A 71,757-nucleotide genomic window follows, 5' to 3' on the forward strand; every position below is an offset into this window, starting at 1 on the left:
TCCTCAGAGTACAAGCTTTATTTTTTTTGGAGCTGAAAATACAGCAGAAACTGACCACACTAGAAAAGTAAAAAGCTAAATGTTGAATTGCTGTTTTTAATTTTCATTTTTTTAAAGTCAGGTTTATTGAGGTTTAATGTGCATAAAGTAAAATTTACCCTTTTTTGGTGTATAGTTCTATTAATTTTGACAAACAAATTCAGTTGTACAATGGCCACCATAAACAAAATAGAGAATATGTGAATAGTGCTGCAATAAATATGAGAATACTTCCATCATTCCAAAAAATCCTCTTGTGCCTCTTTGTGGTAAACACACTCCCTTTACCCTCTGACAATCTCTGATCTGTTTTTAGCCCTCCAGTTTGACTTTTCCTTGAATGTCATATCAATGAGCTATAATATATAGCCTTCTGAGTCTAGCGTCTTTCAGTTATCATAATGCTTTTGAATTTCAAGATGTAATGTGGTCTGTTTCTTTTGTAGCATTTCATATATGGATGTACCATATTTTTTTCCATTCACTAGTTTACGAGCATTTGGGCTATTTTCAGATTTCATGATTACGAATAAAGCTGCTCTAAATTTTCCTCATAGGTCTTTATGTAGATATTTTTATTTCAGTTGGATAAATGTCTATGAGTGAGATTGCTAGATTGTATGTTAAGTCTATGTTTAACATGATGAGAAACTGCCAAACTATAATTTTGCATTCCCACTAGCAATATATGAGGGTTCCAGTTGCTCAGAATCCCTACTTGCACTTGGTATTGCCCATCAAAAAAATTTTTTTGAGTCATTCTAATAGTTGTATAGTGGTATGTTTAGAATTTGTATTTCCCTAATGTCTAATGATGTTGAGCATCTTCTTTGTGTGCTTATTTGCCATTTGTATCTCTTCTTTGATAAAGTATCAGTGCAAATCTTTTGTCCATTTTTTAATTGGTTTGTGGTTTTTTTCTTGTTATTGAGTTGTAGTTTTTTATATTTATATTCTATATGCCAGTCCTTTATAAGATTTGTATTTTGTGACTATTTTCTCCCAGTCTTTGGCTTTTTAAAATTATTTTGATGGTGACTTTCAATAGATGACACAAACAAATGGAAAAAACATCCTATGCTCATGGATTGGGTGAATAATGATATTGGGTCAATATTGTTAAAATGACCATACTGCCCAAAGCGAACTACAGGTTCAATGCTATTCCTATCAAATCACCAATGTAATTTTTCACAGAAGTAGAAGAAACTATTCTAACATTCATATGGGACCAATGAAGATCATGAATAGCCAAAGTAATCCCAAGTGAAAAGAACACAGCGAAATACAAATGGGCTATATAATGGTCAAAATACATGAGCAGATGTTTCACCAAAGAGGAGATACGGATGGCAAATAGCCACATGAAAAGCTGTTCAAGGCAGACACAGTGGCTCACGCCTGTAATCCCAACACTTTGGGAGGCTGAAGTGGGTGGATCACCCGAGGTCAGGAGTTTGAGACCAGCCTGGCTGACATGGTGAGACCCCATCTCTACTAAAAATACAAAAATTAGCTGGGCATGGTGGCGCATGCCTGTAATCCCAGCTACTCAGGAGGGTGAGGTAGGAAAATCACTTGAACTTGGGAGGCAGAGGTTGCGGTGAGCCGAGATCGCTCCACTGCACTCCAGCCTGGGCGACAGAGAAAGACTTTGTCTCAAAACAAGAAAAAAGAGAGAGAGAAAAAAAAGAAAATAAAAAGAAAAGCTATTCAGCATCATTTTCCATTAGGGAAATACAAATTAAAACTTCAGTGAGCTATAAGTACATACCTATTAGAAAAATACTGATAATGCCAAATACTGATGAGGATGCAGAAAAATTGGCTCTCTCATTTATTGCTGGTGGCAATACAAAATGGTACAGCTTCTCTGGACAACAGTTTGGTGGTTTCTTACAAAACTGAACATGCACCTACCATATGACCTAGCAATTATGTGCTCGGACATATATCCCAGAGAAATGAAAATGTATGTTCACACCAAAACGTGTACACAGATGTTCAGTCTCAAAAGGCTACATACTGTGTGATTACACTTATATAGCATTCTTTAAATGGTGAAACTACAGAGATGGAGATTAGTAGTTGCCGGGGGCCAGGAACTGGGAAGGGAGTGTTGAGGTACACATGTGAATACAAAAAGGTAGCATGAAGGAGTTCTTTTGTGGTTATGGAATAGTTCTGTATCTTGATTTGGGTGGTGGTACAAAAATTGTACCTATACATGGGGTACAATTGCATAGACACACAATTTTTTTTTTTTGGTTTGTAGTTTTTTTCTTGTTATTAAGTTATAGTTTTTTATATTTATATTCTATATGCCAGTCCTTTATAAGATTTGTATTTTGTGAATACACATGCAGGTTAGGAGAAACAAAAACTGAATAAGCTCTGTAGTTAAACAGTGATGTACCAATGCCAATTTTTAAATTTTAGATATTATACCCTAGCCTATATAAGATGTCTCTATGTGGGAAAGGTGAGTCAAGAGTACACTGGACTCTACTATTTTTGCAATTTCCAATGAGTCTATAATTATTTCAAAATTTTAAAAATGTGATTATACATTTTTTTCTGCTTTTTTTTTTTTTACTACTTATATGGATGTTTAAAACACTCATTTGGATTATTTCTAGTATGTTTGTTATGGGTTTAATAGTTTATCATTTACTGAATAAACGTTACTTTCTTAGTGTTTTAGATTCTTCCTTTATCATATACTAATGTCCATTTATATATAATCATTTCCTACACTCTTAGTTCCAGTGATGAATTAAATTGTGCTTGTTTCTTCATCTGTAAAATGGAGATAATAATAGTATATATGTCACAGAGTTCATTCCTTCAAAAACTATATTTTTGGTACCTAACCTGTGTTAGTCACTGTTCTAGTGCCTCAGGATACATGAATGGACAAAGTAGATGAAGATCAAGCGTTGTCTTTCTGGAGTGTACGGTTTAGCAGGGGAAAAGGATGACTAATAATAAATACATTGTATAGTAAGTTGGAAACAGTGCTGTGAAAAAAAGAAAAAGTGGAAAACCTAGGCAATGCCATTCAGGACATAGGCATAGGCAAAGACTTCATGACTGAAACACCAAAAGCAATGGCAAAAAAAGCCAAAATTGACAAATGGGATCTAATTAAACTAAAGAGCTTCTGCACAGCAAAAGAAACTATCATCAGAGTGAACAGGCAACGTATAGAAAGGGAGAAAATGTTTGCAATCTACCCATCTGACAAAGGGCTAACATCCAGAATCTACAAAGAACTTAAACAAATTTACAAGAAAAAAACAAACAACCCCATCAAAAAGTGGGCCAAGGAAATGAACAGACTTCTCAAAAGAAGACGTTTATGCAGCCAACAGACATATGAAAAAATGCTCAACATCACTGGTCATCAGAGAAATGCAAATCAAAACCACAATGAGATACCATCTCACACCAGTTAGAATGGCAATCATTAAAAAGTCAGAAAACAACAGGTGCTGGAGAGGATGTGGAGAAATAGGAACACTTTTACACTGTTGGTGGGACTGTAAACTAGTTCAACCATTGTGGAAGTCAGTGTGGCGATTCCTCAGGGATCTAGAACTAGAAATACCATTTGACCCAGCCATCCCATTACAGGGTATATACCCAAAGGACTATAAATCATGCTGCTATAAAGACACATGCACACGTATGTTTACTGTGGCACTATTCACAATAGCAAAGTCTTGGAAGCAACCCAAATGTCCAGCAATGATAGAATGGATTAAGAGACTGTGGCACATATACACCAGGCAATACTATGCAGCCATAAAAAAGGATGAGTTCATGTCCTTTTCAGGGATATGGATGAAGCTGGAAACCATCATTCTGAGCAAACTATCACGAGGACAGAAAACCAAACACCACACGTTCTCACTCATAGGTGGGAGTTGAACAATGAGAACACATGGACACAGGGTGGGGAACATCACACACCTGTTGTGGGGTGGAGGGCTGGGGGAAGGATAGAATTAGGGGAAATACCTAATGTAAATGACAAGTTAATGGGTGCAGCCAACCAACATGGCACACGTATAACTACGTAACAAACCTTCACATTCTGCACATGTACCCTAGAACTTAAAGTATAAAAATAATAAAAAAAAAGTGGAGCAGATAGGGGAGTTGGGAGATTGGCGGGTAAAATTTTAAGGGGAAAATCAGGGTAGGTCTCAAAGAGAAAGTGACAACTGTGCAAAGGCTTGAAGGAGGTAAGGAAGACCATCTTGCTAAAGTATGTTAACCAAGGTAACATCAAAAGAGAAATGGAGAGACATCAAAGAACTTTGATCAAATATAATTAGACTTACAATTTGATCTAATATAATTAGACTTACATTTCAAAAGGATAACTATGGTTCTGTGTTGAAAATAAACTGTAGGGTAGTAGCTAAGCTTAAATGAGTTCATATACATGTTACATGTACTGAGTCTACCTACCTATCTTTATCTATCATCTATCTATCTATCTATCTATCTATCTATCTATCTATCTATCTATCTATCTATCCATCCACCCACTTACCCACCTACCTACCTATCTATCCATCCATCATTTACCCAGAACAATACCTGGTGTGATTTAAAGGCTATTATTATCATTATTTTCATTGTCAAGCTTAGTTTAACCACAGCTACCTCATATAAGGTAGCTATCCTTATTGTATAGGTAAGTAAACAGACTCAGAAGGGTTGAAGTAACTTGTCCAAAGGTACATAATTTGTAAATGCCAGTGCCAGGATAGGAAGTCCAGGGATCACTGTGTTTCAGTTGCATGCTCATAAACCATGAATAAGCTCTTTCCCTAATTCCCATTCTCAAAATGCAATATAGATGAGAAATATTAGATGCATCCTATTTAACCTTAATCGAGTTACTTCCCTGATAAAGATGACCCTAACAAAGCTATTTCTTCACTCCCAAGCAAAATATCAAGCCATCATGGGCACCAAGATTAGGGTGCAAAGCTTTTAGGCCTTTAGCATCATGAGAGAACATCTTTGAAGAAACAGGCTTTTATTGTGTAATATTTTTCGACATGGGTGCCAAATTGGCTCTGCCAATCTAATTAGGCACTACCCTGCTTAAATAGCAGGATTCTGTAATGACTTTAGAATCTGTACGTAAGAATGCGTACAGATTTTTTTGATTAATAGGTACATGCAAATTTATTTGGTAAAAATAGTGCCCTGTGCTATTTAATAATTTTAAAAAATAATTCTGTAAATTTTTTTACTATAAATACCAATGTCTTTATTAAAGTCAAGTGGCTTGTTTAGACAGATTACTTTATTAAACCATAGTGTTGGGCACTGTGGTATGTGCCTATAATCCCAGCTACTCAGAGACTGAGGTGGGAGGATTGCTTGAGCCCAGTTCAAGACCCGCATGGGCAACACAGTGAGACTTTGTCTCATTAAAAAAAACAACAACAACAAAAAAAACCAAAAACAAACCATAGTTATCCAAGTCCAGTCAAGAAAGCAGCTGTTTATCTGAGATAAAGTATTTACTTTATCAGAGAGAATATAAATAATTGTTTAAGGAGGTATTGCAAGATTGAAATGGTAAGAAGACAGGGCCACAACGTATGCAGACTTTTCAGGAATGAAAGTTTGGGTCACCATCCAACCACATAGAGGACTCTGACTGCTAAGATTGTGGCTTGGGGGAGGAAGGCAGAATGGGTAGAAGAGACAAACTTAATGGCAAGCACTGCTATCTCATAGTAACATATGTGTATTTGCCTCATATCAGTGGTATTGAATATAAAAAATCTATTTCTTCAGAATAAGGTGAATGGTAACCTCAGATTATAAATACAATAGGTCCCAGGGATTTGGTTAACCTTATAATACATATTTTAAAAGATGGTGTTTCTGAACAGCAGGCAGTATAGCACTATTTACACAGTAGGAGTTCAGAGTCCTTACACAGCAACGTAAGGACTTCAGTGTCTCAGGGCTCTACGCAGTGAGGCGTGTTGGGACTTCAATAGTAGACCTGAGAAGACTGGCTCTCAAGAAGGTTGGCTGGTACAAATATCCAGAGGCACGTGAGCATTTAGACATTTAGGCATTTAGAGGCACATGAACGAAAATGGAGAGCCTCTGGGCTGTGCTAATATTTGGTGCTAAGCAGGTTATGAAGCCTTGACTATAGGGAAATCCATCCCATTGAAACAACGCTCCTGTCATCAATTTGGGGTACAGAGGGTAGCGTCTACACAGTGGAGTGCCAACAAATGGCATGGGGATCAGGGCTCAGATCTGGAGCTCAAATCAAGGATACTGAGGAAAGCTGCTACTTGGTGGACATGAGTAATCCAAGAACTCATCAGAGGACACAAGGTAGTCTAAGGGACACGCCAGCTCATTCCCTTCATAGGATCCCCAGTAGAGTACTAAGTAATGTTGGTTGGGTTCTTATTGGCTGAGGGATGTGATTGGGCTGACTATGAAAGTACAAGGTCTTTAGTCCTGATCACTGGGCACAGTTGGGGAAGGCAGAGACCTAGTCGTGTCCTTTTGGTTACACTGGCGTCACTACTTTCTGACAGTGTTTCTCATGTTCATCTGATGGACATAAAATAATTTTGTTGGGGGTGATATGATTTTACTTGGGTGGTGTCAGAAGATATGTCAAGCTATATAACAATTGGGAAGAAGTATAGTAACTGGAAGAAAGTAAGAAAAGGCAAATGTGAGAAGTCAGGTAATTAGAAAATATAAAATTTCCAATTATTATTATTTTGGGGGTTTTATTTGAGATATTCCAGAATTTCCAGGATTGAAATAATTTAAAGCCACAGAGCTGGGAGCCTTCCACATATTGTTTATCTTAAAGAGTAATATTGGGGATTTACAGACTTTTTTACTCAGTGAATTTACTGACGGTGGTCTGAACATACATGATTTAAAAACTTACTCAGAAAAGGCATGACAATAGTTCTGTCTTCCGAATTTCTGGATACATCAACCTTCAACTGCTATGGGTTACTAATCTTTAATTTTAAAGAGTATTATGTACTTAAGTAAAGATAAATTCTGACAAATTGGGATAGTTTGCATCAGTAAGAAAGTTTATTGAAATTCATTAGTAAATGAGAACAGAAAGTAGTTTTTCTTTCCATTAAAGAACACTTTCTGGTAAAGTGAAAAGAAGAAATACAGAAACCACAAACACCTTGTAGACACCTTATTTTCAAGGTCTATTTCCATAGACCATCAAGACACAAGAGTTTTCTTGGAGACTTTGCTTTCCATGCATCTGTAAATAATGGTCTGTGTGAAGGCAGATTCTTTCCTCTTGATGCTGTTTAATAGTAGTGTTTCTTGGTTTCTGATTCAACCATAGATGAAAGGACTCTACCGTCGGGTGCCACCTCTTCAATAATTGTCTTGATTACTCTGGTTTTGTTAGTATCTGTGTGAATGATGGAAAAAAAATTTTAAACAGTCTGTAGGGATCCTTAGTAATTAACAAGCAAATATTGTAAAAAGAAGGAAATATCAACTTTACATTGTTAAGCCCAAAAAAATGCTTAAGGTATGGCATTTTGATCATGCCATTTTTCACGGCTGGTGTTAAGAGGAGTTTGTGAACAAATGCAAACGGAACCGTCTCTAAGATTTTTAATTTTTTAAAACAATTCTAGAGCTTAAAGCGCAAAAAAAACCATCACAGGAAGTTAAAACTAATTCTGATTACCCCAGCTAGTTTCTGCTGACCTTGGTCCCTTAGATGAAGACTCGCCCACGGACCCGGAAGAGGAGGACTTGTGGCCTCCGCTGGAGCTGCCGCCGCCGTAGCCGCCGCCGGAGCTGCCGCCCCCGCCGCCGCCGGAACTTCCGCCCCCGTAGCCACCGCCGGAACTGCCGCCGTGGCCGCCGCTGGAGCTTCCGCCCCCGTAGCCGCCGCCGGAGCTTCCGCCGCCGGAGCTTCCGCCTCCGTAGCTGCCGCCGGAACTGCCTCCGTAGCCGCCGCCGGAACTACCGCCGTGGCCGCCGCCGTAGCCGCCGCCAGAGCTTCCGCCGCCGGAGCTTCCGCCGCCGTAGCCGCCGCTGAAACTTCCGCCGCCGCGTCCGCCGCCTCCGGAACTAAACGGGGTGAGGTCACATTCGGTTATCTCTAACGTTGGAAAACGGTGGGTAGCTTTCCAGTTGCCGTTAATTTAGAAAATAAGCAAAACATGTGTTGAGAAAATAAAACCCTGCCAGGAATATATTTTAAAACCCTGCCAGGTATATATTTTAAAACCCATCCTTTGAAAACAATGTTATGTTCACAGAACTCTTAAGAATCATTTTGGGCCAAATTCATGAGAAAGTGAGATTGCGGTTGCGTACTCCTTTTTCTGTACTCTACACCCTCTCCTCCCTTCCTCTCATTCTCTGGCATCTTCTTGGGGTTTAGATAAGCCTTGCTATCTGGAATATTGAATAAAAGAAACTGGGATAACTTTTCATTTTAAAATTTACCTTCCCTCTCCTTCTAGCAGGCTGCGGTAGGTTTGAATTTCATTCTCCAGTCGGATCTTAATATCCAGGAGTTGTTGGTATTCAGTATTCTGGCACTCGGTTTCAGCTCGAATCTGTTGCAACTGTTCTTCCAGAGCGGAGATCTGGGCCTGAATCTGTGAGAGCTGCACACAGTAGCGACCTTCTGTTTCTGCCAAGGAGGCTTCCAGGGATTGTTTCTGAAACGGATTTTTTTGTGGCTTAGTGACTTCCTTGTTCAGTTGAGTATAGTGACCCTTATTTGATTATTTAGTAAGGCATTATATAGAAGAATAAGAAAATGAACAGAATTTGTTTTATGTTTAATGGCACTATTTCAGTTTCAGCACTTTTAGATCAACGCCAGTAGTACTTTTCCTCCATTAACATAGAGCTTCACTTTGTTTTCTCTTTCTTACCTTCAACTCTGCATTTTTTTGTTGTATTGCATATTCTTAGGTGAGCATGAAACTTTGTATGATAAAGTTGAAGTCATTTCATGAGAGTTAACATACCAGGGCCAGTTGGGACTGTAGTTCTATCTCCAGAGCTTGTACATTACGTCTCAATTCGGTAATCTCAGATTTATAGCTGGATATCTGTTCAATGTTACTATCAATTTCTGTAGTCAGTTCCTTGCTCTAGAGTATTAAAAACAGGGAAAAGTGTGAGGAAATTCTGAAATGATAAAACCTCCATGAGTTTCACTATAAAGGAAGATTACTTTACCTTTTCATTGAACCAGGCTTCAGCGTCTTTGCGGTTTTGTTCAGCAAGTTGTTCATATTGGCTTCTCATGTTATTCAGAAGTTGAGTTAGATCAACACCTGGGGCAGCATTCATTTCCACATTCACATCACCAGTGGACACATTTCGAAGGTCTTTCATTTCCTGTTTGAGGAACAGAAAGATTTAATGGCTACACGAGGACCATAATGAACTCTCTTTTGGCAAGGAAAAGTATAACTTTTGTGTCACCTCCTCGTGGTTCTTCTTCAGATAGGCCAGCTCTTCAGTCAGGCTCTCAATCTGCATCTCCAGGTCAGCCTTGGTCAGGGTCAGCTCATCCAGCACCCTACGCAGGCCGTTGATGTCAGCCTCCACGCTCTGGCGCAGAGCTACCTCATTCTCATACCTGAAACAAGCATGATATCAATACTGGATATAACTTATATAGGGGAGATGTATCTGGGCAGAGACTATTTAAAAAGCAAATACATAGTTGATCTCATGTAATGGCACTATTTGTCATGTACAGTTCTCTTAGAAGTAATAGTGGTTTAATGGAAAAAAGCTTAGCAGTTACTTTAAAATGCATTTTCTTCCTTTAATATTGCCAAAAAGGTAACACTGACATGGAAAATTTCTCAGATAACTCCAATACTATTTAACTTTGGGTGAATTCAGGAAAATGTAAATGTTATTGTGGGCATCCCAAGTCATTGTTAAAAACGACTGATGTATTGGTTGTGATAGTATTATACAACGATCACTTAACTTACTTCAGCCTGAAGTCATCAGCTGCCAGCCTGGCATTGTCGATCTGAAGCAGGATATTGGCATTATCAGTTGTTAGGTTGAGAATCTGGAGGGAGAGGCACAGTTATTTAAGAAGAGGTCAGATGCAGATATGGCTTTTGTGGTGACATAGATGAACTCTGCACTTTTATGTTGTTCTCTTACAAAATCTTGGGAAAATTTTTTATTTTAAATATGAAATATTGCAGGCTTACCCATATACTTAACTTTGAATTATTTGTTCTCTTGGAATTTCTCCAGTCTTGTATTTCTGTACACGAATTATTCCTTTCTGAAAACTAACTGGAATTATATAGATGTATTCCTGTAAGTGTGCCCTCCTCTTTTAGGCTATGTGATTTCCATGTATTTCAGCCATGCTTTGGCTGACTCACACCTGCATTTGTTTAACTCATGATAAATACTAATAAATAAATACACTCTGAACTGGTACACAGTAGGTACAATTCAGAAATTCCTTAGAGGCAAGCAGTGTCCCATTTTCATACTGGAAAATTCATTTTTCTTGCCATGTTGGTGCTGAATATGGCTTGTTATCAGTCTGAATAACATTTTGTTCTGATTCACTTCATGATTTTTTTTTTCAGTTTCTACATTTGTAAATGGCCTAGCATATTTTAACTGTGGACTCATTGTATGCTCATTAAAACCTCAAAAGTGCTTAGTAATCTGCCATCTTCTTAAGACAAGTAGCACACTTGCTGGATGAAGATTGCCATGACCATACTTTCACAGATGTTTGTCTTTGATGAGACTGGGTTATTTTTGAAGCAAGAAAGTAACATAGGTAAACATAGTGAACAGCCACATTGTGCTTAATTTAAGATTCATCTGTCTGGATTACATGGACAAGATACTTAAAGCTGGATTTAAAAATACCTCTTACCTGATTTTTAAGGTCATCGATGGTTTTGTAGTATTTGCTGTAGTCACGAGGCTCCCCCTGATGTGAGTTGCCATGCTTTTCATACCACTCCTTGATTTTGCCTTCCAGCTCATAGTTTGATTCTTCCAGAGCCCGAACTTTGTCCAAGTAGGAAGCCAGGCGGTCATTCAGATTCTGCATGGTTACTTTTTCATTTCCAGAGAGAAGGCCACCATCTCCTCCAAATCCACCACCAAAGCCTCCTCCAAAGCCGCCTCCACCAAAGCTGCCCCCACCAAAGCTGCCACCTCCGAAACTGCCCCCTCCAAAGCTTCCTCCATAACCCCCACCAAAGCTGCTACTTCCATAGCTTCCACGAAAGCTACCTCCACCAAAACCTCCTGATCCTCCATAGCCACCTGATGAGCCCCCAAAGCAGCCACCACCAGAGCTCCCACGGCTAAAAGAGCCACCACTGAACCCCCCTGAGCTAAATCCTCCACCAAGGGAGCCTTTGCTGCTCGAAATTCTTAGGGATGACCCTCCTCCTCCTCCTCCTCCTCCTCCACTGCGGGAGGAAGAGTAGTGCTTGCTTGAGCTGTATCGAACAGACATGGTGATGCTGTTTAGCCCAGGGAGTGCCTGCTACCAAGGACAGTGACAAGCCTTTATATACTGAGAGGGTGTGTCCACATGTGTTAGAGTTTGCTTACTTGCGTGGTTTTCTTTTTGCCAACTTAGCATCTTTGGCTTATGATTGCATAAATTATCTTCAGTAATAACCAATCCCAATATGTACAATTTTGAATTTGCCCTAAGAATAAACAGGAGGTTTGCTATGTTGAAAATGAAAATGGGTGGAGTTCAGATGAGCATGTTTTATTATGCTTTTCACCTGTTGAAGAACATTGAGCAACCGTTAAGATCCATTTTTCTCAGCACTAATTCAGGTTGCATAGAATGTTTGCAAAGTTTAGAAAAAAAAGTTTCAGCTACAAAATTATAGTTAAAATAAGATTTTTTCAAATTCATGTTTTAAACAGTTTTAATTGGAACAACAAATAGCATAAAGTCTGGCAGGATCATGCTATAATAAGGTTCTTGTAGACAACTGTAGGGAATCAAAAAGAAAAAGTTTCTAAAAATTTAACTAGCATCAATAGTTGCCACACATAAAACATTAAAGCCATAAAACCACAATTTAGGAGATTGTGTTTGTAGGAGATCTTTTAATTTATTTGGCAAATGAGAGTATATTGATATTTTACCTAAGAAAGTGGAAGTAATGATTTTAGAATTTTCTAATTAATGATGGCATTATTTTTAACATTAAAAAATCTGAAATCATAAAGTTATCCTGGATTATTTTGCACTTTTAAATTCATCATAGTTAAGGTTTCTGTGAAGACCATAATAATGCAGAAAATCTGCATTATTTTCTTAGCATGAAATCCGAAGAACTAACTTGTAGTACTTTACACTAAGTTCTGATTGAGTAAAAAGGGAAAATTTGGATATGTTGTGATTGCAAGTAAAAATTTGCTTGCAAAAATGTAAATCCGTGTTAGAGAACGATACTTGCACCAAATATTATGAACTAGACTGTGCACATGTGTTCCCAAGCTAGGTTCAGTTTCTCAATTAAAAAAACACATTTTCTTGGATATATTGTGTACAGAATTTGGTATAACAGTTTGTCTAGTGAAGTAAATTGGGATTTTGGTATATTGTATAAGATTATATCTACCCATAGGCTATGACATTGCTGTTTGGATGTATATATTCATACATGTTTTACAATTATGTAGTGCTGTTTGTGATACTGTGATTTAAAAATTTCTAGAACAAGCTGTTGAGATAGGAATGGTGGTTATTATTATTTCTTTTCTTTCTTTTTTTTTTTTTAGACGGAGTCTTGCTCTGTCGCCCAGGCTGGAGTGCAGTGGCGCCATCTCGGCTCACTGCAAGCTCCACCTCCCGGGTTCATGCCATTCTCCTGCCTCAGCCTCCTGAGTAGCTGGGACTACAGGTGTGTGCCACCATGCCCGGCTAATTTTTTGTATTTTTAGTAGAGGCAAGGTTTCATCATGTTAGCCAGGGTGGTCTCGGTCTCCTGACCTCTTGATCTTCCCGCCTTGGCCTCCCAAAGTGCTGGGGTTACAGGCGTGGTTATTGTTATTTCTAATTTATAGAAGAGGAGGTTGAAGTTGAGAGGTTGTGATTTTTTTCCTGAAGATATGTAACAGGTGGTTGAACTGCAATTAGAAGCTTGGTCTTTTAACTCCTTGGTTCTTTTCTACTTTACCAATGTGTATATATATTATCTGCTCCAGTGGATTTGGTCTAATGGAAATGAATGACTCTAATTCTCACCATAAACTTCTCCAAATGGGGAAAAAGAGCAAAACAAAAAGAACTTAGAATCATGAAAATATTGAAAGGGTAATGATTTGGCACACACTCTACCTTTAGTAATTGTTTTTTCAAATTAAGTTTATGGCTGCACATTTTGGTTTATGAAAACTACAGAAATAGTTTCTGTAGGGAAGGGGAGTGTGGTTGGGAGCATTAATCAAATGTTGATTGTTAAAGTGGAGGTTACTACCCAGCAAATCGCAACTCTTCCAACTTGTTAGCACATGCAAATGGGGCAGTAGTTAAAAGAAAAACTGAAACCCAACCATGGGAATTGATTCTTGATGAAGATAACCTACAGTTAAAGAAGGCTATGATAAATAGGATAGGAAGAGAAAAAACTCCAATAACTTCAGAGAACATGTTGAAACCTTGATATTAATGAAACCTTTTTGGAAAGAAACATTTTAATTAAAAAGATATTTTGATTGATTTTACCTGTAATTAGCACAAGTTTTGGATCTTAGTATTACCAATTTTGTTTTAGTATTAGCCTATAATTTCTTCCCTCAGTGGAAAATATAAAAATCCCAATCTCCTTTCAGTTAATTAACAAGTGGTATGAAGAGATCTCTGTTACAATCATATTAAACCAAAGAATATATGAAAGGGAATCTTTGCATGAAAGTACATGAGAACAAATACAGGTATGGAGGGCCTTCTAATACTATAACATTTAATTTAAGCTACCTTTACTGTTATTACCAAAGATTACTTATTAACTTGTATACTGTAGAAATTGATTTGTCTTTATTCACACTGTCATTTGTTGAAATCAGCCTTTGGCATGAGTAAAATTAAGAGGTGCCACATAATAATTTTACAGCTAAATTGGATGAACATTTATGATTCTAGTCTTGGCACTATTTACACTTGATTGCTATAATCCACTGTAACTGTATTTTCATTGTGCTCAATTTTTATTGTGTCTCTATGTAAAGTGCATTGGTAGGTATTTAAAATATAGAAAAATGAATGAGATACAGCTCCTGTCCTTATGGATCTTGCCAGTAGTTACAGCCTAATTGAGGAGACATGACATATACCATCAGCTTAAGCACTGTATGCTATGTAAATGGAAAATGATGGTGGGTCTTGGATGTGTAGGGGGAAGGAGTTAACATTTCCTGAATATCTGCTATGATCTAGATGATTTACTTTTCTTTAATCCTGCCCTAGATTCTCTAAGATAGGTATTATTACCTTGTTTAACAGCTAAAAAACCTAAACCTTAAAAAGTTTTAGAAATTTGCCAGATTATGTATGTATTTGTTTATATATCAGCAGTGTCTGTGTGATGACACACAGCCTGGTTTTGAATCAAGAGATACAGTTACAAAGGTGCTAGTTTTCATGACACCAGACTGGCGTTCTTAAGACTAATGAGCAAGGGGTCATGTTGGAATGGGGCCAACTGACAAAGTTTCATGGTGCAGTTGAAATTTAAGCTGAGTCTTGTAAGAATGAGTAGGACTTTTCATGGGTGCAACAGCAGAGAGAAGACTTCTGGGAAGTCAGGACTGTGAAAATGCCAAGCAAGTGGAGACACTAAGTGACCAGTTTGGCTGGAGTAGATCATCTGTATATATTAATTTATTCATTCCTTCAGCAGGTTTTATTGAGCATCTGCAATATGGCTTGGGGAATGCATAGGTGACCAAGATACAGCTCCTACCCTTCAAGGAGTTTACAATCTACTTGGAGAGGCAAACAAACATACCCATGAATCAGAGATTATAATATACGGTAATCTGGGCTACATTTGAGCAATGTTCAGGGTTCCGAGGAATTACAGAGAGGTTGTCTAACAGTCTAGTGCATGTGTGTGTGTGTATGTGTGGTGTGAGTGCACAATGAAAGAACAGTGAAGTAAAGTTTGGGATTGAGGATGAGTTTTGGTTTAAGACGTGAATTTGAGGTAATACCAGGATATTCATGTAAACATGTCTTTAAGCAATTATGGGACTGCAGTTAAGGAGAGAGATTCAGAATAGCAGACTTTGGGGGTAGTTAGGATCCCTAAGGGAAGGAATTTAGAGAGAAATGTACAGAAGGTCTAATTCTGAACTTTTGGAGTCACTTTAGGGGCTGGGAAGAAGAAGTAGAGCTAGAGAATAATCCTGAAAAGAAGGACATCTAGGACCAGGGAAAGGGGGAAAGAGGATCAGTGAAGCCAAGGGAGAAGAGAACATGGGTAAGGTGCTCACCCGGGAGGTCAATGAAAAGATGGATTGAGGAAAGCAGTTTGGAACCATTGGCATCCTTCCAGAGGACAGTTTTAATTGAGTAGTGGTGGGGAAATTCATGATGCATACCCAATATTGGAATTGATGACTTTGCTTATGGTATTTTATTTTCATGTTGTCCAGTTTATCAATTTCTTCTTTAATTGCTTCTGAACTTTGAGTCGTGGTTAAGACGGGTATAGGTGCTATTTGCATGGGGTTAATTTGGCCGGAGCTCTAGAAGCATGTTGTGGATTCAAGTTAGTTATCAGTTTGACTTGTCTCACTATTGGGATTTGGATCCTTTTTATTTCTTCCTTATTTTGCTCCAAGTAAAATCCTCTTTTGAAGTTTCTAGCTGAAAATTCTATTTGCAAGTTTCCTTTTCTGATTGAGATATAATACATATAATTGAGATATAATACATAGTTTAGGTAGTTGCAGAAGGACAAATCTGGTAATGCAGGTTATATCTCAAGATGGCAAGATTGATCTAAATATTTAGAATTTTGTGTTGTTTGTCACCAAGTTTAAGAGTCAGGCATTTTCTTTTTACTGTTCTGTGACTGTGCAAATTGCTTAATATACTTTTGTGATTACTACCCACAGAGTGGAAACAAAGTGGAAAATTGTATCATTATTTGATAGATTTGGTACCCTCTTCTCAGATAGCTAATTGTTGGACAACTAAGATATCAATTGATAAAGTTCATGTCTTCTCATTGGTAAACTTCCAAAATTCAGGGATCTTAAATCTACAAACACTCCTATATCAATTTTTCTGAAACTTCTAGGACTGTACTGTGATGGAAGCCACAGAAATATGGAAACTGCTTGAAGGCTTTTGAGGGTAGTGTAGCAGGGTAAGTGGGTGGGCTCTGGGGTCAGACTGCCGGGGTTACAATCCAGGCTCCACCATTTACTGTGAGGTTTCATCTCAGTGTCCTCCTCTCTAAAGTAGGGATTATAATTTTTCATACTCTATGGAGTTGTAGCAGGAGTCAAATGAGTTAGTAAATATAAAGCGTTTAGAACAATGATTTACATGCATAGAATAAGCACTTAATGAATATATTTTTGTTGCTATTACTGTTTTGTGATCTCTGTTTGTCATAGGCTAACCCACTGTCCAACCCACAGGATGCCTTCAAAATAGGAATGAATGAAAGGATAGGGTGAGAAGTTAGAAAATGGCTCAAGAGGGAGGAGAAAATGGCTGGAGAGGAAAGTAGGGTGGGGAAAAGGTGTTCAGCTTGATAAATTTTGTGATAAACCATGCTATCTGTTTTTCTTTGAGTGACACTTCCTTTCACTTTAAACTTCATTTGTTTACCTCCTGCATCCACCAAGGCACTAATTTTGTCACCTTCTCTTTGTCATAGCTAATGTATTCGTTTCTTTCTGTGTAGCCCCACTGTAACTGCCCTAATCTGAGCTTTCACCACTTCTCTCGAAGATTACTTCACCAGCTTCCGAAGTGGTTTTCTTGACTCAGCACTGTCAATTAAGATCTGTTCACTGCGGCAAGGTTGATGTTCTTGAAACAGTACTGTCATCACTTCATCAACATACTCAGACCTCTCGTGGATGGATTAAGTCTTCTCCATAACCTTGCCCGGCTCAGTCTGTCCAACCTCATGCTCCCTGCGGTGAGTCAGGGTGGGGAGTGGAAGGAGTGCTACATTCTCTTCATAAAGTAATTATGTGGCCCTGGGCAAGATACTCAGCTTTCTGTGTCTCAGTTTACTACCCTATAAAATATGGATAGTAATATTAAATATTAAAATATGGATAATAATCCATGATTCAGTGAAAAAATGTGTGTTAGCATCTCCTTTAAGAATCCTTTAATTACTTAATCCTTTAAGCAGGCCTTTCTTACTCTTGGCTAAGATACTATGCTTTGTTCCATTTTAAGGCCTGTGTTTGTTGCTCTTGGCTTAGAATGCCCATCTTCTACTTTGCTGTTTATTCAAGTTATTCTACCTCAACTCCAGACTCTGACTTAAATGCCATCTCCTTCACGAGACTTCTCACCATTAGTCTCTAGTTCACGGCTGTCTCTTTCTTCTCATTTCCTATGTTGAACAACTTGGTGTTTTATAATTTGTTATAATATTCTGGCCTCTTTATTAGTGTTTCCAATGCGATATGACATTTAAGTTCCTTTAGAGAAGGGAGGGTGCCTCTGCTCTTGCTGCACCCAGTACTCATTGTTCTCTGAATGTTTTCGTATTGCCTCAGTGCCTTTCCCCACTTTCTTTGCCTTTATTTTTTTCTCTAAACTCTTGGCCTGTATGTTTTGGCAATAGTGCAAGTTAAAAATTTAAATAAAGGCTGGTTGAAGACAACTAATTTAATTTTGCTTTAAAGGAAATTATGATACTTTTTGATGTAAGAATGTGTAAGAATGATAAGAAAACCAAGATTCTGCATAGCAATTTTAAAATACCTTAAAGTATATAAAGATATATTCCTTAGAATGGAAATACACTATATATATTAAGAAAACATTTTGGCCCTCACTCTTTCCTCTTCATTAAAGGTCACTTTTTTTTTGTCTTGGATCTGTTGAGATTATCTTGATACTAGTAATCTGCTAAAATATGTCTGTAGTTTTATTCTAAAATTTGAATTTTTTTTTATGCATCACATCAAATTAAAAACCTTCTGCACAGCAAAGGAAACAATCAACAAAGTAAAGAGACAGCCCACAGAATGAGAGAAAATATTTGCAAACTATCCATCTGACGGAGGATTAATAACCAGAATATATAAGGAGCTCAAACAACTCAATAGGAAAGAAAATCTAATAATCTGTTTAAAAAAAAATGGGCAAAAGATCTGAATAGACATACAAATCCCAAAAGAAGACATACAGGCTAGGCATGGTGGCTCGCACCTCTAATCCCAGCACTTAAGGAGACTGGGATGGGAGGACTACTTGAGCCTAGGAATTCAAGACCAGCCTGGATAATGTAGGGAGACCCCATCTCTACAAAAAATAAAAATAAATTAGCTGGGTGTGATGGCATGTGTCTGTAGTCCCAGCTACTTGGGAGGCTGAGGTGAGCCATGTTCATGCCACTGCACTCCAGCCTGGGCAACAAAGTGACCTCAAAAAAAAAAAAAAAAAGAAGAAAACATATAATGGCAAACAGGTATATAAAAAGGGGCTCAACATCATTGAGCATCAGAGAAAGGACTCAAAACTGTGCAATAAGAATGTGATTCTCACTGCAGTTGAATTAATAATGTAAATTATTACAGTCACAGTAATTTGTTGTACAACTCACCCCACTTAAAATGGCTTTTATCCAAAAGAGAGGCAATAATGAATGCTAGTGAGGATGTGGAGGAAGGGGAACCTCCCCATACACTGTTCTTGGTAATGTAAATTAGTACAGCCACTATGGAGAACAGTATGGAGGTTCCTCAGAAAGCTAATAATAGAACTACTGTATGATCCAGCAGTCCCACTGCTAGATATATACCCAAAATCATGGAAATCAGTATATCAGTGAGATATCTGCACCCTCTTTTTTTTTTTTTTTTTTTTTTTTTTGCAATGCTATTCACAATAGCCAAGATGTGAAAACAACCTAAGTGTCCATCAACAGACAGGTTGATAAAGAAAACATGGTACATATGCTCAATGGAGTACTATTCAGCCATAAAAAAGAATGAGATCCTGTTATTGCAACAACTTGACTGGACCTGGAGGACATTATGTTAAGTGAGATAAACCAGGCATAGAAAGATAAACTTCTCATGTTCTCACTCATTTGTGGGAGCTAAAAATGAGAACAATTGAACTCAGAGAGATGGAGAGTAGAATAATGGTTACCAGAGGCTGGGAAGGGTAGTGTGGGGTGAGGGGGCTGGGAAGTGCGGATGGTTAATGGGTACAAAAATATAATTAGATAGAACAAATAAAATCTAGTATTTGATAGCACAACAGGGTGATTATAGTCAATAATTTATTGTACATTTTAAATTAAAAGAATATTATTGGAATATTTGAACACAAAGAAATGATAAATGCTTGAGGTGATGGGTACCACGTTTACCTGGGTGTGATTATTATGCATTGTTGCCTGTATTGAAATATCTCTTGTTCCCTCTGAATAATACAGTTACCGTGGACCCATAAAAAGTTAAAAATTTTGAATTTTTTTTATATTAGGAGAATTGACAATTCTAGTTGGGTTTCTGGCTAGCTAGCCTATCAGTATGTTGTAATTTAAGGATTAAATATAATATAACTTAGCTTTTAAATTTCATTAGTATGTCATGGATTTCTTTTCAGGTAAATTAATTTCATTCTGTAAAAGACAATTGCTCACTATCAGTTAGCTGCATTAGTGGGATAATTAATTAACATATAACATAAAATAGAAACATAATATCCGTTTTAGTTTTCATAAAAAATAGTGAAGCCGAAAGTACCAAACAATTCTCTACAGACCCATTTTAAAATATTGAAACTGAACATTGTCCAAAATTCAGTGGCTGTTTTCTCCCCCTCATAAATCTAAGAAAATTCCTTTAGGTGCAGTTGTGGTTGCTTGTCCAATTGGTCATTTCAAGGATGGCTGGATATGAGAGAAAATAGCATTATAATTGGGTATAACTTCATAATTTTTACTTAGAGAGTCTGGACAGATCTAAATAGAGGAGAGAAAGTTTTGGATTAGAAATGATGCATAACAGAGGTTAACGTTTACAGTGAAAGCAGTAATCCCCCACTCTAGTGATTTTAAGTCAGTATATGTAACATGCTTAAATTTAAAGGAAAAAGTCTTAAGGAATCAAATTAATTTCCTAATTTTAAAAGTTTTTAAAAAATACTTGACCTTATGGACTCATACAACTAGTCAATTTCATAATAAATGGACCTCTGTCTTTGAATCACTTTTTTTTTGGTAAGGGAGTTGTAAGAATGGTAGAGGAATAGATTTAAATAGTTATTTACATGTAACACACAATAGTAGCAGAGAAAATAATTATTTAAATGTAACACACAATAGTAACAGAGAAAATGTACCATAACCATTCTGTGGCTTCTTTCACAAGGCTGACGATTGATAATGTCCAAAGAACTTTTGATTTCTTGTATTAAACCCATTAAACAAATATGCAAATAACATTTGCAAAGTCAGTTCTAAGATAGAGTTTATAGAGCTTGATGAGACTTTTTTATGTTCCAAGGCCTGTTCTAAATTTTACTTGCATTTTTGTCTCATCAAATCCTGTTGGCAACTTTATGAGGGAAATTTTATTTTATTTTATTTATTTTGAGACGGAGTTTTGTTCTTGTTGCCCAGGCTGGAGTGCAGAGATGCTATCTTGGCTCACCACAACCTCACCCTCCCAGGTTCAAGCGATTCTCCTGCCTCAGCCTCCTGAGTAGCTGGGATCACAGGCATGCGCCACCATGCCTGGCTAATTTTGTATTTTTAGTAGAGACGAGGTTTCTTCATGTTGGTCAGGCTGGTCTCGAACTCCTGACCTGAGGTGATCTACCCGCCTCAGCCTTCCAAAGTGCTGGGATTACAGACGTGAGCCACCACCCTTGGCCAGAAATTTTATTTTAACTAAAATTAGTTGGCCAGGCGCAATGACTCACGCCTGTAGTTCCATCGCTTTGGGAGGCCAAAGCAGGAGGATCGCATGAGCCCAGGAGTTTGAGACCAGCCCGGGCAACATGGCAAAATGCCGTCTCTACAAAACACACACACACACACACACACACACACACACACACACACACACACACACACACACACACACACACACACACACACCCCAGCGCGGGCAACATGGCAAAATGCCGTCTCTACAAAACACACACACACACACACACACACACACACACACACACACACCCCAGCGCGGGCAACATGGCAAAATGCCGTCTCTACAAAACACACACACACACACACACACACACACACACACACACACACACACACACACACACACACACACACACACACACACACACACACACACACCCCAGCCCGGGCAACATGGCAAAATGCCGTCTCTACAAAACACACACACACACACACACACACACACACACACACACACACACACACACACACACACCACACACACAAAGCCTGGTGTGATGGCACATGCCTGTGGGCCCAGCTACTCGAGAGGGTGAGGTGAGAGGATCACCTGAGCTCAAAAGGTCAAGGCTGTAGTGAGCTGTGATTGCACCACTGCACTCCAGCCTGGGTGACAGAGCGAGACCCTGTTTCCCACAAACCCCTCAAAAAAGAAAAGAAATTAGTTAAAATTTAGCATGCCCAAAACTATTCAATAAAGGGACTTTGGTGGGATTTGAACACAGACCTATCTTCAGAGCTTTTTAAAAACACAATGATTAACTGTTTTTTCTTTTTTTAAACACACTGTTACTGGCTTAAACAATGAGTAACTCCTAAAACTCTTTTGAAATGAGCTAAAATTGTATTTTTCAGTCATGTGACTTGGAAAATTAACAAGAACATAAGGGATTTTAGTTTCTTTTTCAGACTAGACAAGCCTTCCTTATCATACTTCTGTGATGAAAAAAAATAGACTAATTTGAAAAGAAAAAGAGCTAATGAGGCAAGATGTCCTACCCTGGAAGAGATCAGACTTGTAGGCCTTGTCTGTTCCCAGGCGAGACTCTCCACTAACTTCTTGAGGGTCCGTCTGGCATGGGTTTATGGAGGTTCCTAACTCTTTGGCAGACCAGTCGTTAAAATAACAAATCACAGCAATTAGCCACCATGTATAATTGAAGCATTAATCCTTTTATAATGCTGGCTTTTTCAGATGGAGCTAACACCCATTATGGAGATTAACCACTTTTCATCAGGTTTTTAACTTAAGTCTTGAGGAATACAACGGTGAACACAAGGTGTGTATGTGAATTAATTTAGTAGTAAACTATGACATGGAGGAGTTCTGTTGCTTTGAAAGTTTCCAACTTATATACATTCAAAAGCTATTAAACTTTTTGGTGTCTCTCCAAATATTTTCCATATTGATAATTTTGGTTGAAACGTAGAGCTAGTTAGAATTTTCTAGTCTAACGCTTAGATATAAATGAGTGCATATTTGCAGAGCTATAAGATGTTGCATTATTTTTATTTCTGGCATCTGGAATATAAATGCTAAATTTGGTCTAGTTAGAATTTCCTGCTTCCCTCTCTCCCCTGCTTCCTTCCTTCCATCTCAAAACTGTCCAAGGATGAAGACCCCACAAGCTATATTGGGGTAACATATTGTAACAGTAGTTACTTTCAGTTTCTGTCAAACTGGATTAAAAAGAAGACAAGTATTACATGTTCTCACTCATATGTGGGAGCTAAAAAAGTTGATCTCATCGAGATAAAGAGTAGTATAATGGTTACCAGAGAGGTTAGGAGGATAGTAGGGAGGTGGGGGAGAGAAAGTAGGGGATAAAGAGGGGTTGGTTGATGGGTACAAACTTACAATTAGAAGGAATAAGATCTAGCATTCAGTAGCACAATAGAGTGACTATAGTTGACAGAAATTCACTATATATTTTAAATAACTAGAGTGAAATTAGAATGTTCCCAACACAAAGAAATAAGTGTTTGAGATGATGAATATCCCCGTTATCCTGATTTGATCATTACACATTGTATGCTTGTATCAAAATATCACATGTACCCCATATATATGTGTAACTACTATGTATCCATAAAATTTTGAAAAAATTTAAAAGAGGAAAGGAATGGAAAATAAAAGTAAAAAGATGATTCATCAAAAATTACAATGTAGAAGAATAGTGCAGAATGGCATAAACTAGTACCACATAGAACTTAATTTGTAATTGTGAAGAAACCATGTAAGTATATTTACTCCTGGTATTGTGTCTTTTTCTTATCCTAATTTACTGTTCCTCTATAGTTTAAAATTAAAGAATTGCTTTTAAATTTTACAGGGCAAACTAATTATACTGTGGAGACACAAAATGTTTTGAGACATCTGTGACCAGACATGTCACGTGTGAATATACCATTGGATTTCAAAACAGCACGTAATTTTTTTTGTTTTTTCCTTTTACAACAGATTCATTTTATTTTCATCACCATGGGACGTATGCTGTTGTTGAGTTCTCTGGGTCAGACCTCTGAAGACTTCTCAGATGGATCCTAGGTCTCTGGGCTTGCCCTGAAATTACTCGCTGCTCAGGGAGAGAGCTGAAGTGGTTGGCATCCTCCCACTCTGTTGCTCCGGCTGTGTCTCCTCTGTTGCTCCGACTGCAGCTCATTCTGTTAGAGTTCCTCATTCAGCTGGTCACTGTGGCCAGAGGGTGTTGGCCTGCTCCCTTCCTCAAGTCTTCTTAAAGCCATGGATTTTTGTGGAGCATTTTTCTTCCTGGCTCTCCCTTGAGTTGTTTTCCTTTCTTGGCTATCTTGGGACTCTTCTTTGTGCTTCCAGACATCAGTTGAGAGAAGGACTTCTTCTTCCTTGTCTCCTTGGTGTTGGCTGGTGGTTGCTCTTCAACAACTGGACTGGAGGCTCTTGGTTTTCTCTTCATCTTCAACAAGTCAATCTCTCTCAAGGGTCTCAGGTTGCAGCATTCTTACCAGAGGCCATTGGGCCTGGAGTTCCAGTTCCAGTGTCTGGAGAGTCCACCTCAGCTCAGCAATCTCATGCCGGTTGGCAATTGTCAGCAGAAGCCAATGCCTGCCCATCAGTTCTTTACTCTGAGGTGTTAGAGTGGAATAAAAATATAAATACTTATACTAGTTTTCATGACTTCTGCTTAATATTGGGTATTTTTTTGTTTTGTTTTGTTTTGGCGGTGATAGGCTTACCTTACATTAAACCAGGCCTTAGCCTTTCTGTGGCTTTGTTGTGGCAGAGCCTCATATTACTCTCTAGTCTGGTTCAGCAGGACAGTCGGGTCCACACCTGGGGCCGTTTGTTTTCTACGTTTACCTCAACATAAGGTACCTTATCATTGTCAGCCTTCATCTCCTGATCCAAAATAAAATAAAATGCCACAGGTTACTTGATTTTGCATCTGGAATATGATTATTTAAAGAAATTAAAAATTTAAAACTGAAAATGTAGAGTTTAGAAATCTTTTTTAAGATTTCAAAAAAATTTCTAGGAGACAACAAAATAGTGTTACTAGATTTAGCAAATAAAATACAGAATGCCAATTAAATTTGAATTTCAAATAAACATTGAATACTTTTTTTGGTATAACTATATTCCATGCAATATTTGGGACATATCTGTTATATTATTCATTGTTTACCTGAAATTATAATTTAAACTAGAGTTCTGTATTTTATCTGGCAACCCTATTATAAAAATGTTTAGGATCAATATAAAGGAATAATATTTTTAATTTTTACAAAATATTTTAATGTAAGTAATTTATTTGATTTTCACTGTCATCCTGAGAGGTAAGTTTTGCCTTACAGTCTATGTTACTTTACCTGCGTTTTATGAAAAGTCTGTCTCTTATAATGATAGCCACCACCACCATATCTTGTCAAGTATTGACATACTGAAACTTTAAATTCATTTTGTGTAGTTCCCGCCTCTTCATGATTGTTTCTGATGTTATTCAGCTTCTCCATCTGGCTTTCCATTTGCAACTCTAGGTTAGTCTTGTTCAAAGTCAACTCATCTAAGACACTGTGCAGGCCCTTGCTATCAGCCTCAACACACTGATAAAGGACAACTTTACTCTGGTATCTGAACAGAGCCCAATTAGAAGAATCAATACAGCTTAGATGGAGGTCTCCTTATACAGTGGTAATAAAACATCCCACATAGTGGAGCTTAAAGAGCACAGCACTGGGGTGTGATGACATGGGTTCAAATTGCACCTCTGCCACGTTCAGCTGTCACCTTGGGCAAATTACTTCTCTGAACCTTAGTTTTCTCATCATTAAAGTGGGAATATTGGTTTTTTTTGTGTGTGTGGTTTTTTTTTTTTTTTTTTTTTTGAGACCTAGTCTTGCTCTGTCACCCAGGCTGGAGTACAGTGGCGTGATCTTGGTTCAGTGTAATCTCCGCCTCCCAGGTTCAAGCGATTCTCCCACTCAGCCTCCCAAGTAGCTGGGATTACAAGTGTGCATCACCATGCCTGACTAATTTTTGTATTTTTAGTAGAGACAGTGTTTCATGTTGGCCAGGCTGGTCTCAAACTCCTGACCCCAAGTGATCCACCTGCCTCAGCCTCCCAAAGTGCTGGGATTACAGGCGTGAGCCACCGTGCCTGGCTAAAATGGGAATATTATGAGAATTGAGTTAATGTACAAAAGTGCTTAGCGAAGCATCAGTGTTCAGTAAATGGTAGGAATAACATTATTAAAGCCATGGAAGAGTGACAATCTCCCCTCTGCTCTTTGACTAGGAAAGGAAGCAAGCTTCTTTTCATGTACAGGGCAATGCACCTTTGTTTTACAAGGACTGTGTCTCCCTAGTTAAAAAAAAATTAAAGTACAGTACGGGAGACCTCCTGCAGTTCTATAAAAACCAAGTCTCTGACCTATGGATTGGAGGGTCATACACCATACATGAGATTTCAAATCGCTAGCCTGGGAGTTTTCACATTGCTAGCCTATGACCACTATTGTAATTTAAACATAAAAGAGATTGTTTTATGTTGAGATGTTTAATAATATGAAATAATGATATTGTAAATTTTGTAGTAACTGTTTAAAGTGGTGAATCGGGGAGGTTTTTTTTTTTTTTTTTTTTTTTTTTTCAGTTCTTTGCATGGTTTTTGACTTACTTGAGCTTGAAGTCATCCACAGTGAGCCTGGCATTGTGGATCTAATGCGGAATGTTGGCATTTTCCAAAGTAACATTTGTTACCTTCAAGGGAGGAAAAGGAACCATATAATTCAACAAAATATGTTGGGTGCCATTAGGTCCAGATTATATACTTCATGAATTTCGACAATTATAAGTTTGTCAATCATAATTGTATTGTACTAGTCATGGCGGCTCATGCCTGTAGTCCCAGCACTTTGAGAAGCTGAGGCTGGCGGATCACCTGAGTCCAGGAGTTCGAGATCAGCTTGAACAACATAGTGAGACCCCATCTCTATAGAAAAAAATTTAGCTGGGAAGGGTGGCACATGTCTGTAGTCCCTACTTGGGAGGCTGACATGGGAGGATTGCTGAAGCCTGGGAGGGTGAGGCTGCTATGATCGTGCCACTACACACACATCAGCCAGGGCAACATAGCAAGACCCTGTCTCAAAAAAGTTATATTTGTATAAATATAAATCAGATAAACAGTAAATTTAAATTTTTCTGGGACTATTACAGAACTTTTCAGCTAAATATATTTTTAGAGCTTCTGAAATACAGGATAAATGTTTCTCTTTCAAATGAATGTTGAGCCATTTCATATTAATTTTTATGCACATTAGACACTTTTCTCGACATTAGATGCATTAATTAATCAGATACAATATATGTTGGCCAGGAGAAAGGGTTGTATTTTCTGTTTAAGACAACTGAGTTTTAAGGTACTTGATAGTGTTGTAATATTTGCTATAGTCTCGAGGTTGACCATCCATTTTTTTCCCCCAAATTCTCATGCCATCTTTTTATTTTGAGTGCAAGGTCAGCACTGGCATTTTTCAGGCAATGTAGCTTGTCAAGGTAGTAGGCCTGGCATTTGTTTAAATTCTGTGTGGTTTTCCTCTCATTACTTGAAAGAAGGCCACCACCATCAGAGTCACCAGAATTTCACAGGCCCCTATTTGGTCCAGCACTCATGCTACTCCACCCTGTGCCAGGACCCAACCTACCCTCAATACCATAAAAGCCACCAGAAGGCCCACTACCACGGCCCTCTGCTCTGTTGAGCCCCCTACAATGACATAGTTTCCCCCTGAGCCTTGACAGACTCACAGCCTCTTTCAGTGCTGCCGTGCTGCCAAAACCCAGAGGAACAAGCCACTGTGTGGAGATGTAGCAGAGATCTAAGGTTAAAGTATAGCCCCAAAGTCGGTGCATTGTGGGGACCATTATGGAGCCTATTTACTATCTATCTATCTATCTATCTATCTATCTATCTATCTATCTATCTGTCATTATCTGTGTAAAGTTACATCATCTTTAATGAATTTTTTTAAAGTATAGGTTTTTTTTTGGTTAACAATCTCTTCACCTTATTTTAGTGATTGATGAGCCATATATGCTCAAGTGCTATCTCATCAGGGTGTTGGGTACATGCAAGAAAACTCTGCATGAGCAGGAAAAACAGAGAAGACCATCATTTCATGACTTCCATCTTTTGAACCATGATAAGTGATTACTTTTTGAAACACTGCAGGCATTCCTCTAACAGACATCCTTTCTTTCCTTCTGACCCTATAGTCTTAACATTCTCATGCTCTTGCTCAGTTTGCGTCTATTTTTCCATGACCTTCCAGGCTTGCTACAGGGCCCTTTCCAAGGAGTCTAAGTTGAGTAGTGCATACTGCTGTAGAGTTAAATAGGTCTTTGAGTTCTAGCCTACTGTTTCTCAGCTTGGACAAAGTTACTTATCTTCTCTGAATCTCAGTTTTGTCATCTGTACAAATTACAAAATAATTTGGAGGATTAATGAGAAACAGGTAATAGTGTCTGGCACATACTAGGCTCTCAATGCTTGTTCTCTCCCTTCTCTTCTCTCCGTGGTCCCCACTCTAGCTCACAGCAGTCTCTAAAACTCATAATCCTAATTATACCACACATTCTCTCAAGAAATATTTATTGGATGCCCAGTGTGTACCAGGAAGTCTTATGGACTATTATTGGCCCTGGTTTTATACAGTTGTCATACATGTATCTTGATCAACATCCCTTCTAAGCTCAGTGTCTGAGCATTGATTCTAGATATCCATGAATACCCTAAACTGAACAGAGTTGCCTTTACACTAAATTAAGAAGTTGGCAAAGTTTGCCATTTGTGTCTAAACCTGCTTTCCTTTTCTTCTCTAGGTTGAAATATCTCTCTGCACTTCATCTGAAGCCATTGACTTTCTTGTGCTTTAACTCATTTTTTCTGTCTAGGGAAAAGACATGATATTATTCATTTACACTAATAGAAACAGTATTATTTGCTCTATGTCATTCAGGAACCTAGGCATTTGAATTTTGAGCTTTTCCTTTAATTATGAAATGAAAGATTGTTCCTTGTGATAGAAATTTCAGTTCTTGGTGAGGAAGAGAGAATTTATTTTGGGCAGAAATCTGCTGAAATTGCACTTTGCCCACCTAAAAGACCGGCCTTAAGCAAAAGTGTTATTTTGTCTTTTTAGAATACATGTGGAGGAGTAGACTGAAGAGAAGGCATACATGTCTTTCTTTTACCCCTCCTTACTCTATACACAGATTATCTTCCAGCTCCTGTGCCCACATCTGAGTTCAGTTCCTGGAGTTCCTTCTGAATTTCAGGAAGTTACCTCTTCTTCAGACTTCCTTCTGTGACTTATTCCTTTCATATCTCCCAGTCTATCCTAAGAATCCAAAATGTCTGCAAGTGGAAGCTCTGTGCCACCCCATTCCCTTTGCCATGATCTCCACCTCTTGCACTGCACCCTGTCCCCACTACAAGGGGATTGTTCTGTCTTTCCTGTGTCAGCCTCTTATGGCCCTAAGGGCCCATGATTTTGTTACACTTAGGTATACAGGATGGAGAGGATGACAGTTGCACATGATTAAGGAATCCCTCGGAGGATGAGGGGAGAAGAGCATGGAAAGATAAGAGTCGTCTCAGCTTTCATCAGGGTTTCAAGAGGAGACACTGATTATTGGGGAGTTAGATTCAGGACAGTTTTCCTTTTAGTGTTGGTGTGTATATTTCTATAGCAGAGAGGAAGATGAGAATTAAACTTCTATGTATCAGGAAAATCAGCCAACAAGAACACTAATATAGGTACTTGAGAACTAAAATGAGAAAAGAGAAACTAGAAATTGTTTGCATACATGTAGTAGCAATAATCTAATTCAACATACATGTATTGAGTGCGGACCCTACACAGCTGTTTGCCCTTCCATATCCTCTTTCCACCTTTCTCCATTCTGCTCTGCACCGTGAATTTAACCTTGCCCTCTGGCTTTCATTATGTTTGCTCAGTAGGGACCCCAGTGGAGGGAGGGAGGAGAATGAGTTGGGGGATTTATTCCTCTGGCCACCTCTACAGCTTGGTTGGATCTTTTCATTGAACACCACAGCTCCTGTCGAGATGGCCCTTTCTGTGACTTTCCCTTCCTAAATTACCTTCCTTTGTTCTTGTAGGCATGGGGGTGACACTAGCTACCCCTGGTGGTTTCCCTACGCCATACCCACACCTTTGTCAATAGTGTTTTTTTTTTTTGAGTCGGAGTCTCATTCTGTTGCCTAGGCTGGAGTGCAGTGGCGCAATCTTGGCTCACTGCAACCTCCGCCTTCCAAGTTAAGCGATTCTCCTGCCTCAGCCTCCCGAGTAGCTGGGTCTACAGGCGTCCGCCACCGCGCCCGGCTAATTTTTGTATTTTTAGTAGAGACGGGGTTTCACCATATTGGCCAGGCTGGTCAGGAACTCCTGACCTTGTGATCCGCCAGCCTCCGCCTCCCAAAGTGCTGGGATTACAAGCGTGAGCCACCGTGCCCAGCCTGTAAATAGTCCTTTTCTTAAATTTGCTTTGACTTATCCTAATTTGAGCGTGCCAGTTGTTTCCTGTGTGGACCCTACTGTATGATAGGAATTTGTATAGTCTTTACTCTCAAGGAGGTTGATAGGAAAATGAATAATTGCAACACCATGCAATAAGGGTTAATACTTGTTTATCAAAGTGTAAGATCCTTGAGGGTAGAGACCATACATTATTCACATTTCTTTCTTGAGACTTAGCATAGTGCCAGGTACAGAGCAGGTGCCTACCAATGTGGAAAGGTAGAGGTATGTATACGGGGTGGGGAAAAATGGAGGATGGAGTTGAGAAGCTGTTCCAGGAAGGCCCAGGTGGCTTCATAGTTTAATTATGTTGGTCAGAAACAGACTGGTTGCACTAAACAAGAAGAGAATTTACTAGAAGGATATCATTGGCTTCTAGAATCAATGGAAGGTAGGAATATAGGAATTGGAGGACAAGGAGAAACTGGGGTGCTTTGGAGGGCTAGTTTACACAAACCACAGCAAAAGTCAAACAATGGATATGATCCTCAGCGTATGTTCCCAACATTGGTCTCTTGTTCAAATTTCAGTGTCCTGATTGGCTAAGTCTGAGTGGTGGGAGGGGCTGCTATCTCCTCCTACTGCACACACTAGTACTGCATGCTCCCTTTCAGGGGCCTCTTCTGAGGAGACAGCAGCTACTTTCTATTTCATATGGTTTTTATTACTTAGTTGAAATGCTAACATGTTCGTGACCTTGGGGAAATGATTTAACACAGATATATGTGTATTTTAATAGTTTAGGTGAAAAGAACTGATTTCTGAGACAACTCTTGATAATCTTCTTTTTTTCTTTCAGGATCAAGTAATGTTAATTTTATGCCCTATATATTGCATCTTTTGCTAATACCAAACCTTTAATGGTTTAAAATGTGGGTCTAGGCCAGGCACAGTGGCTCACGCCTGTAATCCCAGCACTTTGGGAGGCCGAGGCAGGTGTATCACTTGAGGTCAGGAGTTCGAGACCAGCTTGGCCAACATGGCGAAACCTCATCTCTGCTAAAAATACAAAAAATCAGCTGGGCGTGGTGGCAGGTGCCTGTAAACCCAGCTACTTGGGAGGCTGAGGCAAAAGAATTGCTTGAACCCGGGAGGCGGAGGTTGCAGTGAGCCAAGATTGCACCATTGCACTACAGCCTGGGCGACAGAGCAAGACTCTTTCTCAAAAAAAAAAAAGGTCTATAGAATCTTCACATTTTAGAGCTGGAAAGGATCATGGAGATAATCTCCAATTTCCTCATTCTTAACAATAGTAAATGAAATTAAAAAATGGTGAGTGTGACTTGTCTGAGACCACATCTTAACCAAGGAGTGGTATTGTTTCTGTTTAATGTAGTCCTTATGATTGTGTTGGTGTTCAGCCTGTGTCAGAAGTAGAGCGAGGCCAGTAGAGTATATGAACCCTCAAGTCGGCATGTCAGTTGCCTTTTGGCCTAATCGAGGTCAGAAACATGTTGATGCCCTCAGAAGAGATTTTCCCTGAAGGTCCCTCCTTTCCTTATCCCTCCTGGGAAAGGACATGGAGATTTCTATCATAGGAAGAGAAAAAATGGCTGGAAAAGGACATCATCACATTCTTTCATAACACTCCCACCCAGAGATTCAGAATTCATTCCCTCCCCTGCCAAGCACCACTGCAAATAAATTGTTACTATTGGGAATATTTTGTGTCCTTGAGCTGCTTTAGGAAAAAAAAAATATTGAGAACCCCTGATAAGGAATTTGGAGCTTCAGATTGCTTTTGAGTGGGGCAGTGACTCAAGAAAAGCATTGCTTCAGGAAGATTAGCTTGTTGGAAGTATTCTAATTGGTTTGGGAGAGATGGAGCAAGGGAATCGGTTAGGAGAATGTTAATGTCTAGATGTGTCATCATAGACAGAGAAAAAATAAGCCGATTGAAAGAGTAATAATTATTATTTTATTATTGATTGGATATTGAGGTGGTCAAGACCAAGAAAGTGGCAGAATAGGAAAGCCAGGAGAAAGAGTGGTTTAGAAGTGCAGATACTGAATCGGAAATGATGGTTGTACATTCTCATGATCAGCCTTTTGCTTCAATTTCTTTAACATGTATTGGTGCAGGCTTCACAGAGCAGAAAACACTCCTGGATGCATATTATTAGCTGTTCAGAGCTTTCTGGACTTTCTTCCAATCCTTCTCTCTGTTCACTGCTGCCTGTTCACTGCTGCAGGTAAGGTAGGAGGAACGAGAATATCTCAGGTGGGATCCGGTAATAAAATAAGAGGAGATCTAGTTATCTGTGGCAACCTTATCTATTGGAACTACAGAAACAAGCTCACTTCTCTCCTGCTTGTCTCCTCATTAGATAAAAGGAAAGATTATGGGGGCAGTGGGTGGAAAGAGTAGTTAAGTTACAGGAGTTAACAGAGTTAAGTAACTATGATGATGAGCTCTTTCCCTGAAGAGCCAAGCCTGTGTGCCAAGGTGGGGCCGCTTTTGTTCTGTGTGAGAGAGGGTGTTTCCCCCATCTCTGGGGAGGAGTAGAGGAACCAGTACCTGCTGAGGTTTCCATCATTGTAGGTGGATCTTTGTTTTGCTGCCCTCTTCCTCTCTGCCACACCACTCTCCCACCCCCTGCCAGCTATCCTGTGTTCTCAAGTTGCTGCCTGGTACCCCAAAGCCACATTCCAGTTTAGTTTGTCCTCCTTTGACTTGCTCCATTTGTCTGTTTTCTCCTCTTTACCTACTGAGACTTCTCAGCCTGGCGTGGGAATAGATATTAGGAGGATAACCATCTGGTGAGTCTAATTCAGTCTAAGGTGTGACTTACTGACTGACTGCCAAAGGTGGCTAGGGTTGGAGAGGTATTCACTGAAGCTATTTACATTTTTTAAAAAAAACACACCTTTGGGAGGCCAAGGCGGGCGGATCACGAGGTCAAGAGATCGAGACCATCCTGGCCAACATGGTGAAACCCTGTCTCTACTAAAAGTAGTTCCAGCTACTTGGGAGGCTGAGGCAGGAGAATCACTTGAACCTAGGAGGTGGAGGTTGCAGTGAGCTGAGATTGTGCCATTGCACTCCAACCTGGCAACAGAGTGAGATTCTGTCTCAAACACACACACACACACACACACTCACACACATACCAAAAACAACACCTTTTATCTAAGTGGAATTTCAGGCACTGTGGTGGTAAAAATTTTAAAGAAAATATTTTTCTGTATTTTTCCAATTAATACAACTTGACTGTAAAATTAACTGTAGCAGGAAAATCACTTTGTTGTCTCTAGGCCTCTTTTCCTCACCTTCTGGAGGGAAGGGACAGTATCTTGGCTCTAATTATCCCATTTTTTATACAGTTCACTGAATATATATTATATGCCATATATTTTACTGGGGTTCTGAGGATGCAAGCATAAGTAAGATGTGGTCTTTACCTTCAAGGAAGTCATATCTTTTGGGTCAAAGGGTAGGAGACAAGGCACAAATAATTACAAAATAGGATGAGGAGTTTGAAAATACAGACTTATCTAAAGTATATGAAGCACCAGGAAAAAGAAACCAGTTTCCGGAGGACTTAATGAGATGTCTTTTGAATGATGTCTTAAAGAATGACTTAGAATTCGTTGTATGGGAAAAAAAAAATCTAGGCCGAGGGACCAGCAAGTATAAAGGAGACATAAACACACGACATATTTCAAGAACTGAGAAAAGTTTGGTTTAGCTGGGACATAAAGTTTATGTGAGTAAGTGCCAACAAATAAAACTGGAAAATAGGTTTGTGCTACATAAGAAAAGACCTTTAATGCCATTCTAAGGAATTTGGACTTGATCCCTTAGTCATGGAGTGGACCGTTGAAAGCTGCTAAATAGGGGAGGAACATGACCTTAATTTTTTGAAAGATAACTTTGTTGACAGTGTACTAGATGGATTGGAGGGAAACTGGACAAAGGGAGATGAGATGGGAGAATTTGCAAGAGTCTGGGGAGGGGAAGAAACAGTGAAAATTTCACGAAAGTGTCAGTGCAGTGGTAAGAATGGGAAGATGGTCATAGATACAGTGGCATTTGACTTGGCTGTTTGCAGGTTGATGATGGAGGGCATCTAAGATGACAAGACGTTTCTAGTTTTGAACTTCGGGGAATGCTATTGACTGATATGTGAATGCAAAGGGGGAGCAGTTTTTGTAGGAAAGATAACAAATTTAGGGAAAGGAAGATTGAGCCTGAGGTACCTATCAACATTCAGGTGTAGATATTCCATAGGCAGCTGCAGTGAGGGCCTGAGATTAGGAGAGAAATTGTGGCTAGATTTGGAAGTTACTGGCAAAGAGAAACCATGAACTACATGAGATTTCTCAGGGAGAATGAGTAGAGATGAGGAGCATGGATAAAACCTTGAGGAGCTGCAATATTTAATGAGAATATAAAAGGCTTGAGAGATAACATTGAAAGATAAAAGGGAGAACCAGGGGACAGAAGTTTCAAGAAAGCCAGTGGAGAGGAAAATTTTGAGAAGATGGGATGGCCAACAGTGTTAAAGATGTCAAGTATGACTAGAACTGCAACATTCCTTTACAATCTGGCTGTTTGTTCTGAAAAGATCCTAGAAGTACTGTTGTCTTTTGAGAACAGGGAATGAATTCTCTCAAAGCTACCAATTACAGTTAATACACATTCTCAGTCTTTATAGTTTAAGCATCATTTAATATGACCAATTTTGCAAATTAAAGGATCACTGAAATTGAAATAATTTAGGAGAGAGCTGAAGGCCAGAAATTACCTATATTGAGGTGATAGTTGAAGCCTTTAGAATAACTGGATTTTATAAAGGGGAGAGCAGAAGGTTAAGGCTGAATGGTGAGGAAACCCTCAGTTAGGCTTGGCACAGAGGAAAAGTACCCAGTGAAGGAAGTGAATAAGGAGTGATCTGGAAGTCTGGAAAAAAATTCAGGCAACCAAGCATGGATTATAGCATGTTATGATTCGCCTGGTAGAGTTTCCAGAAGGAGGTTCTTCCAGGTCTTGAGTTTCAAATTCTGCATAGAGACCAGAAAGAATGAGGACTAGAAATTAATGTGCATGATAGGGCCACAAGATCCTTGGAGATCTGGGTGCAAGAATGTACTGGACAATGTGGGGGCACAGAAGCCAGACTGTCTACCATTAGGGAAGGAAAGGGTGGCGATGGAATGAAGCCATCTGTGTCTTGCACTGCTGCAGCACACACAGTGAGTATAAAAGAAAAAAGAATGGTGTGGAGCTAAGCAAGGATGGAGTGAAGACAAGATGGTTGGGTGCAGAACATACTGGGAAACAGAAGCAAGTAGAATTTTATAGTGCTTTAGAGGTATTTCAGAAATGTTTCCTCTGGGAAATAAAGGAAAAGAGGGCCAGGCACGGTGGCTCATGCCTGTAATCCCAACACTTTCGGAGGCCGAGGCGGGCAGATCACTTGGGGTTGGGAGTTCAAGACCAGCCTGGCCAACATGGAGAAACCCCGTCTCTCATACAAAATTAGCCAGGCGTGGTGGCACATGCCTGTAATCCCAGCTACTTGGGAGGCTGAGGCAGGAGAATCGCTTGAACCTGGGAGGTGGAGGTTGCAGTGAGCCAAGATCACGCCGTTGCACTCCAGCCTGGGCAACAAGAACAAAATTCCATCTCAAAAAAAAAAAAAAAAAAAAAAAAGAGAGAGAGAAAGAGAACACTCAGGGAGCCAATAAGCCAGATAGCACAGGTAGGTACCTGGAAGGAGAGAGAAATCAGAAATAAGAGTGGTTCAAGACACAGTTCAAGAGGTCACATCAGTAATATAGGAAACCATCTGCTGGATGAGCCATTTAAACTGTATCATCAGGAACTTATCATCAAGAACAGGCATGTGGTATCATTAAAAATGACTGAAAAAATTCTACATTTTAGAAGCATCATTGTGGCGAATGTGCAGGAAAGTGAGTGCGCAGGAAAATGGCCTTGGACAGCTGGAAAGATATGTCCTTCATTGCCAGTAAACTGGCATTCTAATGTGCACATCAGCATTGTGTGAATACAGTCACTGTAAGTCTGTCATCAAGTGTCAGGTTACCTCTGGGCATGGTGAAGTCTAGTTTCTGGACCTGCAGGGCTATGAGGAACAGATTCTGCACTGTGGTAAGTTTTTTGAAGTAATTCAAATTTATGTTAAATTTGTATTTTAAAAAACCCTTTTGATAATCAGTCTAGTCTTGTGGGCAGCTTTTCATTTGCTTCATGATATATTCCTGTACCCTCCATGAGTGGTGTTAGGAAAAATGGCAGTAAGTATTACTTTTAACAGTTAATTGGTAAAATAATTTACTCACTGTATTCACTAAAGAGCTGATGATTACAAACAGAAAAATAGTTTTAGGAAATGTGGAGCTTAGAGAGAACAAACACAAGTCATTCTTGCTGCCACTCTCCTGTACTCATGTCAGACATTACTAATTGATAACACATCTTCCTGCTGAACCCAGACTGGCTGGAGAATTATTCTTAATAAAATTAATCCAGGAAGCCCACAACCAATTGCCTGAATTGACCCATGTGAATACAAACTCTGCCCTTTCTTTCTTTCTTTTTTTTTTTTTTTTTGAGATGGAGTCTCGCTCTGTCGCCCAGGCTGGAGTGCAGTGGTGCCATCTCAGCTCACTGTAACCTCCGCCTCCCGGGTTCAAGCAATTCTCCTGCCTCAGCCTCCCAAGTAGCTGGGACTACAGGCATGTGCCACCACGCCCAGCTAATTTTTGTATTTTTAGTAGAGACGGGGTTTCACCGTGTTAACCAGGATGGTCTCGATCTCCTGACCTCGTGATCTGCCCACCTCAACCTCCCAAAGTGCTGGGATTACAGGTGTGAGCCACTGCACCCGGCCCCAAAACTCTGCCCTTTCTAGTGTAAATGAGTTGCTAGGAATTCTGGTCATCAGAATTACAGAATTCAGCTGGAAAGAACCTAAAGTATGATTTATCTTTTGAGTTTAATGCCGTGGGGGAAGCTAAATATGCTCTTTGGCCAAAAGTCTGTGGATATTCTGACAGAAATAATACCAGACTGGATAAATAGACAAATTATCAGGATAGAATTATCTAGACCAATAATACATTCACTGTTATGGCTTCAACCAGAACAAAATTTGCAAAGGATATTAGAGGTCATTGTCAGGCTTCACCTTCCAGCATTGCCTGTTACAGGGTGTATGGTAAATTGCTTAATCTCTTTTAATCTTCGCGTGAGAAATAATATCCAATTCATAAATCTGAGAATACCAATTTAGATAACACATACAAAGTGTTCTTCTACAAAGTGTTCTACACAGTGGGTACTCATAGACATCTGTCCTTTCTTTCTTCTCTTGTTAAATATTCAACACTAAACGGAACCCCTTATCAGTTATCTCCAATCTCTATTAAAATATTTCTAGTGATGAGAAACTCATTGTCTCACGAAGCACTTCACCTTGCTTTGAAGTGCTCTAATTATTAAAAAGCTCATCTTTCTATTTAACTGAAATCTGCCACACAGAATATAGCTTTGCTGATGGAGAATCTTTTGGGTATTTGACAAGATTACTCTGTCTTTCCATCTTTTATTTTCCAGGTTATGGATCACCAGTTCATTCAACTGTTCCTTAGATGATGTGGTTTTCAATTCCATTATCATGTAGGTTGCCTTAACTTGGATCACTTCTAAATCCATAGGATTAATCTGAACTGTCTTTTTCTGTTTCTAGTATTAGCTTAGGGAATATTTTTTAAGGAATGCCTGCTAACTGTGTTTTATCCCATTGCACTTGATCACCAGCATAATGCTATTTCCAAAGATATAACAGAATTTATTGTTTTCATATTTAAATTTATAGAAACTATTTAAATTTAATAATTAATTATTAGTAACATATAACCCCCCCCAACTCCTTGGTTTCAGGGTTTGGTTTCAGGGTGGCTCAGGTGTCTTGAACACATTTGTAATGGAAACTTGATAAACTCCTATTTTGGGTTCACCCTCTTTTCTTGGGTGTGGGGCCAAAGTTTGTCACTTAGATTAACTAGTTGGCGTGCAAGCTATAATTATCTTCCTCCTCCAATTAAAATCACATTTCTGTATTGCCACATCTAGTTATTGCAAAATCTAGCAATACACCTTGGATTTTTATTTCCCTCTAAGCAGACTTTCCCTGACGATTCATATTTTTTCTTCTGGGTTGTTCAACTCTTAGGTATTGCTGTTGTCCCACTGCTGAGTAGGACATTGTTCCTAACAAAGATTGATCAGCGGGTAATTTACAATATTGTTGGTTTTGTTTTTCTGTGTTTCATTTGCTGTATTAGAATGATTAACACATTATTATATTATTATTTCTAGATTTGATTAATAGAATTTTGGGTGACTCATATACTCTAGCTATACCTATGTGACAGCATAATTGGATCCAAAATGAAAAATTCAATCAACGTAGGCTTTTATTTTAAATTGTGCCAAATGAAAGGCTTAATTAGCAATTTTCATTGGATTTTAGCTAATGCGTTTACCTGAATTTTTCAATCATGTGTTATGGATGTATAAACCTAATGTGATATTTCTAAACATCATTTCAACCTACATATATTTGGCATGCCCACATTTTCTGCCAGATGCTGCATTAAGTACTGGGGACTTATTTCTGGATGGCCAATAATACCTGGCCCAGCCTTTGAGGAGGAATAAGATACAAAAATTTGTCTTCTAAAAAGGAAATGCAGACTACCTGGGTCAAGGAACTTAGGGTTCTTAGCTGGTGCAATGATTACTTAGTTTTATGGGAAAACACTCCAGAGGACATGCTCTTTGGTCCTATTCTTTCCAATCCACTTCCATTTAATACCATATATTGAAATTTTATGTACTCCTCAAGGCTCTGCTCAGATGCCTTTCTGCTGTAAAGAGTGGTCCTCATATCCCAGCCCTTTATATTACCTCCCTTTTCTAAACTTCCATGGCAGGTCACTTTATACTTGGCAAGGCAAGGTTATTTGCATACCTGACTAGTCCACTCCCATTTGCTTCCATAGTGACCAGTAAATATTAGATTGATTGAGAGAAAAGTGTATTTTACTTATTTATTTTTAATTTTTATTCCTAACTGCTAGACCACCAAAGAGAGAGAGAACAGTGTTTTTTAGATAGAACACCTCGTTATTAAGGGAGAACAAGTTGTATTTTGATCTAGATTGGCAGGAGTATTACATTTTCAGACTGAATATTTTCATGCAAAGCCAGTGTTCCATCAGTCATTTTAAGAGAACTCAGTTTTGTATCTACAGTTAGGCGATTGCCTACATACAAAGCACACTTTAATGATGAATTAGAGGATTCCAAGGCTGCCTTTAATATCCACAGATATATTTTTTTCTTATAAATACTACATGGAAACCAAGTTGCTCTATGTTTTGAAAGCAACTTCTAGTACTCTTTAGATGTATGGGAAAAAGTCCTCAGGTTAATTTCCTTAAGAAAAAGCGTCACGAATTAAAAGACTGCTTGTTGAAACTGAAGATCACTTTCTACTGAGTCACCAGATATTGAGCAATATGATTTATATCAATATGCCTTGTGAAATTGTCAAGTTAAAGATTGTACATATTAGATAAGAAAATTTTATGTCCCCATAGAGTGACAGATATCTTGAGGGTTTTCTGGAAATATTAATTGAATTCAACAAATATCTCAGTAAGATGCAAACAACTTCTTGATAGATTTTTTAGTCTCAAACAGCCAGCTTAATTCCTTTATTAAGATTTAAGGAGAAGGAAGTAAGTGGAATTCAGTTTCATATGACGCAAGCATATTTTAAATAGAGTAACCAAAACAAATAGATTCAAATGGAATCTATGCAAACCATCCTCTTTGCTTCATTTGTGATGGACACTCCTTAGCTGCTGTGCCTTAATAAGGTAGGGTTTGTTCGTTCGATCTTTCCAAAGATAAGTGTTGGAAAATTTAGAGTTAATAAATCAATGGATGAAAATTCAATGAATATTTCAAGAAAATAATAGAAGAAATATATCGCCACCATTTAATGTTTGTGAAACCAATGTTTATTGAGTGCTTTTAATGGTACCTAGAGAGTAATACAGGTGGCCCAGCACAGTGGCTCATGCCTGTAATCCAAGAACTTTGGGAGGTGGAGGCGGACAGATCACTTGAGCCCAGGAGAGTAATACAGGCATTATTCCAGCTTTTATTGAGTGAATATTCTAGCATTTGTACGTAATTCTGTGCACATATATTCAACCAGTATTGATTGTCTCCTATGCAGTAGGGTATATGTGCTGTTTTATGCACTGTGCTAGATGCCAGGGCTACAGTGGAGGGCAAAACAGACATGGCCCCTGCCCTTAGAGCGAATGCAGTGGTAGAGCCAGACATTATTTCAATATTCATACAAATAAATGTATAATTGCAAATTGTGCTAAGAGCTGTGAAGGATAACTACAGTATAGTATGAGAGGGTAGAATAGGAGAACCTGACTTGGTTAATGAGGGGCATTTGAGTTAGGACCTAACTGGTGACTAGGATTGTTAACTAGGCCAAAATGGGGGAGGAGGCTCATTCTAGGTAAAGAGGGAAAGTTTGTGAGAAGCTGCCAGAGTGGGAAGGAGCATGGCATTAGAATTTACTTGACTGTAGTGTTGCTGTCACTCAGTATATGTATATCAAAACCTTATATACTGCATAGGCCAGGATACGTATAGGTATCTGTTGAATGAATGAATAAATAAATCTAGGGATTCAGGAGACTTGGAGCTTGACCTAGTTAAAAAGCTACATTTGAAGGATTTTTAGACCAACATTGATAGAGGAATAATTTTTCTTGGATTGTTTAGTTAAAGTTCAATTTGACGGAAAGGTAAAAGTCAGTTAAAATAATGCTTTATTATTTGATGATTTTTTTCTGACAAAATGAAACATAAATTAAATGACCCATAGTGATCCTAAATAGATTTTTAGTTCAGAGATAAATTATCATAAAGACATAAGATGTTTGGATATATGTGTATAGCAAGTGTTTTATGATACATATTCTACATGGTGGGAATGTAGTTTTATATGATTAAGTTTTCAGAGTGCCAATGCTTTGGAAAGTGCAGCTAAAAAGTCTCCCTGTGGACAAATTGGCAAATAATTGTGTAACCTGCTACTTCAGCTTTGTGTCTTTGGTGTTATAATATTATATTGTCCTTTAGCTCCTCAGAAATGATCTCCTCTGTCATGCAACTGTTACCTGTGTACCCTGGAGGTGACAGATAATCATGATAATGATGACTAAAACTTTCATCAGGTTCTCCTCCCTACTGAGACCTTCCTTTCCCTTGAGCAGTTCTTGTCTTCCCACTGGCCAGCGTTCAGTTCTATCTCCTTCAGCTCTGCAAGCTGTAAAAACACCTTCCAGAGTCACACAGGGGAACTGAGTAAAATTCTCCTAACTTCACATCACCCGAAGGACTTTTTCTTACCCCCAGCCTCTGAGTAATAACACTGAGAAGGACTTCATTGTTGTGCTTTCCTATAACACCACTGCTGGATTCTGATTAGCCTGGATCTAATTCTGCAGTACTAATTTTTGTTCCAGGATTATCTCTACTGGATGCTGATTATATATATTTGTATTTTTTAAATGATAAACATTTATTTTATTATTTATCAGCCTACTCAGTCATATATTAGATAGGCTAGGGAAGTTTAACATTAAAATTATCATCCAGAATCAGCACATAAGGCTGTCTAAAATGGGTATCCAGTGAAAACACCATAAAGCACCTTGGGAGGTACTTTTTATCCAATGTAAAATGTAATATACAATGTAAAAACTGTATGAAACTTTATCATGTATTTGCCTTTAGTTCATAAAAACTGAGGTTATTTTCAGTCGACTATGTAGAGACTTACGTATAGTTGGTGCTAAATAAAAGCTTGTTGAAGGAATTGAAGCCATCCTCACAGAATTAAGAATTCTGGACAGAAACGTAGTTATAATTAAGCTTTAACCAGGCTGCACCTTGACCCACTTCCTCGTAACTAAAAATCACATAACCTTAGATTCTGACCATTTGCATCCCCATTGTTCCTGTAGATAGAAATTCTAATGTTAGAATCATGAGGCTTTTGTTTAAGAATTGCTTAAACGGATCCTGAATTACTGTGGAACTGCTAACGCCAACCAATTTAAAGACTCCCACAGACAAACCAAATGAGCATGAGAGTAGTTTCTTTCTCTCCCTGTCCCGGGAATTCACCCTGTACTCTTCAACTAATCAAAAATCTCTATGCTTTGGCTCACTCCAAAACCCTTAAAAACCCTAGCCCCAGAGTCCTCGGGAAGATGGATTTGGGGTTTTCTCTTTTCTCCTCATTTGGTGGCCTTACCATTAAACCTCTGTCTCTGTTGCAACCTGGTGCCTCTGGATATTGACTTGCTGTGAACATCCAGGCAATGAACCTATTACAGCTACAGAATGAATACACAAATAAATGCCTATGTGATACCCCACTTGTATACATAAATATGCCAGCGGAGAAAACCAAACACCACATGTTCTCACTCATAAATGGAAGTTGAACAATGAAAACACATGGACACAGGGAGGGGAGCATCACCCACCGGGGCCTGTCGGGGAGTGAGGGACTGGGGGAGGGATAACATTAAGGATAAATACCTAATGTAGATGATGTGTTGATGGGTGCCGCAAACCACCATGGCACGTGTATGCCTATGTTACAAATCTGCACGTTCTGCATATGTATCTCAGAACTTAAAGTATAATAATAAAAAATAAAAATTACACTTCAACTTTTCAAAAAAGTTATACTTGTTGCTCTGTTTATTTGAAATGTGAAATTGCAGCCTTATGTGATTTCTTTAAAATCCCATGTTACTTGCAAATAAATGAAATATTTCAAAATGAGTACACTTAGCAGAAACTTAGTAGTGTATATATAACTTCAGGAGATCAATAAGTGCAAGTCAGTAACTAAAATGACCGTATTCTGACCAACCAAGGTCATAGCGTCCTGTGTTTACGGTATTTTTAAAGATTTCAAAATGCCGGGCTAATGTGATTATATGTGATATTATTGTTGTCTTTCTGTACAAAGTGAGTCATCTCAAGTTGAGTAACTTGTTCTGAGTAAGATAATGACTCACTGAGAAAGCCTGAAATACCATCTAAATGGCTTCTGTTAGAGCCACTGCTGTCTGTGGACTGTTTCATCAGTGTGGTTTATTTAGAGGTCTGCTTCTAAATTGCGTATTTGTTCCATCATTTTGAAGAAGAGTTGCATTTCATTAAGAATATGTACATAGTGAAACAACAATGACATCTTTTAGCAACTAGAATTCACAATGAATTTAATTCTAAAGAAGAGTAGTATGCAGAATTTTTTTCCTGAAAAGCTTGATGCTCATATTTTTACAGTCTATAAAGTTAAAATATCTATTCTGAGTTTTGCAAACAATTTATTGCATGTGTGTAAAGCATTGCATTTATTTATAATTATGCTATATTATGCTAATTTAAGAAATAAACCCTAAAATCGTGCATGACAATTCCCAAGAATGCTAAGCTTTTTTTGAGACGGAGTCTCACTCTGTCGCCCAGGCTGGAGCGCAGTGGTGCGATCTCAGCTCACTGCAAGCTCCGCCTCCCGGGTTCACGCCATTTTCCTGCCTCAGCCTCCCGAGTAGCTGGGACTACAGGCGCCTGCCGCCACGCCCAGATAATTTTTTGTGTTTTTAGTAGAGACAGGGTTTCACTGTGTTAGCCAGGATGGTCTCGATCTCCTGACCTCGTGATCTGCCCGCTTCGTCCTCCCAAAGTGCTGGGATTACAGGCGTGAGCCACAGCGCCCGGGCCCAGTTTTTCTTAATTTATTTTATATACTCTGTATTTGGTTGTAGAATCCTCCCCTTCAATTTGAGCAGCTACATTAATATAAGCATTTTAGACAGGCACCGTGGTTTGCACCTGTCATCAGGCATCTGACATTTGACTAAAATGGCAGGAGTCTGAGGTGGGAGGATCACTTGAGCCCAGGAATTTGAGGGTGCAGTGAGCTATGAGCACACCACTGCACTAGAGCCTGGGTGACAGAGAGCGACCCTGTCTCTGAAGAAAGCATATCTTATAGTTTTGAAGTGCTTTATGGCTTGTTAAGCTCCTTCACAGAAATTGGCTTGTTTGATGCTCACAGCTTGTGATAGAGGGAAGATAAATATTATTCCCCCCTCCCCATATGTTGGGTGAGAAAAGTGCACATTTTCTTTACAAAACTGGAATAATTTAGGATTATGTATGAAGGGAAGAAAAAGAATAAATATGTCTGGGGGAAATATGTAAACCAGTTCATTTCTTTAGTTGTAGAGAGACTTTGTTTTTTTTCTTTGCATAGTAATAGCAGTTAATATTTAGTGCTTACTATATGCCATGTGTGAATTGACCCATAGAATTCTCATAATTAGGGCATGAAGCAGGTATCCTTTTTTGCCTTGATTTTAGGGAGCAGAGAACTATGGAACAGAGAGGTAAGTAAAACCATTAGAAAGTGCCAGAGCTGGGACCCAAACTCAGGCCTTTGAACTGTGCTTTTAACCTCTATGCTCAGTGGTGTACTGGTGTAAAACAGTTTTCTGGGAAATGCATTTTAAAAGCCCAAGTTCCATTTGTGTAAATACTCCCATCATGGCCAATTTCAAGCTGCCCATGGTTTAATAGCCAGCTTGGAAAATTCCTGAATATTTACTGATCAGTGGTTAAGAGCCAGCTTGCCCTAGGACACCTCTGCACCATCCTACATGGCCTCTCTGCGCCTGTGGACAATATCATCTGAAGAAAGAATATTCAATTATTATTTTAAAATTGACTATTGAGTTAATATTTACTTACAATGAAATATATTCATTTTAAATGTGCAGTTTGAAGAGGCTTGCTAAATGGACCCATCACCACAGTCAAGATACAGAACACTTCCATCAGTCCCAAAGGTTCTCAGGTGCCCCTTCCAGGTTAACCAGTTAAACTCTCACTCCTCCCACACCTTTCAGTTCAGATGACCACTGAGCTTATTTCTGTCACTATAGATGAGATTTTATCTTTCTGAAAGTTTCATATAAATGGAATCATACAGTATGTATTCTTTTGTGTCTGGTTTCTTTAGCTCAGCACAATCCTGGATTCAGTTCCAAGATTTAAGAAACATTTACTACCCCATAAAAAATCATTTACTCAGCTATATGATTAAGAATTTCATTTTCATTTGATATTTGAGTATATTTTTAAAGCCTGAGTAGTTATTGATTGGCTGGTTTTCTTAACTCTAAATAATTGCTAACTTTCTTTTTCACTTTATGCCTTATAGAACTGCCTCCTTACTGGTGAACTTTTTGGAAACTAATTATTAGTTAAATAAGACAATTTTAATTTGCTAAGTCGATCATTGTAAAAGGTTTGCTTTTTTTCTTCTTTCTTGTTTTAAAAGATAAACCTTCTAATATCAGCACATCTCAAGTCGCTTGAACACACAGGCTTAGCTTATTTTTATTTTATTTTTTGAGACGGAATCTTGCTCTGTCTCAGTGGTCTGATCTTGGCTTACTGCAACCTCCGCCTCCTGGGTTCAAGCTATTCTCCTGCCTCAGCCTCCCTAGTAGCTGGGACTACAAGCGCACGCCACCACTCCTGGCTAATTTTTGTATTTTTAGTAGAGATAGGGTTTCGCCATGTTAGCCAGGCTGGTCTCGAACTCCTGACCTCAAGTGACCCACCTGCCTTGGCCTCCCGAAGTGCTGGGATTACAGGCGTGAGCCACCGCGCCCAGCCAGGGTTAGTTTATTTTAAAGTTCATTTCTTGAGACTCCAGAAGATGGCACTCTTACAAAGCCTAAAGAAATAAAGCTTTGGCTTTGTTTTTCTAGGTGGTTCCTTCCTGCTGTGACCCATTTGCCAAGCCATTTGTTTGGGAGAATAACATTTTTTTTTTTTCTGATTATCAGAGTCATATATGCTGTTTGTTAAAACATTTTAATAAAGGTATTCTTCAAACCCCTTGCTAATCCCCAAGAGATAACTACTATAACAGTTCAGTGTATATACAGTATTTTCCAGACCTTCCACTAGCTTATACATACAACATATGCACATCAAAGTAAAAATTTAAATTTGTAAAATTTTAGATTTTAGGATAATCATAAACAATGTTCTTGTCTTTTGCTATAGGATTCTTTATTCAGTTTTTTTTTTCTTAGGAGTTCTTTTCCTTAAAGACAGACCTTCCACTTCCGCAATTCATTACTTGCCGAGTCCAAAGGGACCTCTCACATCTGTGTTGAATTAGGGCTTGTGGCCTAGTGAATGAGGGCTAGACTTTCATGACAAGGATGCTGCTATGGTCTGAAACTTTTTGTCCCCCCTATATTTATATGTTGAGACCTAATCACCAATGACCCAGTATTAGGAGGTGGGGTTTTCAAGAGTGGATTAGGTCATGAGGGTGGAGCCCTGGCGAAGGGGATTATTGTCCTTATAAATGAGGCCCCGGGGCGTTGCTTTGTCCCTTCTGCCATGTGAGGATATATCGAGAAGCTGTGTATGATCCAGAAAGTGGGTCTTTATCAGACACTGAAGCTGCCTCCAGAACTGTGAGAAATAAGTTTCTCTCATTTTTAAGCCACCCAGTCCGAGGTATTTTGTTCTAGCCGCCCGAAGGGACTGATAGATGCCGTGCTAGTTGCATTTCTTGTCAGTGAGAACAGGGCAAAGTGAAGTTACATAATAAGAAATGTAATGCTTCCTTTGCCAGGTGAAGACTTATAGGATATTTTGGCCGAGATAGTATCAGAAAAGGACTATTATTTGAGTCTTGCTGGCTGTGCCATGAAATCCTAGCCATTGGAGCTTCAGTGGGAAATTTTGTGAAATCACGAATTTTTTTTCAGATAGTTTTTTCCCCCATGATATAACCTTGCTGGTAGCTGACTTTCCCGAGACCGTACAGTCCAGGAGACCAAGGAAGAACTGAAAGGCTTTTGTGACCTATCTTTGGAGGTCATATACTATCACTTCTTCAATAAATCTGCTCCTCATTCATTGTGGGAAGGAACTACACAAGGGAATGAAGACCAGGAGGCAGGGATCACTGGAGCCAACCTGGAGGCTGCCACAAGTCACCAATGTGTAGATGGTATTTAAAACCATGGGATTGGCCAGGTGCAGTGGCTCACGCCTGTAATCCCAGCACTTTGGGAGGCCGAGGGTGGGCAGATCATGAGTTCAAGAGATGGAGACCATCCTGGCCAACATGGCAAAACCCTGTCTCTATCAAAACTACAAAAATTAGCTGGGTGTGGTGGTGCGTGCCTGTAGCTCTAGCTACTCAGGAGGCTGAGGCAGAAGAATCGCTTGAACCTGGGAGGTGGAGGTTGCAGTGAGGCAAGATCACACCATTGCACTCCAGCCTGGGCAACAGAGCGAGACTCCCTCTCAAACAAACAAACAAACAAACAAAAAAACCCGTGGGATTAGATCAGGGAGGAGAGGCTGGGGAGGGATTAGATGAGGTTACCTGGGGAGGAAGTATAGAGAGAAGACAAGAGGATTGAGCCAACATTCAGTCACAGAGAGAAGTCTGAGAAAAAGCTGCCTACAGAGTGATGGCTCTGGGAGCTTTGTGGTAAAAAATTTCCAACAGAAGGGAATGCTGAGAAACTATGGTACTAGCTAATAAATGACCCCTGCATTTATACTTGTGCAAAATCCTTTCCCCTTTGAGTCTCACACCATTCTTATGTAGTTGTAAGGAAAACAGATGTTATTTAAAGCAGTAACTATTTGCAGACACTTTTGAGCACCAGGGAAGTATAATCCTTTATTTATTACTTGGGGGCTGTGGACCTTGTTCAGAGGCCTTGATAATCCTTTTGAGTCTGAAAGGTAAAGGTTGCCCTAGGATGTGTGCTGGAAGGTGAGGGCTAGACAAAGAGAGCTGAGCATATGATAAAGTGAGATGAGTGGAGGATCTGAAACTATTAAAAAATATTTTTTTCTTTTCTTTTTCTTGAGACAGGGTCTTACTCTGTTGCCCAGGCTGGAGTGCAGTGGCACGATAACAACTCACTGCATTCTTGACCTCGCCAGGCTCAGGTAATCCTCCCACCTCAGCCTCCCAAGTAGCTGGGACTACAGGTGTGCACCCCCACGCCCGATTAATTTTTTTTTTTTTTTTGTAGAGACAGAGTTTGCCATGTTGTCCAGGCTGGTCTTGAATTCCTGGGCTCAAGCAATCTGCCCATGTCGGCCTCCCAAAGTGTTGGGATTACAGACATGAGCCATTGCATCTGGCCACATAAATAACATTAAAAGGAAAAGCTGCATACTGAAGCAAATCAGCTTAAGTTGGCTGACTAGCCATTGGCTTTTGGACTCAGCTCTGGAATTCCTCTTGTCTAGCACAACTCCTCCCTCTCCCTTCTGCTCCTTTGACACTCCTTATTCACCACGTCTCCTTGTTTCTTCATCCCACTTTGGTTTTATACAGTAAATAATAATAAGACACAAATATTGAGTACTTTCTAGGTGCCAATAGTTTCCAGGTTCCTAGTGCTTTAGGTACACGACCTCATTTCATCTTCACAAAACCCATGCCGTGAAGCAGGTGCAGTCATCGCTATCATTTCCACTTTAAGAAACTGAGGAACACAGAGGTTAAGTTACCTGTTATTAAGTAGCAGAGCCAGAAATTGAAGCCAGTGTGATGTTAGAGGCCAGGCTTTTAATCATTGAATTTTGCCCATTTTCCTTTTAGAGTTTTGAATTTGGCAACCCATGTTGAACCACCATCTACTCAGGCTGAGACTTTGGCTGCCTTTTTCCCTAATGCAGAACATGATTTCTGTTATTGACTTGTGGGTCTGACCTGCCCCAGTGGAGACCCCACCCTGGGCCTCACTGCTGTCAGCTAGGAGAAAGGAGAGCAGAACAATGTTTGTTCACACCCTCTGTCTTTTCACATGTATTTGCCCTGTTGCCTTTCTCCCTCGTCTGCCTGGATGATTTCTTTATGTAGCATTTCATTGCCCCTCCTGGAAAATTGTTCACTTCTCCTTCCATGTGTCCTTTGAAGTTCTTTTCTTTTCTTTTTTTTTGAGACAGAGTCTCACTCTATTGCCACGCTGGAGTGCAGTGGTGCAATCTCGGCTCACTGCAACCTCCGCCTCCCAGGTTCAAGTGATTCTTCTGCCTCAGCCTCCTGAGTAGCTGGGATTACAGCCACCTGCCATTGCACCTGGCTAATTTTTGTATTTTTAGTTGAGATGGGGTTTCACCATGTTGGCCAGGATGGTCTTGATCTCTTGAGCTCGTGATCCACCCGCCTCAGCCTCCCAAAGTGCTGGGATTACAGGCGTGAGCCATGGCGCCCAGCCCTTTGAACTTCCATTCAACAGATCTCACTGTATCACCATTCTTGGTAGGTGTTTATCTGTGTCCTCAACCGTGAGATCCTCAAGGCAAGGACCATATCATATTCATCAGTGAGCCTCCAATCTGGCACACTGTAGGGGCTCAGCGTTTCTTGACTGCATGAACAATGGTGCTAGAAAATGAACAGGACAACTCTCAACTGCTGTAGTAGACAATATAATTTTGCTACAACCTTGATGGGCTTACATAAAAAGGCCAGAACTTCTAAAAGAATCTTCTTTTAACTTAATCCTCAAACCCTGACATCTTCATCCCAGTTTTTATCTACATTATCATTATTATTATTATTAATGTTTTGTAGAGATGGGGGTCTCTCTATGTTGTCCAGGCTGGTCTCGAACTCCTGGCCTCAAGCAATCATCTTGCCTCTCAGCCTCCCAAAGTGCTGGGATTATAGGTGTGAGTCATTACTCCCAGCCTCTATTTTATTAGTAGTATTTCAAAAACTTCTCTCTATGCTCTTGACATTCTTGTTGGAGTCAATAAGGCATATATTTCATACTATTACCATTCATCTTTTATTACAATTAACTCTATTAAAACAATACTACTTGATTAAAGCTCTATGATTAAAAAATATTCCAGGTTACCAGAAGAAAGTTCATTAAAAGACTACTCCAGGTCCAGAAAGATATAAGGTAATTTTGATTTGTTACAAAGACCAACATGATCAAAATGACTTGTGACTGAATATTGTTTCAGAAGGGGAAAAAGGATTCAATGTGAATAGGGAATCCAAAGAAAATGGAACAGACAAAAATAGAGATTGAAGTAATACAGCATGTTACTCTGAAAGGAATAATTTCTATTTGTAAATTTCTTCTTCCTAAGGAACCAAACATGGGGCAGGTCTTGTGAAATTTTACATTAGTTCTTCAATTTCCTGAACTTGAGATGAGACCACCTCACCATTCACCATCTCCTGCACAACTGTCTTGATTTTTCGGGTTTTGGTTGGGTCTAAAGATAAAAATGGAATAAGGGGGAAAAGGTTAGTGTTTCAAATATTAATCCAACACTGGTTGTTTAATGTAGGCTTCTAAATTAAGCATTGGTTGATACAATCCATCTAATTAAACTTTCAAAAGTAAATTTTACTTCTCAAAAATGTGTTTTATCCAATAAAAATGAAATGTATTCAGTGTTGCCTTGTACATATATGAAAACTTTTTTTAAGAAAACATTTCAAAGGTGGTTATGGTGATCATAATACCTTGTAGCAGAGTAGGTTTTTTTCCCACCTGAGATTGCCAATTTTTTTATTTTTTAATTTTAATTTTAATTTTCTTAGAGACACGGTCTGGCTCTGTTGCGTAGGTCGGAATGCAGTGGCATGATCATAGTTCCCTATAACCTCTAACTCCTGGGCTCAAGCGGTCCTCCTGCCTCAGCCTCCAGAGTAGCCGAGATCACAGGCATACACCACCACACCCAGCTATTTTTTTCTCGAGTTTTTTGTAGAGATGGGGTCTCGCTATTGCCCAGGTGGGTCACGAACTCCTGGCGTCAAGTGATCCTCCCACCTCAGCTTCCCGAAGCTATGAGATTACAGGCATGAGCCACCGTGCCCAGGCTGCCACAAGTTTTAATACAGTACAGACTACTCATTTTGTGCAGGAATGCATAAATGTTTTTCCTTGGCTCAGAATATAAATGTGCTTTAAATTAAAATTAATAATAATGCAGTATTCAATGAGATCTTACAGGTTTTGCATTAATAAATGTGATTCTGACTTATTCTAAGTGATTCTAGGGTTTCTGCATACCTTTAGAGGAATCAGTTGACTGTGCTTGTGATTTGGAGTCTGTCACAAATAAACTTTCCTCCAAACCATCACTGTAAGAAAACAAAGGAGATGACCTCAAAAAGTGAAGCAACCTGGGTTTTAATGGAAGATCTGGTCTGAGAAATCAGATTTCCCAATTTGTAGGCCTGAGTTCTTCCAACTAGTGCAGACTCTGATCACTTTTGGAAAGCTTGTTAGAATAGATGGTTCAGGTGGCTACTATGTGTCCTTATCATCAGGTCTTTAATATCAGAAATTGAGTGAGTGACTTTTATAGTACAGGGAGTACTCATTTACAAACTGTTTCTGACCGTGGTGCCTTTGTCCATTGCAGCATTTTATGAATTATCAAGTAAGACAATGGGTGAAAACACTTTGCAAAGTGTAGAGCATTTAGTAAATCCCAGGCATATCTTTACTAGACTTGTGTTTGTTTGTTTGCTTTTCTGTCAACTAAAACCCCATTCCTTCTATTTCTGCTGCCCACTCTTGGTTAGCCCCTGGAGGTGTTTACAGCCTCCGTTGTCTGCTCACCCTTGGGCCTCCCCGTCCAGCAGGCGGCGGTAGGTCTCAATCTCCAGCTCCAGGCGGGCCTTGACATTCAGCAGCCGCTGGTGGTCCACGTTCTGGCGTTCTGCGTCCGCGCGCACCTGGAGCAGCTGTGCCTCTAGGTTGCTGATGAGTTGCTGCACCTGGGACAGCTGCGCGCAGTAATCGCCCTCGGCTTCGGCCAACGAGTCCTCCAGGGATTTCTTCTGCACGTGGGAGGGAAATGGTATAGAAATAACGATGGAGGGGACCAAAAAGAGGAGGGTAGCCAACAGCTGATGTAATTTGGATGCAGTATTTTCTTTGGAAGTCCAAAGGATGCTGCGTCTGCGCACGAGCCTACCATGGCGAGCTGGGACTGCAGCTCGATTTCCAGGTTCTGAAAGGTGCGACGCAGGTCGGTGACCTCGCTCTTGCTGGACTGAAGCTGCTCGGTGTTGGTGCTAATCTCCTTCCGGAGCTCCCCGCTCTGCAACAGCAAAGACAGCCAGGGGACTTGAGCGCTGAGCTCGCTCGCAGGCCTTTCTGCGAATGTATCAAAAGCCTTTGTTGTTTGTGTTACCTTTTCAATGAACCAGGCTTCAGCGTCCTTCCGATTCTGCTCAGCGATGGTTTCATACTGCGCCCGCATATCGTTGAGGAGCCTGGTGAGGTCCACTCCCGGGGCAGCGTCCATTTCTACGCTGACCTCGCCTGGGCCGCCCACCCGGAAGCTTTGGAGCTCCTGGGGACAGCATGTGAGAGAGAGGGGCACAGGGGTCCATTGTGACTTTCGTGGGCCCTGGATACTTTTGTCCTCCTGGGCCCCTTCCTACACACACACACACACACACACACACACACACACACACACACACACTCTTAAAAATTCTATCTTATGACTGTTGGTATAAAGACAAATATATTAATGTAATATATTAAAACTTTTTTAACCTAAAAATTCATATTTTTCTTCTGATTTTACAAGAACTTAAGACATAGTCATGGGTCCCTGAAATTACCACAGACCCTGGGAGCAGTGCCTGCTGTGCCTAATGGGTAAGTTGGCTCTGCTTCTTCAGGGACCACGGCCTTTACATGAAAGGAGGCCTGGCGTACACTCACTGGGGTTTTCACCTACAGCTGCCAAACCGAGGGCTGCAGACAGTACCTGGGCTTGCACGCTGTTTGTGCCACAATCATTGAAAATCTAGTAGAAACTTCCTATTGCCAGCGTCCCTTCCCTACCTAGCCTCCAATATGCACCATGACACATCAGAGTTTTCTGGTGTGCACTATGCTAAGTATAACCAGTTTCTCTGACATACAAAACATTATATATTATTGGTAGACTTTTAACTTTTAAAATACTCAGTTTTTTTTTAAATCACTGAATTAGGACAGTTAGCATTCCTATTGTCATTGCCTTATAATGAAAATGACAAAATCAGAAAGTGCCTCTAATTTGTTAAGCCTCAGCAGGAACGACCATCACCACCACCACCACACACACATCACACACACACACCATACACACATCACACAGAAATCTAAAACAAATGGCATTTTAACAGGGAGTCAATGTATTCTCCACGCTTGTCCTGACTCCAGATTTCTAAATTTGAAATTGTAATTTTTGGGTCTGGGAGAAAAAAAAAAAAAAGTAGCTGAGTGAGGCTGCCCTGCCTGACTCACGTCCTCGTGGTTCTTCTTCATGTAGGCCAGCTCCTCGTTCAGGCTTTCGATCTGCATCTCCAGGTCGGTCCTGGTCAGGGTCATCTCGTCCAGCACCCGACGCAGGCCATTGATGTCGGCCTCTACGCCCTGGCGCAGGGCCAGTTCATTCTCGTACCTGAAAACCAAGTGCAAAGCAGTTGAGGGAATCAACACAACCATTTGAACAAGGCCACTGATCTTCAGGGCTATTTCTTGCTTAAATCTGTGCACCTACTTAATAATGGCAGCATTGCAGTGTATGATGCAGTTTTTGCTTTTGTGTTTTTCCTTTCCTTTTTTTCCACCATTGTTTACCATTCAGTTGGAGAGGAGAAGAAAAGTGAAAAAATAATAAGGGAATACTTTCCTACCAGCGATGAATCCCAATACCACAGCATCCCAGGGAATAATTTTCCCTTTGGCTGGCTGCCGTGGCTGTAAATAGCAGCAGCCCCTCTCTAAGTGGAATTTCTAAGAGCAGTTGAAAATAAGTTACTCTTTTTGCTTAACGTCCTTCATGATTTAACTTAAAACACTGATACTTCTTTAGTGGCTTTTACTAAGATTTTACAGTTTCAGGACCATGGCCATTGCAACTTCCTGTGTGGAAATTTTGTGAAGCAAAAAGGAAATTAGTATTTCTTACCCGTGTCTGGGAGAGTTGAGCATGGAAAAGGAGGAAGGAATATAAAAATTAGTACATGATTAATCTTTCCATTGTATATGTCATCAGGAAAACAATGGTTGATACATTGAAAATTGATGTTTAGAGGCGGGTGGATCATGAGGTCAGGAGTTCGAGACCAGCCTGGCCAAGACAGTGAAACCCTGTCTCTACTAAAAATACAATAATTAGCTGGGCTCGGTGGCAGGCGCCTGTAATCCCAGCTACTCGGGAGGCTGAGGCAAGAGAATCACTTGAACCTGGGAGGCAGGGGTTGCAGTGAGCCGAGATTGCATCACTGCACTCCAGCCTGGGTGACAGAGTGAGACTCTGTCTCAGAAAAAAAAAAGAAAATTGAGGTTTAGGACACCGGTAGAATTATGGTGTCAGTCACATCATGAGTTGAGTCAATAGCACACTACAAATATCATGATCCATAGCCCTGGGTTTAAGTAACTTATAATTTAAGGACATTTAATCTGAATTGCATTAGATTCTAATTACTTTCTAGAACACCCTATGTGAATTTACCAAACCAGTAAATATATGGAGTATGTGAACTTCAGAAGATTTTATATCAATGAAGGCAGGATAGTAGGGCAGAAGACATGGTGGGACACGCCCACGATCTTCAGTTTATTCCACTCACTTCATCCTGAAGTCCTCGGCAGCCAGTCTTGCGTTGTCAATCTGCAAGAGGAGCTGGGCATTTCCAATGCTGGCTGAAATGATCTGGCAAAAGAGAGGGACACACACAAGATTGAAGCCCTGAAAAACTAGTATTATACAAATATATTTTTGACACAAAGGTAAAAATGGTGATGTTAAATGCTGTTTTATTTAGAGTTTAAGACAGTTTCATTTTTCTAAGACAATATCTGTATAATATTGAGAAGTAAAGAAATGCAGATTTCCTACAGAAAGATAATGGAAATACAATCATTTCTTGGTAAATGATAAAGTGGAATGAAACAACCTGGGATAAGAAAATTGCTGCAAGTACAGCCAAATTGGAAAATATCAAAGTTGTAGGTGATTATCACCGTAAAACATTGTAACAGTAAAAAGGAAAAAAAAAATCCCAAAGCCCCTCCAAAAGAGATTATCTTACCTTATTCCTGAGGTCTTCAATCAGTGGATAATATTTGCTGTAATCGCTCTGTGAAGCATCTCCAGTCCCAGTTCCTCGTGTTTCATACCATTCTCGAATTTTGTTTTCTAGCTCAGTATTAGCCTCTTCTAGAGCTCGCACCTTATCCAGGTAGGAAGCTAATCTATCATTAAGATTTTGCATGGTTTCTTTTTCTGATCCAGAAAGAAGGCCTCCATCATTGCCCGAGAGAATACCTAGAGAGCCACCTCCTGGGCTGCCCCCAAATCCCATCCCCAGCCCTCCAAAGCCACCTCCACCCAGGGCTCTCCCATAACCAGCACCCAGTCCTCCTGCCATGGAACTTCCGGAGCCACCCCCAAAGCCAGAACTAGAACCAAACATGGAAGCAGCAGAAAAGCCTCCCCCACAGCTGGCTCCAAAGCCAAAGGCACTTCCCCCGTAACCACTTCCAACACTGGAAGCAGACATGCCCCTGGGTCTGCCTGCTATCACGCTCTGCGAGGAGAGCCGCCGGGACAGTCCGGGGGTGCGCACTGAGAGTGACGTGGTGTTGTTGGAGAGATCCATGGCCTGGGGAAGGTGGCCACAACTGGAGAGGAAGTTGTGCCAGCAAGCCAGAAAGCTAAACTTTTATAGGCTGCAAGATGGGTGTCGCAGTTGAAAAGTTCACTTTCTCCACTCAAAATTGGATCCTCCCCCAGATTTTTGGCCAGCTCAACAAGTGACTGATTTATGTATAATGAAAATTCATTGATACAGAAATAATTGAATAATCGTTTCCATTAAATATTTGTTATATGAAAAAGAAAGCTGGGTGGAGTGGAGTCTGCTTGTCATAAGGAATTTTTCTTCTCCAAATTAGTCTGTTGCCTGTATTCCCAGCACTGCCTAGCGTCTTGTTCACAGTAGGAAGATAATGAGCGATTGCTGAATGGATACGTTAAATACTTCTTCTTAAACCTTATGCTTTTTTAAGTTCTTCCCTGATCTTTTCTGTTTGTTTCCTTTGGAAAATCCAATGTAAGCCATTTGTTTCCTTTGGAAAAACCAATCCAGTGTAAAATCCAGTCATGATCAAGCATACCTTTTAGTGGAATACAGCTTCAGAAGCAGCTGTGAAATGCACTGGTGAAAGGTAGAGAATAAATATATTTTCCAGATGGATACTAGAATTTGCATTTTCAAGGATTTTAAAACCTTGGCATTAGGTTGTTGCATGTTTCTTTTCCCTCTTATTCTTCAGCTTGGAAAAGTACTATTTTTGAGTAGAGTTGTTTATAGTAGAGTTGATAGTAGAGTTTATTATAGTTGTTTCAGCAGTTTTACCTTGTCTGATTGCTCACTGCTCTACACTCAGCACTTACTATGTTTATTCCTTCAACAGATATTGCCTGTAATGGTTGCTCAATAAATGTGTTGACTAGTTGAATGGATCGTGTAAACACTTCAGGTTTTATTGCCATTATCAATAAGGAGAAAGTGGAAACACAGTTTAAATTAAGAAATGATTAAAACCCCAAGTTTAAGAGGCTAGTGAACCATTTCAGTTGACGGCTATGATGAAAAAGGATAAATTTTTACAATATAGAATAAATTAAATGTTATATTTTAAACTTTGTTGTGAAAACTTTGCAAAGCATGCTTCAAGGAATTGTATCCAGTATCTTTAATTTTTAAGACATAAAGTTCTTACACTTTCTTGTGTGATATATTATTTGTCTTTGAAATTGATATGGCTTATATATTGAACATGAGAACTAACATTCTTACAGGAAATGCATTAACTTGAAAGAAGTCTGCTTTCAGAGAGAGTTGTAGATACCTGGAAACCGAGTACTACAATTCCAGAGTGGTGGAATTCCCTTAGGAATTTAAATTGTGAGCATTTTGATTGGATAAGAAGGAATAAGGATTTTTCTTTTACATGTTTTCTTTGAGATGATGGCCCAAGCCTCTAAACATCTCACTGCAAAATAGTTCTGTAGTTTTTTTTTAAATATAGCTCTCTATGTATTTATTGTAGGAAATTTAGAAGATGCAGAAAACATAAAGAAGATGTACGTATATATGAGTATTTTATATACATTTTTGAACATAATTGATTCGATGTAAGATTTTATAATCTGCTTTTCTCTTAAGATTATATAATTATCTATCACTTGAACTTTAATAATTAGGTACAGAAAATGGATTGTGGATTCTTCGAAATTCTTTGTTGGATTCAGATTTCTAAATTCAGTTTGCTCTGTATTTGATGATAGGAAATAAAATTTCTGGGTGTAAATAACAGTTTTTTTTGCAAAGATGTTTATACTGAATTTTATTAATAAGGTCTACACTGACTGTGTGTGCTATAAACATATATGTATTTTGACTAGAATGGATTTATTGAAATAAAATACATTAAAATCATTGTAATGATACAGTTCCTACCTCGTGGGAAACAGGGCCTTCATTTCTCCATCAGGGACCTCTGTTTGCTTATAGATGACCACTAAAACTCCTTTTCAGTTTGGTATATTTGGATTCTGCGTTTTATTTATTCTAAGGAAAAGTTTAAAAAATATCACAAGTATTCTCGATTTCTAAAATAAAATTGAATTATTTCATTTAATAATACATACCTTTTATAAAAAGGAAGATTTTTATTTTTATTTATTTACCATTACTGGAGTTTTTAAAAAAAAATTTCAACTTTTATTTTAGATTCAGGAGGTACATGTGCAGGTTTGTTACGTGTATATACTTCATGATGCTGAGGTTTGGGTACAACTCATCTCATCAACTAGGTAGTAAGCATAGTACCCAATAGTTGTTTAACCTTTGCTCCCCACAGTAATTCCCAGTATCTATTGTTGGCATTCTATATGTCCATGAGTGCCCAGTGTTTAACTCCCAAAAAGGAGGCTTTTAGAAGGCTTTCTATACATTTTAAAGTGGAGATTGAATCTATCTGGTAAAGATTAATTTCTCAGCAAAATTATTGGATCCCTGTGAGATCATTGAGATGTTACTTACTTAATGCAAACAATTAACCATAAAAATTAGCAAATATTTGGCTATTGTTTAAGGTTTTTCCATAAGCATATGCAGTACTTTTTGTTTCTCTTACTAAAACAATAACCTGATTTTTTTGGACATTCCAAAGAGAGATAATATGTGAAGTAAGCCTGTAACTGTTACACAACTTGAATTATGTCAAAATGATGTGGTCTTTTTGAAAATGAAATTAAGTATTTCAACCAAGCCAACATGAAAGTATTCAAGTGCTGGGTCTGCTGTTATCTCCATCTTCAATGTCTAGTCCATTTGCCCAGTGTCTTGGACAAAGTCAGCATTCAATATATGCTTATTGATTTCTCTCTTGATAAATCAAGCTGCTGGGCCATTAATGTGTGTTATGTATGAGGAAATTTTTCCAAAATTAAAAAAGAGTGTATCAATAATTTAAGTATAATAATTTAAGTATTCATGGATTCACAATGTAGACACATTCAGATATTACTCTCATTCCAATGTACACGTGCATGCACACACACACCCAGAAACATGCACTCAGATGTCTTTGCTTGGTGCCAGTGTGCAGGTGCTCCCTGCAGAGGGATCTTCTGCAGCCCCTGCTGCTCCACCCTCCCTGGGAGCCCTTTCTCCTGAGAATGCTTCTTTCTCTGGCCTTTATCTCATTGGAGTTAGTCTCACAATGGTTAGTACTTGTTTTGCCTTGTAGAGTACAGACTGACTCCTGAGGAATTCCAGACCCGTAGCCTAGATTCCCTATAGTTTATTGCTGCCTCCCGTCCACCTGCATATCCAGATATTATCTCCCTGATTACAGCCTCCCCGAAGCTGAGGTTCTTCCATTGTGAAGAGTCCTGAGCCAGAACTAGCAGTGCCCACTGGGGATTAGGGGACAGATGCCGAGGGGTCACACCTGAAGCCCGTGGCAAACCTCCATAAGGAATACCTGGGATCAATTCTGGCAAATGGAAGGACTATTTTGACTTTTTGTTAAAAAAAAAAAAAAAAAAAAAAAGACATTTTCCCAGGGACACAAATGATGAACCCGTGGTGAAATCCAATTACAACTTCCTTTTATATTGTTACATAAGGGACAAATGTGAAGGGACATATTTCTCCCCAACCTAAACTCATCACAAAGAGCAAGCAAGTGGGATTTCTAAATAAAGGGGGTTTAAGCAAGATTTGCAGAAATCTCACATTTGCTATAGATGTGGAAAGAATGTAGCAACCTAAGGCAATCTCAGCTTGAGAGAAGCCATGATCCATTTGTTTAATTGCTTGAGAGAATGAAAATCTGGTCAGTGGAAATGCCAGGATTTTAGCCTCATATGGAGGTTTTTACCAAGGATTCCTTAAATCTATATTATAAGCATTTTGACTGAGCTTGTCTTGTTTGAATTATCAGTTATTATGTACTTACTGCTTTTTGGACACTGGGCCAGCTGAATTACAGACATTATTTTTTAACCTTCACGGTAAGCTCTTAAAGTGGCACTGGTTTTATTTGTTTGTTTGTTTGAGACAAGGTCTTGCTTGGTTGCCCTCACTCAGGCTGGAGTGCAGTGGTGTGATCATAGCTCTCTGAAACCTTGAACTCCTGAGCTTAAGCAATCTTCCTGCCTCAGCCTCCCAAGTAGCTAGGACTACAGGTGGGCACCACAACACTGGCTATTTTTTTTTTTTTTGAATTTTTTGTAGAGATGGGGTCTTGTTATATCACCCAAGCTGGTCTTGAACTTTAGGCCTCAAGTGATCCTTCTGCCTTGGCCTCCCAAAGCACTGGGATTACAAGCATGAGCCATCTCAAGGCGCCCAGCTTCAGGTGGTACTTTTATCCCATTTTACAGATGAGCAATCTGAGAGTCCAGATGTTAAGTGATTTATTTACGCCTATGCAGCTGGGAGGTGGCAGAGATAGGATTCGGGCCTGCAGTGCCTTCTATAGATACCACAACCTTGCTGCTGGCGGTGACAATAAAAAGGGCAGAGGATACTCTGATATCCCTTAGCTATGACACCTGACACCAGGCTTCTGCCCTGCACATCTAACAGGAGGTGCTCTTTTTTTTTTTTCTTTTCTTTTAAGCTTTCTCCTTGAATTTCTCAGTGTATGGGCTGAGACCTAGAGAATGACTTTTCATGGCTTATAAGCAACAACATGACACATGAAATTCTGTAAACACACAGGCAAATGGGGTTTTCGTTTTAGCTTTGACCTGTAACTACATCTCCAGAGATCTTATAAAGCACAAGTGAAACTTGCACTCCCCACACAAGAACTTGATGTTACGGTTGTTAACTATTATTCAGTCCCAAGGGTCCCCCAAGACAGAGAGATTCCATTTTGCTGCCATATAAATGAAAGCAGAAGCAAATAAAATGTCAAAAGATATGTGCCAAGGTCAAAATTGTACCTCAGTGATTTGATCACATAATATGGGAATATGATTAAGTTGAATTTTTGAACTTGGAATTGATTTTGTGCTGAAAGGTATACTTTCCAACTCTAATGCCTATGGTAAAATTTAAATAATATTGCTCCATCTCTAAAATTATGTTTATATATTATTTGTTTATGTTTCTATACATATAACATATTATCCTAGACTAAGCTTGTTAGGTAGGTACTATGTCTAATTTATTTTTTATCCTGAGTCCTAGCCTAGTGTTTGGCTGAACTTTATCACTGCACTCCTAGAATGATTTCATTTGAAAGAAGTTAAGTTTTAATGTGTTTGAATGTGTCATTTAAAATTCATTTCATTTGAAAACGACGGTGCCCTAATTTACTGGTATGCTTTGACCAAGATTTATTCTGAATTCAGTTATGAACGGGGAGCAACTTCAGAAGTTGAAAAGAGAAATATTTCTTCTTCAGTGGCTTTTTTTTTTTTTGAAGTGGGAGGCTAAGTTAAATAATCAAGACTTTGCTTTAGAGGTTTTGGAAGTGAAAATAATTTTCTTTGACAGCCACATTAATGTATAAGCCAGTGGGGATGTAAAAAAAATAAACAATCTTGGGCTTGTTGGCAGAGTGATTACATAAGTTGAGGCAGAGAGGAAAATGATTATAGCTGGGGCAAACTGTTCAAAAGAATTATATCTTCCACTTTTGTAGAGTTTAGGAAATGTTCAAAATAGAGAAAATTAGGTATGTGGTTTTTACAAGTCTTTAGATTTTTACTGAGTAAATCATACACTCATCTTTTCATGTCAAGTTTGTTCATGTCCTGGTCTTTGCAGGGTTTTCTACCTGAGTTTTTTCCCGTAAGATAGACCTGTCATTTTCTGCAACTCACTGATCCCTTGGTCTGTAACATCTTTCACTTTGGATAACATTATAAAATCCTGTGAGTGACTGAGAGAATTTTGGGTTGCTTACATTTTATGTATTGTGCTTTTGAGATGAGGGTTAAACAAGGACCCTAAGGGGCATAAGTGAGATTGACTTCTGGGCTCCAGAGATCAATGGTTCTTCAAAGCAGGGGAGAATTTTGAAAGTGGTAGGAGACAGGAAGATGATAAAATAATACCCTGATGAAAGGAATCTTGGAAATGAGCCTGGGGAGAGAAAACAGAGATGTTTGAAAGAGAATTCAAAAACAGAAATCACTACTAATGCTTTAAGTTGGAATTGTTACTTGGGGGTCTAATCAGGTACCTGAGGCTGATCCTGATGCATATGGATGAGAACAGAGTGTCTGAGGGGATCACTGGCCATGTTTTGATTTTGTATCACTCCATGTCATTCTCCTTTTTAGATGATTCAGAACTCTGGGTAGAAATAATCTCCAGAGCTCAGAAAAAATAGTTATTTCCATCCTAACCTCACCTCCAGGGGCTCTCTCTGAGTTTGATAGCTTCACTTCTGCACTGACAATTTCATGTAAAATGAAAAAATACATCGATGATAATTCTAATGTGTGATAAAGACTTCTCTGGATCTGTATACCTATCAGAAATAGGATTATGTCATTCTGGTTCTTAGCTCATATCAGAAATATAGATAGATACAAAGATTAATGCTTCACTTTCACACAGTAACTGCTGGCAGAACTGGAGGTAGAACTCCACCATCTGGTTCACATGTATGTAGCTCTCACTCACTTCTTTGAAAGATTGCTTGGAAGGAACTAGAGATAGACCAAAGAAGCAAGAGGAAAAAAAAATCTTCATTTTTCCGATCTAAAAATAACAATTCTACTTCTTTTAACAGGTAGTTAAAAGAGGACCATCCTAAATTAAGAATAACAATCCTACCTCTTTTAACACAGTGTCATCATTGCCATATAACAGTGGTCAGGCCTAATCAGTTACAAACCCATCTGCATAGGTTTCTTATTAATCAGATTCACAGTCTGGTATTTGCCTGTCAAAGTTTCAGACCATTCTGGAATGTGACTCAGTAGGTGAAAAAGAATTCACTTTTAAATATTCTTAACATCTTTAAATGCAATTTACTAGCTGGTGTGACTTGGAAGAAAATTAAGAAAAAAATGAGTGAAACCTCTTCACTTTGGAAAATAAGGCAATGAGAATAGGTGAAAATGCCTTTTCTGACAAAAGTTGTACTGAATCAAGTCATGTGTGATGTTAGCCAGCAAAGCTGGACATTTGCCACAATTGGCTGTTGTGTCTGGCTGATGAAAATGACAATTAGAAAACAACAAAATAACTGCGGATAGGCAAGTGCCTATTTCAACTGTGAATCATGTATTGCTTTGTTATGTAATTAGTTGCTTATGAGGGTGTCATGGTTTTAGAGAAACAGCCCTGAGGTTCAGTCTCGCACTACTACTTGGTAACTGCATAACTTTGGGAAAGTCTTTATCTCATGTCTTCATATGAGTCCTCATTTATCCTCATATGTAAAGTGGGGATAATATAATAAGGTTGAACCTTATTATATATGCTATATAATAGCATATAAAATTGCTATTTCTGAAAGTCAGAAATTATTATATATTGGAAAGCTTTTAAAAAAAACCTTTATTCTTTCAATTTAAAATAATGAATCAAGTGCACGCTATGTGTTAGATATTGTATTACATCTTAGGAATTCAAAGTGGTACCATTCACATCCTCAAAAATTCCCAACTCTTAGAAATTATCATATATTGGCAAATTCGTATGATTCAACCTAATAGCTTTACCTCACAGGATTATTGTGAGAATTAAATGAGAAATGCATGAAACGTTTGGCACACAGGCTCATAGTAAGTGCTCAATAAATGGTGGATATTATTATTCTTAAATGAATCATGTAATTATTTTCTATATAATAATCAAACTCAATCCCACTTATTTGCAACTTCTGTATCAAGTTTTAAGTCCAATCTATTTACTAGAATACAATGATTTAGTGCACATTGATTTTTCCCATAAACATTCATATGCAATGATTGCTTACTAAAATGAAAAAAGGATGAGGATACAATATGTGTTTTTATTGTTTTTGGATTTGGCTTCTTTCACTTAGCCTGTCTTCAAAGTTCATTTCTGTTATAGCATGTATCAGTACTTCATTCCATTTTATTGACGCATAAGATTCTATTGTGTGGATATATGACATTTTGTTTATCCATTCATCAGTTGATGAACACTTGAGGTGTTTCGCTTTGGGGCTCTTATGAGTAATGCTGCTATGAACACTTGTGTATAAAAGGACACATCGTATGAACCCATTTATATGAAATGTCCAGAGTAGGCAAATCCGTAGAGAGAGGAAGTATATTAGTGGTTGTTAAGGGCCGGGAGGAAGGGAAATGGGGGTGACTACTAATAGGTACAAGATTTCCTTTTGGAGTGATCAAGTGTTCTAAAATTAGATAGCGGTGATGATTGCAAAACATTATAAGCATACCGAAGATCACTGAATTGTACATTTTGTAAGGGTGAATTTCATGGTGTGTGAATTATATCTCAATAAAGCTGTTATTAAAAAAAAGAGAGACATTTCATTAAAAATGTGTGTTCACCATATAAAGAAAGAGAGCACCTGATAGTATATGCAGCTTATTATCAAAAGGAGACACATTTTGCCTTGAGAAGGGTTTCAGTAATGTTGTTTTTAATCTATTTCCATTTTAAGTATAGTGTACTTCACTCTTATTCTGCTCAGCATTTGTGATTGAATTTGACTCTCAAATTATTCAAAGAGCTGTGTTGAGTTTTAAAAGGCAGTAGAAGCAATGGGAAAAAGCAGATATAGCTCAAAGGTTGTAGAGTTGTACTGATGCTGAAAGATCAATGAGATTAACCAAGAAATTGGCTCAATAAGAAACCAGGGAGTCCCAAAGGGGGTTTTACAATTCAGAAACAGGAACAAATTAGAAAGTGGTTTATTTGCAATTTGCATAGATTCCTCTACTTTGTGAGGTTTAGTATAATGGAAATGTATTGCAATTTTCAGGAACATTACCTACAAATTGATATTAGGTGGTCTACAGCTTGTAATTGATGTGCTTCATGATAAAGATGGCAGTAATGATGTTTTAAATATTCTAGTGCTCATTGGATTTCATTTTTGCAGGCAATTTGCAGCTCCTCTGAGTAAAACATTTATATTCAATTACAGAGTCTGATAAATAGGATTCCCCCCACCCCAACCCTTCTAATCACTGCAAAGTATTAATAGTGCTTTCCTATGGCCGATTTCTTGCAGGGAGCAAAGATAAGATTATAGCCACATTTCTTTCAAAACCTCAGCAGCATCTCCTTCTGGTAGCTATTTAGATATTTTCTTCCACCTCTTTGACTTCAGATGACACGACCTTGCCATCCACTACTTCTTGCACGACTGTCTTAATCTTCCTGGTTTTCTTTATATCTGGATTCATATTAAACATTAAATGTTAATTCAAGCACATGACTCTGCTGATTTATAACATTCAACTTTAAATTATTATTCTTTCTACTTATTTCCTTCTTTTAGAAAAATATGTTAAACCCATCCTCTTTCTCAAAAAATCTTAAGTCCATTTTATAAATAGATGCAGAAAATGTGCTTCTCCCCAAATTTACAAATATCCTAGTCTTAAAAATTCAAGAAATAAATGATCTTGAATTTAAGTGGAAATCAAATTTTGTCTTGTTTTTCCTTTTCAGGATCTCAGGATGTCTCAAGATAGCAATAGCACAGGCCAAGAAAATCACCCTGTTCTGAGGAGTGTGCCCAAGTTCCCACATGGAGGGTTTCTTTATGCCATGTACAAGATTTTTAGAATCTCTGGTGTCATATCTGCTCTCTTGAGAATTGGCCTTTACTATGATTTGAATGTGTTCCCTAGAGTTCATGTGTGGAAAACTTAATCCCCAACGTAACAGTGTTGGGAGGTGCGGCCTAGTAAGAGGTGATTAGATGATGAGGGCTGTGCTCTCATGGATGGATTAATGTGGTTACCATGAGAATGGGTTAGTTATTGTGAGACTGGGCTAGTTATAAAAGCAATATCAGCCTCCTCTTGCTCTCTGGCTCTCATGCACACTCTTTTGTGCTTCTACTTTCTGCCATGAGATGATGCAGCAAGAAAGCCCTCACCAGATGCCGGCACCTTGATATTGGACTTTCTGGCCTCCAGAACTGTGAGCCAAGTAAATGTCTATTGTTTGTAAATTATCCAGTCTCAGGTATTCTGTTACAGCAGCAGAAAACAGACTAAAATAGCCTCACTTTACTTTTTATCAATGGCATGTAGTTAATAGAAAGCAGCTGAGTGTCATAGAAAACGTGCAAAAATTTAGAACTTACCTCTCTCTTCCAGGGTGCTTAACTGATATTCTGTAGTTCTGTTTTTTTTTTTTTTAATGAAAAGAAGAAAAAAGAAACAGAAAAAAGCATTATTGCTGTTTTGAAAATGGAATGCACTCCTGTCTTTTATATTTCAAAGTCTAAGTGAATGTGTTTTAATGCTTTCATATATCTTTCCCTTTTACATTGCTTTTATTGCAAACTTGAGCATTTTACTTTTTTTTTTTTTTTTAACTTGAAAAATACATAGCTTTAAAACTGACCAGTTTAATATATGCTAAGAAGTTCCTCTAATTAAAATAACAAAATTACAATGGAAGTTTAAATCTTGTGTTCTCTTGTTGGTATTCTCAGGTATGGTATCTGAAGACAGTTGCTGCTGCCACACTGATGATTCTCAAACTGGCTCCCGTGGACCTCAGCAGCTTATTGTCTAATTCATGAGCTCTCAATGAGAATTTCCAAAAGGTTATTATGCCTTCAATTATATATTAATGATGAAAATTAATATCAGCATAATCTATGTCATTTGGAGAATTATCTTCTAACTCAGTCCTACCACATGATCTCAAGGCTGTACTTGATATTTTGGGCGTGTGTGTACTTTTTGGTATATTTTCGTTTTGTTGTTCGTGGTGAGGCGCGTGCGAGTATAATTGCTTCTGTCCTAGGGATTGCATTGGTGCTGGGTAATGAGTGACAGGGACATTAAAATGAAGTGCATACAGACATTGACACCTATTCCTTGATTCTAAGAGCCTTACTTTATGTCTTCTCCTTCCAGAAGGCGGCGGTAAGTAGCAATTTCCTGCTCAAGCCGAGTCTTTATGTCAAGAAGGATATGGTATTCATTGTTCTGGCGTTCCATGTCACTCCGAATCTGCATCAGTTGGGCCTCCAGAGAGCTCAACAGCGACTGGAGGTTGGCTAACTGGCTGCTGTAACGGGCCTTGGTCTCCTCTAGGGTGTGCTCCAAAGACTCTTTCTATGAGCACAAGAAAAACAGGGCATTTCTTATCTGAGGACTTGATTCAAGAGATGGGTCAATTTTAATTTCTTTTGAGAAGGGTCTCTGCAGTTCATCACTGTGGGCATGGTGTGTATTTCTAGCTCCATCTCCCACTCTTCCCAACTAGGCAACCTCAGCCAGCCAGCTAGGATCATTAGCTCTTGGGGTTTTTCTTTACTTGTAGCTTTGCACCTACTGTTCTCTCAGTGTGGCACATTGTAGCATTGTTCTCAATATTTGCTTCCCCACCATGTGAAGATGTTATAGCTCTCACTCCTTCGTCAGACCTGGCCATGTGATCTGTGGCATTTCCCAATTGCAGGATTAGATTCCTTTAATCCATTGACACCTGGCTGGGTCATGTGACTCTCTTTGGTTAATAAAATGCAGGTCAAACTGACAAATGCGTTTTCTTTTTCTTTTTTTTTTTTTTGAGATGGAGTCTTGCTCTGTTGCCCAGGCTGGAGTGCAGTAGTGCGATCTCGGCTCACTGCAACCTCTGCCTCCTGGGTTCAAGCGATTCTCCTGCCTCAGCCTCCCAAGTAGCTGGGATTACAGGCACACACCACCATGCCCAGCTTATTTTTGTATCTTTGGTAGAGATGGGGTTTCACCATATTGGCCAGGCTGGTCTCAAACTCCTGACCTCAAATGATCCTCCTGCCTTGGCCTCCCAAAGGACAAATGCCTTTTCTAAGGAGAAGCTTTAAGAGCTATCAAGTGGACCAACCATTGCTCTTTTCTTTCTGCCAGGACACTGGCATGTCCTAGGTAGGGCCTACTCCTTTAGCCTTGCCCTTGGAAAGGAAATGTCATGGTGGATGTAGTATCGTGGCTGCAGGCCACTGTGGTTTGAGGGATTCTGGTTACCACAACATAATTTGTCATGGGCTTGCTGATTTGCTTGGCCTGGAATGTCTCTAGTCCATTCTCCAGCTTAAAATTTTATCTTAAATTTTGAGATCTGGTATAATGGACACATACAGGGGAATAGCAGACACGGGGGCCTAACAGAGGGTGGAGGGTAGGAGGAGGGAGAGGATCAGGAAAAATAACCAATGGGTATTAGGTTTAATACCTGAGTGATGAAATAACCTGTACAACAAATCCCCATGATACAAGTTTAACTACATCATAAATCTCCACAAGTACCCCTGAACTTAAAAGTTACAAAAAGATCTGGTTTAAATGCCACTTTCCCTGTGAAATCTTCCAGATTTACTCTTTCCTCTGCATTCATGCAGTACATTGCCCTTTCCTCGATTTCTCTCTGTCCTTTAATTATAATCAGTTGTTCGGCCTGTTTCCCTGCCAGCTCTGCAAGAGGAAGGGTTATTTCTTGTAGGTCTTTGCATTTCTAGAGTTCCTAACAGAGGACCTTGGTAAACACATACTGGATTGAGAAAGAGAAGTTAGATGTGCTTTACCATGCTGAGATGGGACTGGAGTTCTATCTCGAGGCTCTGGTAAGTGCGTCTCAGCTCTGTTAGTTGAACCTCAGTTCCTTTTAATTCTTCAGTGTTCACTGTGACTTGTTGCTGCAGAACTGCAGTCTACAGTGCCAAGAGTGAAAAAAAAAACAGTTGAGGGGTGGAAATAAGAAAGAAAAGACAGAAAGAGAAAGGAAGAATGAACAAATGAAAAATAAAATGAGTTATCTCTTTCTGGAGGGAAGCTTCTACACATTTGCTCACCCTTTAGAATTGTGTGGTTACCTGTCTCTCAAACTGTTCTTTGGCCTCTTGAAGGTTCTTCTGGGCCATGACTTCATACTTCTGCCTCATTTCATTCATGATGGCGCCAAGGTTCAGGCCTGGAGCAGCATCAACCTCCACATTGACAGTGTTGCCCAGATGCTTGTGTAGGCCATCGACTTCCTATGAAAGTGAAAATTCTGACTGATTTTAGTCTGAAGCACATTCTCAGATAAGGCTGGGCAGAAAAGACATAAGGAGTCTCATGACCTCTTTCATTGGGAATAAGTAAAAAAGAAATAAAATAATAATTTGTGTTAGGCTTATTGTGGTCCAGGTACTGCTCTAAGTCATTTAACCTACAACAACATTATGAAAAGAAGGTAGGGCTTATATCACTATTGTCATCTCTGTCACTACCACCACCAACTCTTCCCCCTTCTCCTGTTTCTCTCGCTCCTCCTATTATTAGTATTATATAGAACCATTCCACTGTTTACAATACCACTTCTGAATATTTTCTCACCTCCTGATGCTCCTTTTTGAGGAGAGCTAGGTCTTTATTCAGTTCTTCAATTTGAATCTCCAAATCTGTTTTATGTAGGGTTAGGTCATCAAAGACCTTATTCAGGCCTTGGAGATCAGCTTCCACTGTTAGACGTATTCCCCTCTCAGTCTCATACCTGTGAATTAATTAGTGTACAGAGATAGCTGGTCCTTCTGAAGTCATTATAAGAGAGAGAATCTAATATAATGAGATAGGTTTTTAAATGTGGCTTATGAGGAGATCAATTTCAATACTTTATAATGTCTGCCTTTACACATTCATGAAATGTACATAAGAACCTAGGAGTCAGAAAATGTGCTCAATAATATAATCTCTGTAATTTGGAGTGACTGGTAAAAAGGCAATCTGAAATAATTTTGAACACTGCTAAATTCTAGAATTTATCTTACAAGAAATTAAATTGTGTTAATTATTGTGTTGGCAAAGGGTTCTTATTATTGATATTAAATAGTGGTTAGTTTTACTTAATGAATGTACATGATCGATTTATTTTTATTACCTTGTGAACAGAGGCATCCAAAGTGAATTATCTCAAACTGCTCTACATCCTCCTCTACAATCTTACATACACACTCTCTGTGTGTGTGTGTGTGTGTGTGTGTGTGTGTGTGTGTCTATATATATATATTTGAGACAGGGTCCCACTCTGTCACCCAGGCTGGAGTACAATGGTGTGATCATGGCTCACTGCAGCCTCAACCTCCAGGGCTCAAGCAATCCTCTCACCTCAGCCTCCCAAGTAGCTGGGACCGCAGGCGTATGCCACCATGCCCAGCTAATTTTTTTGTATTTTTGTGTGGAGACATGGTTTCGCCATGTTGCCCAAGCTGTTCTCAAACTCCAGGACTCAAGCGAGCCGCCTGCCTCAGCCTCTCAAAGTGCTGGGATTACAGGCGTTAGCCACCATGCCCTGCCCAGTTTCCTAAAATATCCAACTTTAAAAAATGACACTGCAATGTGACACTCAGTGCTAGGTAAAATTGGAAGTAATGCACTTTTGCTGCTTTCTTCTTTGGATTTGATTTCCTGTTTCCTTCTTGTTAATCCCTTGGAGCATTAAAAGGCTACCCTTCTAACCACAAAGGGCTTTTTGGTGTTAATGCGTTGTACAAATTCAGGATGAAGAGGCCTTAGTGTGGAAGATGTTTGCAAGGAACAGTTCTGGTCACATGTGGTGTGATGACTACAAAGAAAGTGAACACAATTTTTACTTTCTTTTTCTTTTCTTTCTTACTTTTTTTTTTGAGACAAGGTCTCAGTCTGTTGCCCAGGTTGGAGTGCAATGGCACGATCTCGGCTCACTGAAACCTCTGCCTCCCAGGTTCAAGCGATTCTCCTGCCTCAGCCTCCTGAGTAGCTGGGATTATAGACATATGGCATCATGCCCAGCTAATTATTACAGATTGGTCCTGGTTCTTTTGTTGGCCAGACCATCCTGTAAAACACTGGCAAGCCAGAAATCATCAAGAGTCACCCCTGGAACTTGGGTCATACACTTGCAGGCACTTGAATGAACATGGAGAATTACCTGGAGAATCACCAAGGGTAGACATAAGACTCTCTTTAGATAACAGAAAGGCACTTAGGGAGAAGGAGAATTGTAAATTGCTTTGTTATTACTCCGAAGGGCAGAATTAGGTTTAGATACCAGGTTACTAAAAAAGTTTTTAGCATTTAGGATTCTGGACGTTGAACCGTGCTTCCTTTATCAACAATGATATGGAAAGCTGAGTATCTGGAAGGACTACTAAAGGAATTCTTTTTCAGAAACTTTTGCCATGTATTCGGGAACCTACTTCAGTCTGAAGTCCTCAGCAGCCAGTTTAGCATTATCAATTTGCAGGACACACCGAGCATTTTGCAGTTGAGCATCCTTAATCTGGAAAATACATGAGAAAGAATGACATTTTCTTTTTTCTTTTCTTTTCTTATTTATTTATTAATTGAGACAGAATCTTGCTCTGCTGCTCAGGCTGGAAGGCAGTGGTGCGATCTCGGCTCACTGTAACCTCTGCCTCCTGGGTTCAAGCGATTATCCTGCCTCAGCCTCCCGAGTAGCTGGGGTTACAG

The 71,757-nt window shown here is 39.2% G+C and overlaps 4 protein-coding genes and 1 long non-coding RNA gene across 5 annotated transcripts in view; 1 reads left to right on the plus strand and 4 right to left on the minus strand.

Annotated features, from left to right (window-relative positions):
• Window positions 1-7,139: 7,139 nt before the first annotated feature.
• On the minus strand, window positions 7,140-11,596 carry KRT10 (keratin 10). Its single transcript, XM_002827589.5, has 8 exons — window positions 11,003-11,596; window positions 10,080-10,162; window positions 9,556-9,712; window positions 9,307-9,468; window positions 9,093-9,218; window positions 8,560-8,777; window positions 7,790-8,178; window positions 7,140-7,504 (listed from the first exon to the last, which is right to left on the minus strand). The coding sequence occupies exons 1-8, from the start codon at window positions 11,594-11,596 to the stop codon at window positions 7,398-7,400; spliced, it is 1,836 nt and encodes a 611-aa protein (XP_002827635.4). The 3' UTR covers window positions 7,140-7,397.
• A 12,231-nt stretch (window positions 11,597-23,827) lies between these two features.
• On the plus strand, window positions 23,828-24,674 carry KRT10-AS1 (KRT10 antisense RNA 1; the record flags this gene model as incomplete). Its single annotated transcript, XM_009251822.4, has 1 exon — window positions 23,828-24,674. A coding segment is annotated over one exon (780 nt), but the record flags the coding sequence as incomplete, so codon positions are not given.
• A 7,559-nt stretch (window positions 24,675-32,233) lies between these two features.
• On the minus strand, window positions 32,234-42,425 carry LOC129054965 (uncharacterized). The gene is made up of 2 exons (XR_008519635.2): window positions 42,254-42,425; window positions 32,234-32,524 (listed from the first exon to the last, which is right to left on the minus strand). It is a non-coding gene; the product is annotated as an uncharacterized LOC129054965 (long non-coding RNA).
• Window positions 42,426-50,335: 7,910 nt separating this feature from the next.
• Window positions 50,336-56,352, minus strand: KRT12 (keratin 12). Its single transcript, XM_024235254.3, has 8 exons — window positions 55,643-56,352; window positions 55,181-55,263; window positions 53,847-54,003; window positions 52,735-52,896; window positions 52,516-52,641; window positions 52,158-52,378; window positions 51,603-51,673; window positions 50,336-50,796 (listed from the first exon to the last, which is right to left on the minus strand). The coding sequence occupies exons 1-8, from the start codon at window positions 56,210-56,212 to the stop codon at window positions 50,699-50,701; spliced, it is 1,488 nt and encodes a 495-aa protein (XP_024091022.2). The 5' UTR covers window positions 56,213-56,352; the 3' UTR covers window positions 50,336-50,698.
• Window positions 56,353-64,925: 8,573 nt separating this feature from the next.
• The window catches only part of KRT20 (keratin 20), a 9,205-nt gene continuing 2,373 nt past the window's right edge, over window positions 64,926-71,757 (minus strand). Inside the window, exons 2-8 of the mRNA XM_024235255.3 lie at window positions 71,484-71,566; window positions 69,646-69,802; window positions 69,141-69,302; window positions 68,853-68,978; window positions 67,181-67,401; window positions 66,417-66,454; window positions 64,926-65,495 (exon numbers count right to left, since the gene is read on the minus strand). Coding sequence (XP_024091023.3) covers window positions 65,398-65,495; window positions 66,417-66,454; window positions 67,181-67,401; window positions 68,853-68,978; window positions 69,141-69,302; window positions 69,646-69,802; window positions 71,484-71,566 — 885 coding nt within the window. The 3' untranslated portion in view covers window positions 64,926-65,397. The remainder of the gene's footprint in view (window positions 65,496-66,416; window positions 66,455-67,180; window positions 67,402-68,852; window positions 68,979-69,140; window positions 69,303-69,645; window positions 69,803-71,483; window positions 71,567-71,757) is intronic.

This window comes from Pongo abelii, chromosome 19 (assembly GCF_028885655.2).
Source record: "Pongo abelii isolate AG06213 chromosome 19, NHGRI_mPonAbe1-v2.0_pri, whole genome shotgun sequence".
NCBI classification, from domain to species: Eukaryota; Metazoa; Chordata; class Mammalia; order Primates; family Hominidae; genus Pongo; species Pongo abelii.

What these genes read in the sequence shown, in the direction of transcription:
- KRT10 (XM_002827589.5), bottom strand. Translation starts at nt 11,596, where the DNA reads ATGTCTGTTCGATACAGCTCAAGCAAGCACTACTCTTCCTCCCGCAGT. An exon ending in TCGATGACCTTAAAAATCAG is followed by an intron (nt 10,163 to 11,002) that starts GTAAGAGGTATT and finishes CTCTCCCTCCAG; the next exon opens with ATTCTCAACCTAACAACTGA. An exon ending in GTCAGCAGAAACTAGCTGGG is followed by an intron (nt 7,505 to 7,789) that starts GTAATCAGAATT and finishes TCATTCACACAG; the next exon opens with ATACTAACAAAACCAGAGTA.
- KRT12 (XM_024235254.3), bottom strand. Translation starts at nt 56,212, where the DNA reads ATGGATCTCTCCAACAACACCACGTCACTCTCAGTGCGCACCCCCGGA. An exon ending in TGCAGTCCCAGCTCGCCATG is followed by an intron (nt 52,379 to 52,515) that starts GTAGGCTCGTGC and finishes TCCCACGTGCAG; the next exon opens with AAGAAATCCCTGGAGGACTC. An exon ending in CTGGACGGGGAGGCCCAAGG is followed by an intron (nt 51,674 to 52,157) that starts GTGAGCAGACAA and finishes GTTTTCTTACAG; the next exon opens with TGATGGTTTGGAGGAAAGTT.